Raw genomic sequence first — 72,089 nt, 5'->3', positions numbered from 1 at the left:
TCAAACCTCTTGGCCTAACATGCAATCATTCCCTGGTAAATTCTTTTAATTAAATGATAAAATTGCATATTAATCATATTAATTAATTAAATGGTAGCATATCAAATTTTTAAATGAATGATTAAAAGTCAATGATGTAATGAAGTAAAATTTAAAAGAGTAAGACTAAAAGTCGCATTGTCACAATAGTGAAAAACTAAAAAAAGAATTTGAAAAGAAAATTTTTTTCAATACCACAAAATTTTTCTTAATACAATACACACACACATAATCCTTCACTATTGTGACAAAGTAATTTTTAAATTCGTACCATACTCAGTGTAAACTCCATTTGTATCAAACAAATCCAATTAATAGACAAAGTGTTGGTCATATGTTAAATATTAACTATAATATAGCTATATGGTTTGGTGAGCAATTATTGTTACAATTATTGTTACAATTATTATCTCTATCCTTATTATTATTGTATTCTTTAATTTTTTGGATCTTCTATATTATTATTTAGAAAATGGTGATGATGATTAATAATCATTTATATTTATAAATAATTGTTTGGTCTTTAAAGGTCAATTGTATGTTGTTACATCTAGAGTTAGAAATCTCAAAGGTTTAAAAAATTTGATCCGTGGTGACTCTGAAAATTGTAATTCGATTACTATTTAGTTTACTAAGTTCTCAAAAATTTGTAATATTAAATACTATGTAATAAATTTTTAATACAGTTTAATATTTGTAGTAATCACCCACCTTAAATATCAATTCTTATTTTAATTGTAAATATGTTTATGTTCATAATTTTATCATAGCAATTCGAACATAATTATTAAATAATAAATTTTTTATATATGAATAAACCTCATATAGAGTAGATTTTTATAACATATTTCTCGTGCATCACACGGGACAAATACTAGTATTCATCAATACCACAAAAGTTAAATAAAAGAAGTTCGTTTTTAAATTTCATATTTGTTGAATTATATGTCATACGTTACAGATAAATATTTATCAATACCACAAAAGTTAAACAAAAGAATTTCGTTTTTTAAATTTCATATTTGTTGCATTATATGCCAAGACCTTGTGGTCCAATGGCACAAGTTGCTCCCTCTTAAGGGAAGTTGTGGGTTCGAGCCTTACTGGATGTACAGAATTAATACTAATTCTATTATTGTAAAAGAGGTAGTAGTATTCAAAAAAAAAAAAAAAAAATTATATACGTCATACTTCACAACTAATATACGATACCACAATATTATTTGAAGTGTTTATGATTTCTGTTGAAGATCATTCATTAAATTTAATCGTGCATATTTTTGTTGTGTGCCTTAGCTTCAAGCTTTAAGATCGCAGGTGTTATATATATATATATATATATATATATATATATAGATATATATATATATATATTTATTTATTTATTTATTTATTTATTTATTTATTTATTTGTAGAGAATTTGATCTTGAATGAATCATTAATTACTATTTTTAGTTAACTATTTTGATCTTCTATGAATTGTGTTGAAGATCATGTATTAAATTTAATCTTTTCAATATTTGTTGCATATTTTTGTGGCTTACCGTGCATATTGTTATGCCTTTCAGAATACAATATTGTGTCTTCCAGTGCACATTGTTATATATGGCTGAGATTTCACCGCACGTTCCACCTGTGACATTCATCTCAGCTCCGCAACCTAACGGCGTCGTCTCCTCTTTATAGGAGATGACGTCGTTTTTGAATCGTAGTCTACAGAGCTGTGTGGACTGTGGTCCATGTAATAATAATTGTGTCTTCTCCTTGTTGATCTGTGTCGGTGTATGAGGTGGCAATTTATATCATGGACAAGGGTCCACATAGCATTGTGGACCCTTGATTGAAACGACGAGGTATAAAATTTATATTCGTAAGATATAAAATTTCATAACATAAAATACAAAAAATCACAAGACAAGACACAAAAATATAGACCCTGATTGAAACGACGAGATACATAATTCATACTCATAAGGTATAGAATTCATAACACGACACAAAAATTATAACACGAGGACACGAGGCACATACACATGTTATATATTTACTTATTTTTTATATATGATCTAAGTACATAATTTGTATTCGTAAGCACAAAATTTCACAATACAAAAACACATAAATTCACAACCTCTAAGTCACAATTACTAATTTGCTGAGATGCATGATATATATATATATATATATATATATATATATATTGTCATTTATTTGTGAGTTCACGTGTGTCTACTCCACTCTGTGTTAGGAAACACCAAGAGTGATAACATGATGGATTGATGGGGTCCATTTAATGATGTTGCTTCCATGTGTATTATTGGCTTATTGCTATTTCTGAGGGAGCACCGAGCACGCAACCAAAAAAGTACATTTAAGGCTTTAACTTTGATATCTCACCATCACCGTATACTCGGCGTCCGGAGCAATTCGAGACAATTATGCATTCTTCTCGGATCCCAAAAAGATGAATTCCCAACTTTAAGTGCCCTTCACATTCTGACTCGACAAAATATTTAAGAAGATGTAAATTATGTTGACTAAATAGTTCAGTGGAGAGAGTATTCGAGACAATTATGCATTCTCTTAATGTGTAATTGATGCTATGACTGATCGCATGAAATTACACATTAAGAGGTCAATAAATTTTTGTGGAACCAACGCAAGTCCGCTTCCAAGGAACCAATTCTGTGGGTCCACCTCTGGTGGGCGAAACGAGAATCCTAATCTACTTACTCTATTATCGGGGAACTACTACCTGGAACCAGTGCAGGTCCAACGCAAAGGGACGGGTGGTTAGAACATGCCATAGAATATTGTTGTAGAGGTTAATCGTTTAAGGAGAATTTCATTGAGGTAGAGGTCACAGGATAATTTGTAGGGATTCAATGTTGAATTTATGACTAAATCACATTTCATTTTACAAGTAGTTAATATACTTCTGTTACTTAATATTATGCTTAAAAGTGTTACAACATCTTACTCTATATAATAGCAAAATGTTTTTTGCAAATCAATTTCCCGCCTAAATGAAATTGCATCATTTTAAGGTATTAAATACCAATTAAATGAAATTGCATCATTTTAAGGTATATAATGCATCATACTTATTTATTTTCAATACATGTTAATCTACAATTATTGTCATTTAATGATGAAGCATGTAATACACTCCAGTATTTTTAAGCTAACATTTTATTATATAAATTAATTTATTGTTTACTGAAAAAAAAAATTAGAGTATCCGATTTTAAAAAATAAGATTAACCTGTTTTTTATTCTTACAATTTTGTTGATCGACAACAATTTAATGGTTCATTCTAATATAGTTTTGAGAGGGGAAATTTTTTTTTTTTTTAAAAAAGTTGCTAAATCAGTTACTAAATTGAAAAATAGTTTTTTAAAATTTAAATCAGTTGCATGAACAATAATATTGGAGAGACGAATAAGTTTAAACAAATAATTATTGAACTGATATTAAGTAATTAGAAAATATGATGTATTTCTTAATTTCGTTTTAAACAATAAGTTTTACCTGAAGATGATACTGTATTTATTAGTTTGTTTTAGATTTGCTCCGGTCACCCGATTTTTCAGATCGGCATTTGGGGAAGAAAGCAATTCCACAACGGTCAAAAGCTACGGTCAGATTATCTGAAAAGTTTTTTAGCAGTGGATAACTTGGACGTGCGATGATTTAAAATCGAGTGTGTCAAGATGCCGGAAACATAGAAGGTTCGCGTAAGTCAGTGAAAATTTTAGAGAGAATGACGAACGCAACAGAGTAGACGGAAGCGCAATCGTCAAAAAATATGGATTAGGGTTTGGTAATCAGGTTTTATAATTGGGTTAATGGGCTCGGGTATTGGGCTGAAATGCAACGTAACTGGGTTATATGGATACATAATTAAATGTTTATTGGGCTTAGCATTGCGGGTTTTATTTTTTCTTTCATGTCATGAAATACTTCATTTTTAGTTTAGATTTATATATGTTGTACGTATATAATTATTATTATTAAGCAATGTTTAAGAAAATATTTTCGTAGTTAGTTTCAATGTATGATGATGATACTGTATTTTTTATTTATATATTGTCAAGTATATGTACTATAGGCTTTAATTGCAAATCATATTAATAAATGTTTTTATATATAAGAAAATTTAATTTCATAATTTTTTATTGTATATTGTTTGATTTCATAATTTAAAAAAAATTATATAAAAATGTGTGTGTGTATAATTATTTTAATGTACACTTTTTAAATCTCATGTGGTATGTTATAACACAATTCTTTATAATATATGCTAACCGTATGTGATGTTCGATATAACAACCAATTTAGTATTATTTAAGAAAAATACATTTCAAAATAAGTTTTAATTTCATGATTAATATTTTATTTTATTGTTTTTAAAATATTATCAATAATAAAGTTACTTAAATTTTATGCCGTGCATCGCACGGGGCAAAAACTAGTACATATATACAAGTGATCAAATGAGTCCATCTTCTTATATGAGTTCATGAGGTCATATCTTGACCTTCTAATTTTTGTGATCAATGGTGTGTGATAAAGGATTTCTTTAAGAATATCTCATTGTTAATTCCGGGTAATTGGGTTGTGTATTAATTGCAGGGGTCTTTTGGAGATTTGAGGTGTAAATGTTAGTCTGATTTTGGGTTTTTTTTTTTTTTTCCTTTTTATTTGTGATTGCCTTACAATAGGGTTTGGAGTGCACAACAGAAGTGATTTTTTCTCCGCTCATCAACACATAAATGATTTTTTCCCGCCCATCATCATTGATAAATATTTGAGTTTGAAATTCAAAATCAATCTCATTTTACAACTTATTCTTGTTAATTATACTTATAATATTGTAGATAGAGTAAATTTTATAATGTAAATTTCTTAAACAATCAAATTAATATATATATATATATAGGCTCCAGATCCCATGAGATCACCTAGATGGATGAGATCATGAGATCTCATCTCATCCATTAAATCATTACAAATAGAAGGGTGAGATTTAAAGAAATTTGTAATGCAATTAAGGTAGTATTTTATTCATAAGGGTGGAGAAGTAATTGCAATATTGTTGTTATTTTTGGTTACAAATAAATTGGAATATATTCCATCTGAATAGACATATATTAATGGTAATATAAATTAGTAATATAATATTCCATCTACCACCTCACTGGTTAGATGGTGGGAGACGAGTGCAAGAATGATGTTAAGCCTGTGCAAATTATTTGTTATTTTGGTATACGCACTGGTTATGTCTATGGCGTGCGTGTGGTTATGTCTATGTGGTAGGGTGTGTGCGAATTTCTGGTAATGGAACTTTGCCGCACCATCCCTTTTTTTTTTTTTTTTTTTTTTTTTTTTTAATTTAGTTCAATGGTGGTTGTGCTTATGTGGGTGGGCGTGTGCAAATTGTAAGCATGAAGTTTCATAAGATTCGTAAGCATGATGAAGCTATAGTGTTGGTGTTTGCCGTTTGCCGTAATTAAATGTTGTGTTAGTGTGTGCATTTGTGTGGTAGGGTGTATGCGAATTTCTGGTAATGGAACTTTGTACCACCTTTTTTTTTTTAGTTTAGTTCGATGGTGGTTGCGCTTATGTAGGTGGCCATGTGCAAATTGTAAGCATGAAGTTTCATAAGATTCTTAAGCATGATGAAGCTATAGTGTTGGTGTTTGCCGTTTACCGTAATTTAATGTTGGCGTTAGTATGTGCATTTGTGTGGTAGGGTGTGTGTGAATTTCTAATAATGGAACTTTGCACCATCATTTTTTTTAGTTCGATGGTGGTTGCGCTTATGTAGGTGGGTGTATGCAAATTGTAAGCATAAACTTTCATAAGATTCTTAAGCATTATGAAAACGTAAACTTCAAATAATGTTAGGGCGCTCACACCCGCCAAATGAATAAAACATTGTTGTTTGAATATGTGTTTCTTGCCAGGGACATTGTAACTTCCCACGGATTGAGGTGTGTGCAAACAATAATATGGGTGAGTGCATCGTAATATGGGTGAATGCCTTGAAATGAGTATGTGAGTACACGTACGTACGTGGTATGTATTGCGGGTATGTCGGATGTGTGCGTTGTATTGAGAAGTGTGTACATAAATGTGTAGCATAGTGTTTAGCACAAAAGCACAAAGGTAGTACGTGTGTGCATTCACGGTATAAGACCTATGCATTATGCTGAAATAAGAAAAGAGAATATGTTAAAACGAAATGAAAATTACTGCCTAAAGTGGAAATAGTAGGTACTACATGTTATTTTAAAAAAATCAATATCAAAAATAAAAAATATGAACAAAAAATGTCGTAATCAACTCTTAAAAACTGTGGGTGCAAGTATCAAACACTAGTAACAAATCTTCATCTCCAGCGAGTAGTATTCCCAATACCCACCACGCAACTGACTTAGGAGCGGCACGAATCTTCAAAGCCAGGAAGAGTACCACGTTGTTAGCAGCAAGGCCATAATCTTCAACATGCGAAGGCAGGTTTGCTTGGGCAGGATGAACCACACCAACCGAGGGTGATTGAAAATCGTCGAAAGATGACATAACTACCACAACATCTACAAACTCTCCTACATTATTTCCTGCAAATGCCCATAATTAATGCAAAGACATGACCAAATGCACAAAACACAACCAATTCAACTACACAAAACACATGTTAAATGATATCATGCACTTGAGCACACACCAAACACCTACAACGCACACATCCATGAACACTTCCACATACCATAATGAATTTTGTTTAAAAAAATTAAACAATGAAATTTTGGATATAGATAAAAATCTACAATCTAATTCGCCAGCGCACCCTCCATACTACGCATAAGCACCCCTATAGTTAGAAGAAGGTCTTGCCAAAATTCTTAACAAAAGACATTTGCATTGTGTTAACACCAAACACCTACAACGCACACATCTATAAACACTTCCACATACCATAGTGAATTTTGTTAAAAAAAACTAAACAATGAAATTTTGGATAGACAAAAATCCACAACCTAATTCGCCAGCGCACCCGTCATACTACACATAAGCACCAACAAATTAAAATGCCGCCCAACCCCGCACAAACACAACAACACCCCAGCCCACAACAAAGAATGTGAATCTGTGATTTTGTGATTCGTTTACTTGTGTACTTTTATTTTTTAGTAAGATCAGTTTAATATTACAAGTAAGAGCAATATAAGGGTACTTTAATATAACAATTCTAATATTAAAGTACCCTTATTAATAAATACAAGGAGAAATGGAAAGTAAATCAACAGCCCCGTATCTCATCTTGTTCACGCCAAGGTTCAAAATTCCTTATTGCACCTGACTAAGAACATAATCAGAATTTTTTGGATCCGTTTTGTACGTGATCTTTGCGGAGCACTTTGTGCACTTGAAGTAGAATCTGAATATTTGAATACCCAAATAGTTCTGCAAATGATCCCATTGCATGAAAAGAAGTCAGATAAATACTTGAGAATTCACAATATATGCCTCAGTAATTAATATAATTAATTATAAGAACACAACAAACTCCTTAATATAGTTGATGTTAATACAACATATTGCTTATGCATACAAACCACAGAAGGATAACATTATGCTAACTTTGCCTATGGTGAGTTTTACACTTAATCCAAAGGAAAACCTTCAGCAAAAGAAAGCCAATCCTTAATCAATATAGATGTCACGACACAAAATGACTCTTTTATCAAACTATAAATACCTAAATGCAAACCAAGCTTATAGTAACATTAAGAGTAGTTTACACATATTCATTCAACACTCAACACGTGAATTAGTTTTGTGCATGATGTTTCAAAGCAGCAAAATATACCAGGATATTTTTGCTAAAACCCTAAATTGCATAGTTTCCATCAATTCCAAGATTAATATAGCGGAGGAAATTAAGATAGTAACAGCGTGAAAATAATTGATAAGTTCCTACATACCTCGCCTACGACATCTTCTTTGCGGGAGTTGAATTTGGTGCCCTTGTAGATATAATTCCCGCAGGTATTGCATCTAACGCTCATTGGAAGCATCATTCGAACCTTTAGGGCAGACATAAACATATTGACGACACTTTTCGCAGAAACGGAAACGGAAACGAGAAAACTAGAAAAGCAATAAACAAGCAGTCGCTGGTTCACTGCGGTCGGCGGTGGCGGCCTCTGGTTCGCAGACGGCGGAGACGACCTCTGGTTCGCGGTGGGTAGCGACGACCTCTGGTTCGCGGTCTCCTGTACGGCTGTACCCTAGTTCGCGATCACGGTTCGTAGTCGCCGGCAACGAACGGAAGATTGAGAATGCACAAACAGACGCAATGGGAGAGAGACGGCGACCGGAGATTTCACGACAGAGATGGAATGTTGGAATGTGAATCGTGCGTGAGCGCTACACCGCTGCTGCGACTCCCAATCCTACTGAATATGTCAAGAATATCTAGTACTCCGTAATTCATATTTGCATATTTGGTAATGAATTAATGACTAAGCTAAATTACCTCACTGCCCCTAACCCTATTCAATTTCAGCGAATAAAATTAAAAAATTACTTAAAATCTAAACCGTCCAAATATGCAAATAAACCTACAAGATTGAGCCTCACGACCTCACCGGCCAATGCTAACCTCACTGGATCCAAAATCTATATATATATATTACGGTAACTGAAACCTTCTGTCCAGAATTTGGTATTTATATAACGATCCTTAGGTAATATAATTAGTTTATCAGTCAATTTTTACTTATTCAATCACTATTACTTGTTTGACTTGTTTAAACCGCCAATATGAGTATTTGATTAATTAACATTTTGTAATCGCTTATTGCTTTAAATCGCTAAAATTTAAAAAACTGCTCAAAACAGCTTTTTTGATCATTTTTTGAGAAAATCATTTTGCATGTAATCAGCTATCAACTAATAGTTAATTACCAAACATCTTTTAACAATTAGCTAATATTATCAACTACTCAAACTCACTAACACAATCAACTAACAATTATTTACTAAACACCCCCAACATCTAAATTTTGTTTGCTAATTGATGTGGGTCGGGTTTTATGGTTTAGGAGCATTATGTTGTGGAACCGTGCCCACCTTGCAAGGTAGACACAGTTGTAGATTCATAATTTCTATACTGTAGTTTCATAAAATTTATACTATAGATTCATAATTTCTAAACTATAGATTCATAATTTAAATACAGTAAATTCATAATTTCTATACAGTAGATTCATAATATTTGTACTGTAGATTCATAATTTATGTACTGTAGATTCATAATTTCTAAACTGTATAGTTAACAAATTATGAACATATAGTTTTGTGATTTGTGAATACAAAGTTCAACAATTGGATATATGAACATCCAAAATTATGAACATATAATCTTTAATTATGAACATATATTTATAAAATTATGAACATATAGCTCTATCACATGTTCAGAAACCTAATACTCTAGATTTATAATTTCTATACTGTAGATTCATAATTTCAATACAGTAGGTTCATAATTTCTAAACTGTGCGATTGCGAAGAGAGAAACACCATTATCGGACAGTGAAAAACAATTAAAAAAAAATTAGAACAACGTCGTTTTCGTTGAAAACGATGACGTTGTGGAACTGTGCCCACCTTGCCACGTGTCCACAACATAATTTGCCTATGGTTTATTGGTTGGATTGAATTGTTGCAATAAGTTGGCTGACTGACGATTTTGCGTGAATAGATTTGTGCTGAGCTTTTAACTTGTTTGCCTTATTCTTCTAGGAATAATTATGGGATTAGTCCTTTTAACTCAGGTGGAGTTGTCCGGCAAATTTTATTGTGGACCATGGCCCATGGAGTAATGTAGTCCATAAAATAAGTATCATTCTAATTACATTTTAGTTTTATTTGACAATGTTATTATGTTTTTCAGTTTCATTTTTCATATTCACTAGTTTCATTATAGCAATATCAAAATATTACTTTAATTCTACTACAGTTTTATTTGACGGTATGCATTATTGTATGAGCTTTATTTTGTTATTTCATTTTCCACACACACTAGTTTAATTATAATAATGTTAAAGTATTGTTTTAATCACACTCCACGTTCATTTGACAATATAAGTTGTTGTATGGTTCTGAATTTTAGTTTTATTTTCCACACACACTCGTTTCATTTTTACAACATTAAAATATTATTTTAATTATAGTACAGTTTAATTTGACAATATACGCTGTTGAATGAGCTTTGTTTTTTAGTTTCATTTTTTACACACACTAGTTTCATTTTAGCAAGACTAAAGTATCATTTTAATTTTAGAGTTAAAACCCAAAATCGTCCTCGACTATAGTGGTTTTTCTCAATTTCGTCCTAAACGACTTTGGTGACCTAATATCGTCCCAGACTTTTGTGTTTCGCTCAATTTAGTCCTCCATTTGTTATTTCGTCAAATTGGTGTTAAATAAAGGGACAATTCAGTAATGTCAATATTGATCTCTCTTTACTTTCAACTTGTGAAGTGCGAAATTCCTCTTTCTTGTACGAATTGCACCCAAAATTACTCCTGGACCTGCAAATCAAATTTTATATTCGCAGTTTTAGGAGTAATTTTGGGAGTAATTCGTAAAAAAAAAAAAGATTTCGCAATTCACATGTCTATGAGTAAAGAGATGCCAATATTAAAATTACTGAATTGTCTATTTATTTAACACCAAATGGACAGAATAACAAATGAGGAACTAAATTGAGCAAAAACACAAAAGTCTGTGACTAAATTGAGCGAAACACAAAAGTCTGGGACGATATTAGGTCACCAAAGTCGTTTAGGACGAAATTGAAAAAAACCACTATAGTCGAGGACGATTTTGGGTATTAACTCTTTAATTTTATTACAGTTTTATTTCACAACTATAGTCCACATAGCACTATGGACCATGGTGCATTGTATAACAACCGGTTATCTCAATAGTTATGCTGTGCAACCGAATGTACCATGCGCATGGTGCATACGGTTCAAAACGACGTCGTTTTGACAAAAACGCGCGTCCCACTTTAAAAAAAAAAATCAGGTTCGATTCTCAGCAATAACATTATTGTGGATATATAGTTATGAATTTTTGGATATATAGTTATAAATTTGTGGATATATAGTTATGAATTTATGGATATTTAGTTCATTCATTGTGGATATTTAGTTCATTCATTGTAGATATATTTACTTCATTCATTCACTGTGGATATATAGTTATGAATTTCTGGATATATAGTTATAAATTTGTGGATATATAGTTATGAATTTATGGATATTTAGTTCATTCATTGTGGATATTTAGTTCAATCATATATTGTGGATATTTAGTTCATTCATTGTGGATTTTTACTTCATTCATTCATTCATTGTGGATTTTTACTTCATTCATTCACTGTGGATATATAGTTATGAAATTGTGGATATATAGTTATGAATTTCTGGATATATAATTATAAATTTCTGGATATATAAAAATGCTATTGCCGGGAATCGAACCTGATTTCTTCTTTAAGTGGGACGCGCGTTTTTTTTAACCAAAACGGCGCTGTTTTGCAACCGTATGCACCTTGCAAGGTGCATTCGGTTGCCCAGCATAATTTGCGCGGTTATCTTGTATGATGGATTATGAGTTGTTTACTAATTCTTGTTCGGTTTTATTTTACAGATAATTTGTGATTGGAGGTCTGGCAGATTGGGCTAAATGCAGGCAAATTATGCTGTGAGCACGTGTGAGGTGGGCACAGTTCCATATCTATAATTTCTATACTGTAAATTTATAATTTTTATATTATAAATTCATAAAATTTATACTTTAGATTCCAATTGTTGAACTCCGTTTTAACAAATCAGAGAACTATATGTTCATAATTTGATAACTATACAGTTTAGAAATTACGAATTTACAGTACAGAAATTATGAATCTAGAGTACAAATATTATGAATCCGCAGTATAGAAATTATGAATCTACTATATAGAAATTATGAATTTACTGTATTTAAATTATGAATCTACGATTTAGAAATTATGAATCTACAGTATAAATTTTATGAATTTACAGTATAAAAATTATGAAGCTGCAGTATAAATTTTATGAATCTATAGTATAGAAATTATGGATATAGAATTGTGCCCACCTTGCAAGGTGGGCACGTGCTCACAGCATAACGCTCCCTAAATGCATGGATGGGTTCTGATGGACTCTATTCGGCGGGCATGTAATGGCTGATCAGTGGATTAATTTTTCAGTGGGTTTCATGAAGGGAGTGGATTTCAGGATTTTATAGCTTTTCAATTGATTTCGTATTGCATGCTTAATTAACTATGAACATAGAAGTCATCACACTATAATTGGTTGGTGGTAATGCTGAGAGTCTTAAAAGAAACCAGAGTTAGTCATATTGAATTAATAAATTAATAGCCAAATAATAAATTAATTTAATATTAGGTAGTTTTAGATTTTTAAAAGCTAGTACCTCTGGGTTAAAATCGAGCTATATATAAATAGCCTTGCTCTTTTTTTTGAGAAGGAAGGGGAGAAGAAAAAGATTTTATCAAAAAAGAAAATGAAACTTTCACATGAAAATCTCGGAGGTTCTCGTGTGCTTGGCCGGTGAATGGACTTAGAGGTTGGGCGATTGGACGATTCAAATTTGATTATGTTAAAGCATGCTTCAAGGGTAAGCTAAGATTACTCAACCCCCTCTATAATGTAACGTAGAATCTAAAAACAAAAAAATGAGAGACATTGATACTTTCATTGTGTGTTTGAATATATTTTCTAACAGTTTACTTAGCTTAAACTTGAGCTAGAGCTATTTGAACTCGACTTGAATAAGTTCAATAAAAGTGTGACTATATAGGATATAGGTATAGTCATGGTGGCACAAGGTTGACATTGACTTGTACATATAGGTAGTTCATGTTAATATTGACTTATAGTCTGTTTTTGGAATTTAGAATTAATTTTTTAATGATATGTTTTTCTTTGTAAAATTAGTTGATTTGAAAACATTGCGGGAGGGGGTGGGGTTGGGGTTTTCTACTGTGTGTTTTCGGAGGTGGGTGGTAGTGCATTCTGCATTTTTAGGGGGTGGTGCCTGGAATTCAAATGCACCCCCTCCCCCCTTATTCATCCAAGCCATTCCCAATAGTTTGCGTAAACTGCATGTGTGGGTTAATGTCTTTTTGTATAATTTAGCATCTACGCATGTAGTTTGTGGAACTAAATTGGTGAATTCGTGTGGGTGTGTTCAGCTTACCGTTTACTATATGTAGTGTTGCCCTATTTCACTATTTACTATATATGTAGTCAAGCCAATATATGTAATGTTGTGATTTAAAGGTTTTTTCATTTTGTATAGCAATGAATTGGGGGTCTAAATCTACTATTTTAATTTTGTTTCTTCTGAATTTTTAAAGTCAGTTTGACAAGTAGTAATGTAGTTAAAGTTAAATTAACAATAATTCTGTGTTGTGCTCGTGATTGTATTATCTGTGGGGTGGTATTTTCTGTTGGGTGTCACATTGTGAACTTTAACATCAAATGCATCACAGTTGTGCATTTTAAATAGAATGCCTTCTGTTTGTGGTATAAAATTTCAAAAGCTATGTGTGTGCACTCATCTGTATGGTATATTCAGTGCTATGGGTTGGTGTTCACGGTTGGTTGCCCCGTTGTGCAGCGTTACTCCAAATGCATTTCAGACGAGCATATACAAAGGGAAAGCATTCTGATTGTGCTACCCCGTTGTGCATTCTGGCTTCAAATGCATTGCAGTTGTGCATTTAGAAAAGTAAAGCATACTGATTATGCTATCAAACTTTAAATGCTTTGTGTGTGCATTCATCAATATGATACCTTACTTTTGTGGGGTGGTAGTATGTCTTGGCGAACCCGTAGACCATACTTCAAGTGCATGACAAACTTCTCTCTATTTAGTATGAAATAATCCGATATTATGGTGGATCCTTGCGTTTTTTATTTGCAACAAACTGGAGTTTACCAGTTCTGAACCAATGCAAACTCTTTTTTTGCAGATGGATTTGATAGCATCTTTCCTAGACAGCCAGGAACAACCCTTTTGTGCAGTTCTGATAAGGAACATGAAGCCAAAGCGATGGTGTGGTGCGAAGCAACAAATCTGCAAGAGTCCAGAGTATATGCAATGCGGCACCCAGGGAGAGGGATTGCAGTCTAATTAGAGGTGACAAAGAGCAGTTAGTAGACCTTCACAGTAGAATAACTAGTGCATGCCTCTATTTTTTTTTTTTTTTTTTTTTTAACAAGAACTGTAGCACTAGGATAACTAGTTAGTGTAATGCTATTTTCAGTGAAGTGTGTGCATTACTGAATCCTTGTGCACAACGAACTTAGCTTAATAATCTATTACGACCAGGCGACAAAAACCGTTGCATTAGCATATCTACTTATTACAATGCTATATTCAATGAGTTGTGTGCACACCAAAAAGAATCACTTTAGTGCACCCATTGCTTTTCCAGCAATATCCTACTTTAATAAGCAGTATCACAGCAAACTGTGTTCCCAAACAAATAGGAGGGAACACGCCTAGCCTATCGGTGTTTAACAAGCAGAATTATGTAGACAAAACATGCCCCAAAGTTTGATCACAAGTAGTTTTGCCATCCTAGCCTCCTAGGTACCCTTGGCTGATCAAGGTGAATAGAAATACTTAACAGCAACCAAAGATTTTTCTGCTTTCTCCTTGTTCAATAAGATGAATTATCACGGCAGCTCATGCAGCTCACACACACACACACACACACAAACACGCTTAGTGCAACAAAATTTAATTTGTGCGCCAAAGCCCAAATAGTTTCCTGCTACATGTAGTTGAGTAGATAGAAAATAATTGTTACGGTAGGATGCTAACAAATCGAATCAGTACCCAAGTTTAAATAAAACAACATTGATGTACTATCCAAAAACTAGTCAAAACCATAAAAACATAGTGTTGTAGTGTTCCGATTGTGCTAGGTAGCCTTGCCTGACCTTTCACGGTCATACTGTGCAACGTGAGTAGATACTGATGGCTTGTGCTCATTTACATCCGACATAATAATGTTATGCATGAAACGCTTTTGAAGGTTTTGAAGTTGTTCTGTGTCCCCTTTTATCAACCCACACTCCCATTCTACACAATCTTGTCCAGTGAATGACTCCATATGACGCATCGCGTACACTCTGGAGTCATACTTGTTAGTTGTATCCCGCCATACTATTTGCATCTTCTTCGGTTCCATGTTGCGGATCATAACTGCATGAATTGGCTGGTTGTTGATTTCAAGGAAAGAGGCAAGCTAGTCAACCTGCAAGACAACCAGATGCACGTGTTAACTGTTAATAACATATTAACTATTAAGATGTATGCACAACGGAGGTAGCCAGATGCACGTATTAATAACTAGAACTCCTAACTTGTAGTGCCCACATTTTTTCCATCTTTAGAGTATAGTGATGCCATTCTTTTTAACAATAAATGCATTGCAGAATTTGGGCATATTTAATTTAATGATCATAGTAAGTGAAGCGCACCAAAATTGCTTAGCAATGTGTTAACACCCCCTCCCCAACAACATGCCACATGGTGCAATGGTGAACTATGAGTTAAAGCATATAGCACAAGGTCCCCTACCAGAACAACAAAACTTGAAAAACTCCAGCTGCTAACAACGTAGACGCAACCCTTTATTGCCTACTGTTTTCAATTGCAACCCTTAACAGAATGGAACTAATGCAGTTGCAACCCTTAACCGATTTAATTTGAAATGCAAAACTAAGATATTGAACAAATTAGTAAATGGGACACTTAACCGATTCAAACCTCATCCTATCATTTAGTATCAATGAGCAATGCATTCCAGCCGCTAACAATGTAGTTGCAAACCTTAACAGATTCAAATCCAAATGCTTAACTAAGATATTGATCAAATAAGTAAATGGCACCCTAAACAGATTGAAACGTAATCATATCATTTTCTATCAATTGAAATATAATTAAAACATTACTATTATTCTTACTATTATACAAAGATTACAAACAATAAGGGAGAATTTGTTTTCCTTTAACTAGTCCAATCAATCAGTGATTTAAGCATATTGAACTGTCCAGTCAATTACATACTGGCCAGTAGATAATTAAATTTTTAAATACCTAATTTAGTTAATTAAACCTACCCTCCAGTAAGAAGTGCAAATGCAAGTGTAAATAGTTAATCTTCAGTAAATGGGTCCAATGCATTATGGTCTAACTAGTTAATCTTCAGTAAATGGGTCCAATGAGATTTACTCTAATGCATTAGGAGTAGGAATGCAATCCGCCGTCCTGAAATTTAATGCATCATCCGTGTATTAATTTTCATATACGGATGCAATCCTAGCCAAATTCAATCTAACTAAATTAGGCTAGGAATGCACAATACGAAAATGGCTGCAATCCACAAATACATCGAGCGACCCATAGAGTAAGAATAATGGTTGCAATCATCTAATGCATTAGGAATAGGAATGCAATCCTCTAATGAAATTTAATGCATTACCCTACTGTTCTCGAAGAGTACTGAGTGCAGTGGTTTAAACAGCTCTTTATATTGCACAGGCCTCACTGGAATCCTATCTAAATGTTAGCTAAGTGATTAGGCTAAGAATGCACAACCGATGCTTTTATTCCACAGACCTTTCAAAAATACGAACTAAGCGGTCTCAATGTAGTTAGGCAAATAATGCACAGCAAGGACACAACCATAGAAATAGCCCATGACTGTAAACATAAAGCACACAACACCCCACTTACCACGGTGAGCCCACCTCTGCGCCAACCGCCGCCTAGAAGAAACCTGGGAAGCAACTCCGGCCGCCGCCACACCCAATGCATCACGAACCGCTGAGAGAGGAAAATTGAAGATATAGAACAAGAAATTAAACCCTCAATCAATACAAGAACTTATTTTCTTTCTTTTTTTCCAAAAACTGAAGATACAAATCAAGAACATATTTTTTTTTTTTTTTTTTCCAGCAACCAGTAGCATTCAAAACAGAATAAGCAAAATAAATATAATCAAACAGACAACTAATGCACATAACACCATGCACTGATTATCTTAATTAGTGAGACATGGAATTCATAATTACTCTAACAGACATCATTGGCATTGTCAAGTTAACCCTAATACAGTGTACTAATCAGCTTGATTAGTGATATATTACACATGAAATCCATAATAATTATCCTAAGAGATCAGACATCATTGCTCTTAGCTTGCATGTTCCTCCAATCAAAAAAATTTGGTTGTGTACAGTCCAAATTAGGTTGGTAAGCAATCACAGTCAAGGTAAACTATGTTGCTATTCCTAAGATTGGTGGTCACAAGATCACAGTAGCATCCAAAACAGAATAAGCAAAATAAATATAATCAAATTCAATATAATCAAGAACTAACATGCAAGCCGGCATGAAATGGCCACGAGCACCGAATGCACACAAGGCACAACGTACCCCAAATTCCAATTCGAGCAATTTGAGCAAAAAGAAGACTGCAATACTAGGAATATAACGACAGAGCAAGAAAACCGGCACTAACCTCGTTGTGCCCACCGGTGCACCGCTCGTCGCCTTGCGGAGACCCTAGAAGCTACCCTGTTCGCATCCCAGATTCCCAGTCAAATGCACCACCCGTCGTGGAGGGCGGCTGACGGCCACCAGCGCGGCGCTTGAAGGGCCTAGCCGCCGAGTGCACTCTGTGAGCACCGGCCGAGGATGGTATCGGCGGCGCGAATAGATGGCCGGACGCACCCCTCTTCGATTGTAGACTGCCATTGGACCTAGCCATCCCTAATCGCGCAACCCTCGGGAGAGAAAGCACTGAGAATACGGTGTACGCAAGAGAGAGAGAAGCGACATGGAAAAAAAAAAAAAAAAAAAAAAAAACATAAATAAAAACAACCCACACGCACGGCGTAAAGTGGGTGAGTGCAAAATACTAAAATGCCCCTATGACCTCTACAACCCAACAAATAGCATGTAGACGGTGCACTGGTCTCGCGTGCACCCAAAATAGAAATGCAATCACAACCCTCGATCAGCCAACATGAAAGGTTAAAAACAGTGCACAAGTTCACAAGATAATAACAGTTCACATCTGAACTTTTTCCTATATATATATATGTATGTATGTATGTATGTATGTATGTAGGATTATATTCAAATACAAACGGATGTTAAAATACAAATGTGTGGATTGGTTAGGATCGTTAGATTTTGGGGTTGGATGGATAAGATTAATTTAATTATTTAAGGGGATTTAAATGAATAGCGCCTGTTTTTATTATTAGGGGGGTATTTTTGGGTTTTTATTCATGATGTAATCATATCAGATTCCACGCGCCAGTGTTAATTGGGGAGCCCGATTTCTCTCTTTCTCTTTAGCGATCATTGACCGCACAATTTCCCTATGCCGTTCGATTCCTTCTCTTCATCACCAGCGACGATGGTCTCCGGTGGGGATCGCAATGGAGCCAAGCGTCGGGGACCACCATCACGGAGTGTAGGTTGTGGTATTTTTCTCCCCTTTTGTGGTTTTCGAATTTTTTAAAATTATAATTGTTTGTGTTGCAGTGGCCGTTTGTCGGGGGTGGTCATGCATGTGTGTTTCTATTACATTCGTGCTATGTGGGGGTGTCGGGGTGGTGGTTCCTGGTTTGGACGGCGTGGTTGCAGCATAATTTTGTAGTTTAGGGTTTTTTGGTGGCCATTAGCTATGGGAGATGAGTGTTAGTGCAGGGGGCTGGTGGTGGCCGGCTGTCGCTGGCAGTGGGGTGTGGTGGGGGGGGGGGGTGGGGCTGAGTTCTTATGTCTGGGGTGGGGGTGTTTGGTTGATTCTTGTGCTTGGTCTGGGACTCTGGGTTGTTTATGGTGGTAGCGATGGGTGCTGGGATATGTATGGGCTGTATAGTTGGTGTCTTTGTTTTTTTTTTTTAATGTTTTTTTTGTGTGTTTGTTTTTGTGTTTCACTGTACTAGATTTTACCCAGATTTGTTCTGGAAGCTATCCCTATGGATCTTCTTAAAAGGAAGGGACAGAGGGAGAAAGCAATAAGAATTATTATAGCAGAGTACAAGTCTTCATTTTGGTTGTTATTGTTGTTGTATGCATCCCCCATTGTACTTTTTTATTTTTGTTTTTATTTGTTTATTTTATGCCCGGGCAGTGGTGGGCATTGTTTATTTTCTTTAATTTTTTACTTGGCAAGTACACTTGACCTTAACTTTTTTTTTTTTTTTAACTGTGCATTTATTCCAAACTTTTAAAGGAGGATAACACCTCTACAAAGACGCCATGGCCCCAAAAGTGAGCCATGGCTCACAAAACAGACTATGTACAGGAGTGGCCCAAAAGTGACCACCCCAACATATACTACAAAAATCGAAAGAGCCCAAGAGCCTAACTCAACCTAGGCCATTCGGCCTTCTACAAAAATGGCCATAAGGCCCTCAATCTATCCGGCCAAAAGGCCTCTTATTATTATTAATCTGCGCAAGGCCATAAAGGCCATAAATTGTACCCTAGGACCAAGGCCCATAGGCCCCTCGGCCCTATCTCAACAACCGGCCACAATGGCCTTATCATATCACCAAGGCTCCATTGCAAAAGAGCCCTTATTTAATTAGGCCCCTGGGCTATTTAATTAAATAGACCCAGCAGTCCTCCAAAGCTCTAAGGCCATTCGGCCATAAAATCATAGAGGCCCAAGGCCCAGTCGGCCTTCTCCAGAGCTGCAAGCCATTCGGTCCATATGGCCTTTTCTAACATGGCCAAGAATCAAGTGGGTTTTTATTTAACCCACCAAGAACCCAAGCTTCGTCCATCACCTTAAACCATCACCATAAACCAAGACTGCCCAGATTCGTCCATCACCTTAGAACGCCATTGGACCAACCTTATGCCTCCCAAAACTTCAAAGCCAGAATGAATTCCCCCATACTGCTTCTTTTTCCTCCTTCCTTAGCATATGAGGCCCATGTGACCCCTTCCTTTTTCCAAACCAAAACTCTCCTTATGCCATAAATCCAGAACTGAGACCAATCACCCCATCATGCTTCTTTTTTCCCCCTTATTTCCCCATCTGTTTTCAGGCCAGCAGAGAGAGCTTCTGTTTCCATGTATTCTCCAAAAGCGCTTCTACTTGGGCTTGTCATCATCACACGAATTCATCAAACTTTTCCCAACATGGAGCATCCTTTCCCAGAGTGAGATCACCTCCATGGCAGCAGCATCTTGCCACTACAAGAGCTTTAAGATGTTGCTGCAGGCTAGCCATAGTCAGTTTTCATGGGGGCAGCCTGGGCCATGTCTTCTCCATGCCCATTTACAAATCTTCCCTCCTATCCATTCTTGATTTGCCCTTAATTGACAACCCAACTTAGTTGTTGGATCAATGCAGTCCTCTTCCAGCTCAGCCTTAACCAATTCAATCAGGATGGTGCAAGCTTTTCTAGCCATGGAATCCTCATCTTCTAAATGCCTTTTTTCCTTTTTATCATAAATCACATCCATATATGATTTTATGACCTTCAATACCCCATCCATCCAATCATAGCTGACCTTCTCTAGCACCTCACTCATCCACACCTGGTAGTCCTCAAGATATCCCTCCCCTTCACTGTCCCCTTCCTCCTCAGACTCTCCAACATCCTGAGAGGAAGTTTCATTATCTGGATCAGTCCCCTCCTCTTCATACTCTAGATCAGGCCCCTCCCCTTCATCATCTGGATCAGCCATCTCCCAAGGATCCTCCTCTTCTTTCCCCACCTGTTTTGATAACTCTTTTAGTTTCTCCAAGTACAATTCCTTTGTTTTTTCCACTATTTCTCCTTTCCTTTTCTCAAACTCTTGCAGTCCCATTTCTTTCTTTATTGTGAGCATATATGCATGAATTTCCTGCTTAGCTTCTTCCCAAACCTCCTTGTTAACCACAAAAGTCATGTGCGCTGTCACAGCCTTATCCTTCAAGACAGAAACCCCCACTTCCTTCCGCTTAGAGGCCCAAATATCTACAGGTAAACTTTGCTCCGTTTCAACCATGTCAGCCCACCTTCCTTTTGCATTTTTCCTTGGATCATTTATACCAACTTCTGTACTTAAATTCCCTTGTTCAGAACCTCCCTTCATCTGCCTCTTTGACCCAAAAATGTTCCCCATATTGCATCCTTTTCTTCCAGATTCAGAATCCCTCCCCTGTCCATTTTCATTAATCCAGACCTGGGGTTGGTTTTCCTTAGGCTTCTTGGAGTCTATGTTTCCAGAGTCATTACCATTAGAACCCAAATTCTGTCCTCCCTCCTTCTTCTTGATCATTCCAGAACCCAAAACCTCCCCTTTCCTTATGTCTACTAAGTTCTCCTTCAATTTTGGACTGTCAACATTATCAGAGTCCTTTTCCCTTAGGACTTTAGCAGCAATTTCATCCATTAAGCCATCTGCAGCCTCCTTTATAGCATCTTGCACAAATTGCTCCTCATTTATCCCATACAAAGGTACTGGACTTATCCCCTTCTTAGGCCTTGAATTCTCAGCACCAAATCACAAGCATGCACAACTGTCTGCCTCCTCTCACCTTTATGACCTTCCACAGCCCTATTCCTTCCATCAGGGGGCTCACCATCAACCTCAGGAGAGGCTGGTTTCTTAGCAGCAATTTCACAAATAGGTGGTGTGCCTGCAGTATCTTTAGCTTTATGCTTCTTACAATTGTTTAATTCATGGCCAATTCTACCACACTCAATACAATACTTAGGCACCATTCTATCATAGACAATCGATTGCCAGAATCCTCTACCACCCTCCCCAATTGCAACCCAAATCCTTTCTAGAAGAGGCTTTCGAAGATCAATCTCAATTCTAACTAAGGCCACATTTGGCCTCGATTTTCTCTCTGTTACAGAATCGAGAGCCAGTAGGTCTCCGATCGGAGAACATAATTTTCGCAACATGTCTTCAGAAAATAAATGCAAAGGCAAGTTCGGAAGATGTATCCATATCGGAGTGAATGGGGAGTCTAGCCATGGCTTCCAGTCTGGAGACCACCTAGCAATCCAGAAGCTCTCACCATCTATCACTGCCTTGTTCCTCATCAACGCTTTTTTACAGTCAGTTTCAGACGCGAATCGGAGTATCATCGTATTTGCATTCACAGAGCCAACTTGCACTTCCCCCTTAGCGTAGAGACGCGCTCCGATTTTTGCCCTAATCTGCGCCAGTGGTGGACGATTTCTCATAAATCGACCGATTATCGTCACTTTCCGCTCGATCTCCGCTAAGCTCGTCCACTCCTCCTTCGTGAGTCGCACAGACGCCTCCCCAACCTCGAAGGCTTCGCAGATGGCAGTCGGTATCTCACGGCGTTTCACTCTGATCTCGGGAAATAACACCGTATTTAACATAATCACATGAATAGGTTGTGTTTTGATATCACTGCCAAATAATTGCAAGAGATCTAAACAGTGCTCTACATTTTGTTTGTTTATAATGATTTCACTTTTTTCTTGTGCCTGTCTACTAATGCATTTCTTGGCGGTCATTCCATGTTATCAAGGGAAATAGAGTATGATGGATTGATGGCATTGTTCTTGAGTCCTGGTCAAGGTGGCAGCTTATGGTATCTTTGCATGATTTTGATAATCGAAATAAGGTGCATTTTTTTAGAGTCAATTCCATTTTTGGTCCTAGACTTATTAGGGCGTGGACAATTTTCATCCTCCATAATAAAAATTGCCAATTTGTAAACACGCTTATGGATCGTTAGACATTTTTAATCCTCCGTCATTTGTGTCGTCGGTTGACCGTGAAAATGAAGGGTATTTATGTCATTTTATGCCTTCTCCTAATCTTGCCAAGAAGAACAAAGTCTTCGCTGTTGACCGAGGATTCCAGATTAATTCAGCAACTCAACACCTCCGTCTCCTACTTCAATCTCAAATCTCCTCATCCGACGTGGGCCCCAAATCTCCGGGGCAGCCGCCGCCGCCAACCACCAGCCTGATGAACCCCACGGCGAACTCCGTAACATCGCCACCGCCTTCCCTGCTGCCGTCGGAGAATGGCGAACAAGGTCTCTAATTTCTCCTATCTCATCCAGCGCGTTACCGCGTCTTGCTTGCTTCACCCACTGGGCCGCTGGTCACCGACGTCCTCGACGACTACGATATTTCGGTTAGTCGCGGCAGCAAGGACTCTGATGTCGACAAGTGCAAGGCGGAGAAGGAGAGCACACATTACGAAGACGCCGGAGAAGAAGCAGATTTCAAGCTTCTAGGAGGCAGCGGTAAGGAGGAGTCGAGAACTGTCCTGAGCCGAATTCAAGCAACTCCTATTCTTCCTCTGTCGTTGATTTCGACCGTTCTGAGCCAAATTCGCTGGGAAAAGCTGTTGATCTCAATCTCAATCTCCCTCCTCCCGCTCCGATTGACAGATATGCTCAGACCCACTATTTCCTTTCTTTTCTTTTCTTGAAAAACAAAATCTTTATTTCGCTGGGGATTTCTTTGATTAATCCGCTTTCCATTCCTTTCCTCTTAACGGAGATGTGGCGGTGGCGGTAATGCTTTCCCCCCTTTCTTTTGCTTTTTATTTATAGAGTTTTATTTATAGAGTTAATTCCTTGTAGAGTATCTGATCCGATTTTTTATCTTTTGTTCACTTTTCTGGAATCGAGAAGGGCTCTTGAGAGAGTGAGGTGTGGAATGATTTATGGTTGAAGAGATTTTATGTCGGCAAGGTATGGATTGGGTTCTGTGTTTGGGGCTTTTTTGTTGAAGCTCTACCTTGCTGTTTCTTCTGTTTTGTTCACTCTTGCATGCAAAGATTTTTCCTCTACTGTTCAGTTCAGCAGAGAACCGCCGTTGTTTTCCCTAGTGGTTGTAGGAAAATTTTTTGTTTGATTTATGTTGTTTTATGAGATTGATCTGTGATGGGTTTGTGTGGATTTTGCAGGACTTGTTATGGTGTACATCAAGTCATCACTCATCAACACTCACTGCCAGCGGATGAGTTAGGCAGATTAGAAGGAGAGAACACATAAAAAGACAGCTTTGCCTTCTATTTCACGGTCAATAGACGAATTTATTGACGGAGGATTAAAAGTGTCCAACGATCAATAGGTGTGGCTATAATTTGGCAATTTTTATTATGGAGGATGAAAACTGTCCACGTCCTAATAAGTCTAGGACCAAAAATGGAATTGACTCCATTTTTTTAATTTCTTGGTTGTTTGGGAGTGCATGTGTTATACTTGTCTGTGAAATGGTTTGTGCATATGGTGACAGTTGAATGTGCCTTTTATGCTTTGAGGGTTTTAAGAGTTTTTACGGTGTTTATTTTTTTGAAAACAGTTTTTACTGTGTTTTTTTTTTCTTTAATCTGGTTTTGGGTGATTTAATTTTTTTTTTTGTTTGTGTATCTTAGAAGTTTTGGGTGTGCACTTGTGGTGTTTGTGTTGGTTCTGGTATATATATACAAGGGTGGTTATACTTGCTGTGGAAATGGTTTGTGCATATGTTAACAGTTGAGTTTGGAAGCTTGTTCTTAGAGGCTAGAAAGATGCAAATGCGTTGTCGTGTGTTACAACATAGTGTTGTTATTATTAATATTATTATTATTGTTATTATTATTATTATTATTATTATTATTATTATTATTATTATTATTATTATTATTATTATAGTGGGATATCCACCTTCTTAGGTAGTTGGTAGTGGGTTAGTGGGTTGTTTTATATTATTATGTATAAATACCTACCTATGTAATTGAAGAAGGGTGACTTTTGGAAATTCAGAATTTAGGCTTTCTATTAAGGAAAGATTGGGGAGAAGAAGCACTCCAGAAACGCTTCAATTCATTTGTGTTCTTAAGTTCCTAAGCCTGTGACGCGATCCTAATATCCCGGTCCATAACATTTGGTATCAAAGCCAATGTCATGGGCGATCAGGCCCTGGCAAATTCCATTCAGAACCTCCGGACCACGATCGAGGCTATGAGGGTTGATCGGGAGGCTATGAAGGCTGATCAGGACGAACTCCGAGCTATGTTCCAGCAGTTCTTGGCCGGAAAAGAGGCTGCTTCCAGCAGCCACAACGCGCCCTCTCCTCCTTCGGTGGAGGAGGCACCACCACCGCCACCCTGCCCTGCTGCCACCACCATTGCCCCCAAATTTACCAGGCTGGAGTTTCCCCGTTTCGACGGGCGAGAGGACCCCTCCGGCTGGCTTCACCAGTGAGCAGTTTTTTCGGGTACAGGGCACTCCTGCCAGCGATTTTGTCAGCTTGGCGGCCTTCCACTTGACCGGGGTGGCGCAACTATGGCATTTCCGGCTAGAGATGGAAGAACCGAAACTTACCTGGCTTCAGTTCAAACAACGTTGTTACCTGCGCTTCGGACCTGGCCTCCGAGGTAATGCGTTGGGTTGTCTCGCCAAACTGAACCAGGGAGGCCGCCCCGTCGCAGACTACGATGATGACTTCCAGACGGCGCTACTTCGTACGACGATGATTCGCCATGGCCAAGTCGTCGACCTCTACACTACGGGATTAGACGACTGGCTACGCATCGATGTTGAAAATCAGCGTCCGCCGAACCTGGATGTCGCCATCAACCTCGCCAGATCTTACTCTCGCCGCCAGCTCTCCGTACCCGAACACCGTCCGCGACTGAGTTCGGCATTCTCGTCCTTCGCAGGTACGACTTCGTTGCCACCTGGACAGTCGGCACCGGCGATCTCTGCAGCGACCTCCGCGAACAGCTTCCGCGTCGCGAACCCTAGGCCGGCTCCGTCGTCGGCCTCCTCCGCCGGCGGTCCATGCGGGTCCTCTTCCTTCCCCACTGAACAGCGCCTCTCGCGATCTGAGTACCAACATCGACGCTCCAAGGGTCTATGTTTTACTTGTGATGAGCGCTGGACTCCCGGCCATTCTTGTGCACATTTATTTTGTGTGGTGATTGATGAGGCTGAAGGGAATATTGGGCCCAACCCAGCTGGACAACCAGGTGGTCCATTTGAGCATCACGTGACTGATTTTGGCTAGTCCGAATACAACACTTTTAGGTTCTAATACTACACTCTGTTCCATCACCTTGAGGACAAGGTGATTTTTGATGGGCGGGGAAATGTTAAAACATAGTGTTGTTATTATTATTATTATTGTTGTTGTTGTTGTTGTTGTTGTTGTTGTTGTTGTTATTATTATTATTATTATTATTATTATTATTATTATTATTATTATTATTATTATAGTAGTGGGATATCCACCTTCTTAGGTAGTTGGTAGTGGGTTAGTGGGTTGTTTTATATTATTATGTATAAATACCTACCTATGTAATTGAAGAAGGGGGACTTTTGGAAATTCAGAATTTAGGCTTTCTATTAAGGAAAGATTGGGGAGAAGAAGCACTCCAGAAACGCTTCAATTCATTTGTGTTCTTAAGTTCCTAAGCCTGTGACGCGATCCTAATATCCCGGTCCATAACATCGTGATGCCCGGAACAAGGTGGATTGCAACGTCTTTTGCGATGTGCCACAGGGAGATCTTCTTGGGTCAAGTAGTGAATGAATGAGATTTGGGTTGCATAAGGGTAACACAGGGCCGGATTTTAGGCTGTGCAAGCTGGGCTACCGCACAGGGCCCCCAATTTTAGAGGGGCCCCAAATTTTAGAGGTTCAATATTTAATTTTTACCTAGCTAGTTTAAAAATAAAAATTAAAAAGTTTTCAATTAAACTTTAAAGGTTTCATGAAGAGATGGTAAGAATGTGTATTTATTGTATTTTAACTTGGAGGTCAAAGGTTCGAAACTTGCATGTATTAGTTTTAAAAATTATGATTTTGGTAGGGCCACATTTATTTACTAGAACAGGGCCACCAAAACTTAAAATACGGCCCTGGGGTAACAATAGGGTGCTTGATTCATTGAGGGTGATTTATATACATTAGATCCTACCTAAGCAAGAGAATAATTCATAAGAAAAATTTGGAAGTTCAAATTAATTTTTAACAAACATAATTAAGATAACAATTTACGAATCCTTTGCAATGGTCTTCATATTCCTTTTTTTTCTCGGGAGACATAGGAGAAAGAACATTATTAAATGCATAGGCATGCTGTATCTGATCATCCATGCATTGTTGAACTCTTTGTTCAAAATAAGAATCATCTACAGGGTCTTTCAGAGGTGGAGGTGGAGGTGGAGGGCTATTATGGCATGAAGACACTAATAAAGGTAAAAGAGTGGTTAATAGAAACACCATAATAATGTACTTACAACTCATAATTATTTGTTATTACTCTTATTCTTCTTTATTCTCTTATTTCTATTTTAATGTGATCTTTCTCCATTATATATATATATATATATATATATATATATATATATATATATATATATATATAACACTTTTATGCATAATAGTAAGCACAAAAGTATTGTTATTAACTACTTGTAAAATGCCATTAATTATCAATTTGTTTTAGAAACTGAATGTGATTTAGTCATAAATTTAAGTTAATGACATTGGAGTAAATACATCTAATATTTCTACAATAAAAAGTCATATTCAATGAATGTTTATGATATATATATATATATATATATATATATATATATATATATATATGTTTAGTATCAGGTGTGCACAATACTTTCGGTGCGAAAATGCAGTGAACTATAATTAATGACTCTTAAAATCAATTGTATATGGAATGTGCACTTGAAAACTCAAAACCATGCACTTGAAATTATAAATATATGCACTTGAAAGCAAAAAAATTACACTTTATGTTTATGTTACAACATAAATTAAGGTTTATTCACATAAATAAATTATTAGCATAAGGCGAGTGCTTTAGTCACCAAAGTGGCCCACTCAAGGTAATAGCTAAATAATTATTGATGTTTATAAATGTTTATTGTACACATGTATTTTGCATCATTAAATGACACTAAAGGGTTGATAAACATTTGTGATCATTAACACATGGTTCTAGCGGTTGCCCAAAGGTAGATCAGACATGTGATTAATGACAATTTAGGAGATTATGATTCTTGTTTTGTTAATATGTAGTGCATGTCCAAAGATGACCTATATATTAAATTGAAACTTGATGAATAGTCTCATTCAAGTATTTGTGAATGATGCATGTCGGTAAATTGACATTGTATTTAAATTTGACCCAAAGGCGGATTTAAATACAAACTTAAGGTCTATAAATTATAGTCTGAATAAATGTTTGTTACTCAAAGCAATTGATTTGTAAGATAAATGTTTGCAGTGAACACTATCGTATCACGCTATAATGGTGACAGTTCTGATGTCAGTAGTAATAGCAGCAAGTTTAAAAAAGAAGGTCAAGCATCCTATGAAGGTGCAAGGTGATGTTCAGAAAGTGCAGAAATGCTATTCTGTAACAAACCTGGGCACAAGAAGGCTGAATACCTAAAGAAGAAAGCTTGGATGGAAATAAAAGTATACATTCAGTTTCAGTATGCTTTGAATCCAATTTTGTTAAGGTTCCTTCTAATACTTGATGGTTAGACACTGGTGCTATAACCCATGTTTATAACATTAAAGCAAGATTTTTTATGTTTCAACCTCATAGGGAAAATGAAAAGTGTCTTTTCATGGGAAACATGATGAAAGCTAGAATTGAAGGTATTGGAACTTACAGAATTAAGCTAGATACAGGTTTTTGCCTTGATCTTGAGAATTATCTGTATGTTCCAAATTGTTCTAGAAATCTTGTTTCAACAGCTAGGTTGGAAACATTGGGTTTTTATTTTAAGATTGGGGACAAATGTTCGTATCAACAAAAACCTTTATGGTTCTGGTGTTTTGTTGGATACACTATACTGTTTCAATCTTAATGGTGACTTTGTTAATTCATTGTTTAATGTGATGTTTGCGTTAAAAGGAGTGCACCAAAAGAATCTTTAGCTGACTTATGGCATAAAACTCAGTCATATATCCAAAGAAAGGATATTGAGACTTATTAAAGTAAAAAACACTTAAATATTTTTAAATCTTTTGGGATACTTATCAGGACAAAAGTTTTATTTTTAGGCTCAAACCACTAAAACTGGCAAATTATGCTTTGCATACCCGTGCACCATGCATAGTGCACACAGAATTGGATTCATAATTTCTATACTATAGATTCATAATTTCTATATTATAGATTCATAATTTCTATACTATTCATCCATAATTATTGAACTCTATAGTTACAATTACAAAACTCTATGTTCATAATTTTCAATGTTCATATTCTCAATTGTTGAACTCTGCATTCACAAATCAGTGAACTATATATTCATAATTTGATAATTATACAGTTTAGAAATTATGAATCTATAGTATAGAAATTATGAATCTACAGTTTAAAAATTATGAATCTACAGTATAAAAATTTTGGATCTATAGTATAGAAATTATGAATCTATAGTATAGAAATTATGGATCTATAGTATAGAAATTATGAATCCAATTCCGTGTGAACCTTGCATGGTGCACAAGGTTGCACAGCATAACGCTCCACTAAAACCTAAATATTAACTGAACTAGCTAAGTCCAGTTCAAATAATATCAAAGTATTACACTTTTGATTTAATGGTCCGTTTACAAACCTGAAAAATATTTTTCGAAAAATAATTTTCAGAAAATGACTCATTTTTTGAAAAAATTTTAATTTTATAGTGTTTGGTTGAATGTCAAAAAAACTATGGAGTATATTTTTATATTTGAATGAAAGTTAAGAAATTGTAGTTTTTCTGTTTCGTTAATTTAAACTGAAAATGAACATATTATTATTATTATTATTATTATTATTATTATTATTATTATTATTATTATTATTATTATAATAAAATACTTGTAATAATAATGTGCTGATGGTGGTGTGGTGCGGTGGTGGTGATGGTGTGGTTGTGTTCTGATTTGGTGGTGTTGGTGGTTGTAATAATAAAAATCTAGAAACTAACTTCAAAAAAATGAGTTAATATCCAAAATTGTCCTCGACTATAGTGGTTTTTCTCAATTTCGTCCTAAACGACTTTGGTAACCTAATATAGTCCCAGACATTTGTGTTTCACTCAATTTAGTCATCCGTTTGTTATTTCGTCAAATTGGTGTTAAATAAAGGGACAATTCAATAATATCAATATTGACCTCTCTTTACTTTCAACCTGCAAAGTGAGAAATCTCTCTTTCTTACACGAATTACACCTAGAGTTACTCTCAGACCTACGAATCAAATTTTATATTCGCAGCTTTAGAAGTGATTCTGGGAGTAATTCGTAAAAAAAGAGGGATTTCGCACTTCACATGTCTATGAATAAAGAGATGCCAATATTAAAATTACTGAATTGTCTATTTATTTAACAACAAATGGACGGAATAACAAATGGGGGACTAAATTAAGCAAAAACATAAAAGTCTGGGACGAAATTGAGTAAAAACACAAAACTTTGGGACTACATTAAGTCACCAAAGTCGTTTAGGACAAAATTGAGAAAAACCACTATAGTCGAAGACGATTTTGGGTATTAATTCAAAAAAGAAGTGAGGGAAGCGAGATGGAAAATAAAGAATTCGGAAAAATGTCTTCCCACCAAAAATTACGAATCAAATTGAGCCTTTTTTCTGTTGACCAGAATGAATATTTTTCTTTGACTTCATTTTCTTTTAGTACCCAAACATTGAAAAATCTAGAAAATGACTTTTGGAAGTCAATTTCTTGATTTTCAAATGGACATTTAGATTATATATTTCCTTATAATAAGGATTACACTTTCCCTCATACGTAATAATTAATTTATTTATTCTTGATTAGTATTAAACTTTTTATCGTAAATATTACAATTTCATTTAGACTGAACATCAGCTCGATTCGGGTCAATCGGGTGATATCCTACTTTAATTTTGGATATCCAAATATTTTGAGTAATGCTTTTGACACATGATATCAGGACAAAATTTTATTAAAATATTTTCGGTTGCAATGAAATTATTTTGGGTTTGTTTAATTTGAGTTTACCTGAAATTTTAGTTTTATCAATTTTGAATATTTTTAATGATTTTAGTATTAGTGTAATTATTTTTTTTATATATACCATAAACTAAAAGTAACACAAATACTAATAATTAACTAAGAGAGTGTATTCAATTAAGACTTTCAAAGTGATGGGTTTTAAATGACTTTTATAAAATTTATCTTTGGCTTTCTTAGAATTTTTTTTAACTTTTATCAACTTTATACGACTCGATAAAAATCCGTATGACAAAAATTTATAGATTTTTAAAAACTTTTTCATATTAAAAAGTCTACAAAAGTACGTCATTTTCTATATATATACCATCAAACTAAAAGTAACACAAATACTAATAATTAACTAAGGGAGTGTATTCAATTAAGACTTTCAAAGTGATGGGTTTTAAATGACTTTTATAAAATTTATCTTTGGCTTTCTTAGAATTTTTTTAACTTTTATCAACTTTATACGACTCGATAAAAATTCGTATGACAAAAATTTATAAATTTTTAAAAACTTTTTCATATTAAAAAGTCTATAAAAGTCATTAAAACTCTAAATTGAATACACCCTTACAAACACTACATAACTTCCATTAATACATTGTTTATAATTTTTTTATAAAAATATATTTTTTATAAATCATAAATAAATTAATTAATTGAAAAAAATATTGAATAAATTAATGCATGGCAAATTTTTAAAATAAAGTTCATAGAAGATTTCTGTTGTTCGCAGCAAATGCAAACAACAGCGATGAACAAATATAATAATGCACCTTAAACCTGTCATAAGTCATAACAAGGTAGCAAGAATTGCAAAAGCACACTTTAAGGGAAGACTATGATTTCAATTGGAAAATACTTGGTGGACACTCATTTTATATTCCCAATTTGTATTCCCTCTCACATGTTTTTGATGTAAACACTTTTCTGTGGACTAACATAATGAAAATAATCAATCCTAGTTTGCTACCTCATGGAGTAGAAATAAGGGAGTCTATGTAATAGAACTCATTTCAATTAACAGTACTTGAATTGATTGTCATCTACTAATAATTGTGGTCGGATCGAGAAGCCTTGCAGTGATGAACAACAGCGAAAATCTGCTACGAACAGCAGCAACTTGTTGCTGTTTTTTGCTGCGAACAACCACAAATAATAATTTATGAGTATATGAGTATGAAAATAAAGAGAATAAAATAAAAACTGTATGAGTATTTATGAAAGGTTTGAAACGTACCGTAAAATTGGATAGAAATCGATGAAAAGTTTGTTTGGTTTAGATAGTGGAAAAAAGTTTGGTAGAGAAAGTTGAAAAGGTTGGAGTTTGTTGGATTTCATCTATTTATATTAACGAAGAAAAAGTCTACAGAAATCCTATTCTAATAGAGTATATGAAAGTTAATAAGTTTTTGTTATGATATATTACTATGAAAATAATATTTCTAGGAAAAATAACAAGCGGGAAGGAATTTCGGGTAGGTGGTTAGTACGAGTCGAGCAAAACACTCTTTCCTTAAAACCTTATTTGACGTCTCCTAGGATAAAACGTACTACGATTTCATGTTTAATTTGAGCACTCAAACAATGGAACCCGGCGAACTAGAGCGTGAGATGAACATAGGAGGACAAGAAAGGAGAAGAAGCTGAGTTTCGAGAGAGAAAAGATAATTTTCGTAGTGTTTAAAATCTACTTTTCAACAACAACGTATATAAGAGTTGATGAATTAATAGCATTCAACAATGGCATTAAAGTTGATATTAGATCAATCAAAATAACTGCTGTAATAGCTGACCACTAACCTGAGAATTAATTCTATAATTTAAAATTGGAATTAATCTGGGATTAATATTAATTCCGTAATATTTGAGTTAATCCTCCAAACGGCCATTGAAAGGGTACAGACAACTTCGGAAGGAAACGGTACAGGCATCATATCCGGAAGATGAAGATCCCATTCCGGAAGTTGTTGTCCATTCTGGAAAATGACCGCTCCAGAAGCTGATGCCCATTCATTCCGGAAGAAGACTTCTTCAGTAGCTAAAATGTTGGAAAATATTTTTAGAAAGTTAACACATCAAACCTTTTTTAGGATTTAAATTTTCACCCCTTACATGAGAGAACCTCTATGCTATACAAATCAATATAACTTAGAAATGCTCTTGTATAAATAGTGGTGCAAACCCTACTCAAACTAATGTGGGACAAAAGATTCTTACAAGCCTTTCCACCTTCATTTTCCAACTCAAATAGGTCTACTTTGAGAATCAATTTTTCATTAACCCATTATCTATTTTGAGCGTACAATTTATCAATCTCTTCGTCTCACTACGAAGAACCCGAATCTATGTTAACCCGACCCAAATCGGAAATGGACCCCAGTAATAATTGGACCACAAAATAGCCACTTAAAATGTAATTTTATGCTTTTTTTTCAATAGTTTTTTAATACGAGTATACTTTTAAAGACTATAAAAGTCTGAATCGAATACCAATATACTTTTAAAACTTATGAAAAGTCTGAATTGAATACCGATAGACTTTTAAAGAGTCTATAAAAGTCTAAATTGAATACCACCAAACTTTAAAGTATTTAAAAATCTTTGAAAATCATTAAAAGTCTTGATTGAATACACCTCCTGATGAAGTTGTCTTTTGGGTGAGTGGATGTGTAAGAGGGTATCCTTACACCGGATATCGTTCTCACAAGGATTGGCGACAGGAGTAGAGCTTTAGTGTTCCAAGCATAAGATACTAATGTTCCTCATGGAAATCTAGACAAATTGAATGGTTGATTTGGATACAAACACAATATCACACAACACACTATAATAAAAAAAAAAAAATGATGATAAGAAAGTGGAGGTAGATATATAGGAACTAAAGGTAGGTCAAAATAGTGAAACCAAATTGGGGGCCAAAAAATTATAGATGTCATATAACAATAGGGAAGCCTTTCTCAGGGTCATCCCGCACTCATAGAACATTCAAGGACATTCTCGTGACTCATGAATGTTTAAAAGGCATTTCATCAAACACTTGGTATTCATAACATCACACACTCCCCTTTTCTCAAAGGTAAAGCATGGTTTATCAACTCATTGAGCTAAGACTAGGTTGTCACTCCCTAATCGGGACTCAAATAATCATGTCAATCAACAACATCAATGTCAAGTCTCAACTTTCCTTAACCAATTCAAAATCATCCATCAAACGCCTAACCTACAACCTTACATCCTTCTAAGGAGAACTAATCACACATAAACATAATAAAAATAACACAAGATTCATAATCAATAAGGAATTCCATAACAAACACTAGATGAAGATCAAAGCAATAAAGCAAGAAAGTAAATAGCAAAGTGGAAATAGAAATAAAAGAGGTAGAACTTATCTATAGAAATGGAAGTGAAATGATGAAATCCAAGCTTCAAATTCAAGTTTACATGCTTCCAAAATGTTTAATAACCTAAATATAAGTCTAATCTAACCCTAAAATATGAAAGAAAATGAAGAAGAGAAGCTAGGGTTCTAAAATGGGTCGGAACTCTGTTGAAATGGCTGAAAACGAGATTAAATACGAGTAAAGTAGGCTAGCTATGGGTATGGCCCTGGGTGTGGCCGATCTCGTGGCCAGAAATGAGTGTCCACTGGAATGTGGCCACGAGCGTGGTCAATCCCGTGGCTACCTTCAAGGAGATATATATTCTGCGCAGCGTCTTTGACTTCTAGGCTATTTTAAACCCCAAAATTTTTGAATAAGCGTTTGTGGTCTTCATCAAAGTTGTAGCCCTTCAAGTTAGTTTTCCAATAACATGAAAAAAAAACTTAATTCTGACATTCTTACGCAGAGATATGGCCAAAATACCCATCAGTGGACGAGTTGGGCGAGAATTTCAACTTATTGCTCTTTTGCTCCACTTTTGCCTTTATTTTTTCAAATGACCAAGACCACTTAACACACCATAATTTGGGACTCTAAGAGGTGTTTCCCCCATCTTCATAGCTTCTCATTGGCTCCCATTGACTCTACATGCATCCGAGAAATGTTCCAAAAATCATTCAATTCATCTAATAAATCATCAAGAATTACACATAAACACACAAATGAGTGACACTTTAGGTTAAATGCAAGGTGAAAACATGAACATTTTGACACTTATCACCCCCTAAAAGACTTTTTAAAATTGATACAATATTATCTATGAAATAGATGTAATAGTTAACATATATTTTATATTAGAAAAAATTACACTTTTGGTCCAATAACTATTGAGGTGTTGGTAATTTGAGTACTTGACTTTCGAAACTCTCAATTTAGTCCTTTAACTATGCAATTGTTAGCAGATTTGGTCCTGCCGGTCAATTTTCACCGGAAAAATATAAACCATTTTTAATTATTTATAAATGGGGGCAAAACAGTCATTTTAATATTCTTCTTCCTTCCCTCCCTTCTTCTTCGTTCTTCTTCTTCTTCTTCTTCCTTTGCAGCAACGGTGGCGGAGCCATTAATTCCTTTGCAGTGACGAAAATAATTTGGATTATACAATTATGTGGATTATACAAGATTAATTAATTAATTAATTAATTAGTATCATTCTTTGTTCAGCCACCAGAAAATTAGGAAATAATTTAGTAAATCAGAAGCTCTCTTCGAACCCATTTCCTCTCCTCTGCAATCGAAGCCGCCGTCGGAGAGACGGAGAATCAAATCCAGATCGACCACTGCTGGCCGAATTTGGGCATGTCTGTGTCTATAAATTTGCACCTGCTGACCGAAATTGCAAAACTTGCTTCATGACCTCTAGACTACTCTGCTTAAAGATCCAACCCACTTGATCGATGTTTAAGAACTGATTGGCAAGGAGAGTCCGAACGCACAAAGATTCATCTTTGAAGTAGCAGAAAGAAAGCAAATCATTGGCCCCCATGAGTGGCATGCCCGGGAGAGACACCACGTTTCCGATTCCTTTGACAGCGTCACCGATTCATTAGGCCTAGATCCAGATCACCTGTCGCCTCGTTAGATTCTTGTGAAGGCAACGAGATTGTCAACCAGGTTTGTGGTTATTCCACATGCTTCTAGAAGAAGGATTATAACAATGCTGTAAAATTTTAATTAAAAATCATAGCAGGTAATTAAAAGTTTATCTCAAGATGATTAATTAAAAGTTGTTCACGAAGGTGGATTTGAGCAGAATAGTCCAGCAAGTGCATTTCCGGCCAGGAAGTAAAGGGAGGAGAAGAAAGTGACATGAAATGACCATTTTGCCCCATGAATAAACAATTTAAAAACCTTTACATTTTTTCCGGCAACATTTGGCCAGCGATTTGGCCGGCACGACCAATTCTGTTAACAATTGCATAGTTAAATGATTAAATTGAGAGTTTTGAAAGTCAAGTACTCAAATTATCAACACCCCAATAGTCACAGGACCAAAAGTGCAATTTGTTCTTTTATATTATTAACCAAAATGGTCCCTTGACTATGCCGTAATTACTAATTTGGTCATCGACTACCATTCTTATACAATTAAGCTCTCAACTATGCAATTTTTATCCAATTTAATTATCTGTTAATTTGACTGTTTGTTGATGGTCAAAATGTAATTTTACAGGTTTTTTCCTTCCTCCTTATTTAGCAGCGCCAACCCATGCGCGGTCAAAAAATTGTTGGAAATCAAATCTTTGGGCTTTGATGCACAACCACTGAGGATAAATCATACGATCTAATTTACGAGCCTTCAAAATGAGAGAAGTTTGGAATAACTGAAAACATACCGCTCTAATCTTACAGCCTCAGCTATCATCGCATCAATTACCATATCTTCCATGACAGAGCGCAGATTTTGCACTGTTAGGAGAACCATTGGCTGCACCTTAGAAGTCCTAAGAAATTCACTGGTGCCTAAAAGGAGCCATGGAAAGAATGAGAACAAAGTGGCCAGTATTAAGTAGGGAATTCTTTTTCTTCCTTTGATGGGGATGCAATCAGATACAATCCTGCATAGGTAACAACTTAAGTTTTAACAGGTTGCAAAGGTGATAGAGTACTAACTTCCCGTAAAACAAAGTTCATACAAAACAAATTCTATTCATCTAGTACCACTAAAAATATTAAATCATTTGTTAAAGCAAGCAAATTGAACAGAACATTAGTGTACTAGACCATCTTATGGTATAAGTTCAAAATCTGCCTTTTTCACCTTTGAAGAATAAATTGGATTGCTTATTCTTTGACCGTCGGAAGCTAATCCAAGCATATTGCTACATGATTTGGCGCTGCTAAATAAGGAGGAATGAGAAAGCTTGTAAAATTATAGTTTTATCTTCACTTTTGACAGTCAACAAACGGTCAAATTAACAGAGGACTAAATAGGATAAAAATTACATAGTTAACTTAATTGAGTAAGAATGAAAGTTGAGGATCAAATTGGTAATTACAGCATAGTCGAGGACCATTTTGGTTATGAACTCTTATATTTGTTTTTTAAAATTTGGGTTAGTTTGAATTTCGGTTCAAATATGAATAAAATTTTGTCAGTGAATCTCTCTATTCAATTTAAAATGAGATCGAAATGTAGTGCATGATTAATCTCTCTCTTATTAATTTTTATTTAATTGTTTATATTTATTTTTGTAATTATACTAATAAATTTATAACTCTTAATAATAATAATTGAAACATATTAATATAGAAATTTTTAATATTAGTTATTTCTCAGAATGAAAATCTAAAAAGATAATTTAAATAAGGATTAAAAGAAGCTAATAATATTAAGAATTTATATTTAATTATAAAATTATGTAATGTAATATATATAAAATATAAATTTAAAAATATAGATACAAAGGTCGTCAAACCAAACAATTGACTTTATTATTCTATCGAATATCAATTTGGGCAAATGTCTCATTATTTCTTGTACTTAGTGACTAATCTATTAAATTTTATAAATTACAATATCACCAAACTAAGAGAGAAAACAACACATAAGATAAATATAGAAGTTCTAATTAATTTTTAACAATCTTTATTTGATATGCAAAATTCAAAATCCCATTTTACGTCGAGGGGAATAGGAAGAAGAATATTATTAAATTCTTAGCTAAAATGTATATCATAAGAAACACATTCTCGAAAGTTAATGACATTGGAATAAGTGTTTCTAATATATCTTTAATAAAGAAAAAAAAAAAAAAAAAAAAAAAAAAAAGCCATATTCAGTAAATATTTTTAATAGATTATATTTATCCTTTGTTCTATTTCAAAATCTTCAATAAATAAACTAACTAAAAAATAATAATAGAAGGTACCCAAACTGATTCACACAATATTTAAAGTATTTAAAAAAATTTATCCACAATATTACATACTGTCTACAACCGTTAAGGCAGCAACAAATTAAAGACATTAATTATTGTACATACTAAAATGCACAATAAAACAAAGTTTCAACAGTCATGACAATAAAACAAGTACTGTAAATTCAAGCCTAATCCATGATTGTAGACATAGTTTAATTACTTCCTAGCTAGAAACTAGCTTGCTGGGAACTTGGACTGGGCGATAACCTGATCTGAGAATCTGAAAACAATAAAAAATATAAAACTCAAATTAAATTGTTCAATCATAGATCAAATCAAATCATTAATTACATCAAACTTCTTCATGTATCAATTCAAATATCACAATCCAAGTTTGACCAACTACTCACAAATTTACAACAGTACAAATATACATTCTCAATATCGATTTAACTTTATCACATTAAATCAAACTTACCATTCAGCTCACAATTTTTTTGGATCTATTCCATACGTAGAGCAATTTCTCGGCTCCGTATTGGTATCAATTTCTTACAAATAATTGCAATCAAAGTACCAATCGCTGAATATGTCCGCAAATGTCTATAAATATAACGCAACACTAAACTTTTGTCACAAAAAAACATATACATACATACATATATTAAACAAATTAAAGAAACATAGTGACACTATTAATTACCTTGTCCCCTATGACTTTCAGTCTGGAATGGTAAGGAAACTCATGAGCAATACAATTCATGATCCATATCCCCCTGAACAATGGAAGAGCTTTGGGGAGTGCAGCTAACACATCATATCTCAATTCTGAAATTAAGATAAATAAATAAAGAATCAAATTAAATATATTATTAACTACGTCACTGAATTCCCTTAGAAGCTAGGAAATAATCAAATAATCTGTATAAAAAAAAAAATTGAAACTTATAGCACAGACCTTGTATTGCTTCTTTCTGATCATCTGTGCAGTTTTGACTCACTAAACACACTTCATCTTCCCGAAATAAGTTCCACTTTATCTAAAATAAAGAGACATTGAAAAGAAAATTATATATTTAATTTGTTTCAACATTAAGACAACTAATAGATTCATGGTGGAATAACAAATTAGCATTTGAAATCGCGGAACTTAATATTAAAACTAACTAAATTGCTTGAAACATTGAATTAAAATCACGAAATTTTAAAAACAGTACAACTAACCTGTATTTGGTCAAATGACGACATAGCTATAAAGACAGGTGTCGTCACAAACTGCAATAAATATTGGGGGAACAAACACTGTGGATAAAAAAAAAAATTAGTAACAAAAAAATACAATATTTATTATGCCACAAACTCAACATCATATTAGTTTTATTAACTTACAAGACTCGGCCTGCTCATTGTTGAAGTGCACAGTGGAGGCAGCATTCCGGCTGATCCCTATAAAACAAACTCATAGTAAATTCAAAAATAAATAAAATTTTATTAAAGTTTATATTTGAAAAATTAGTTCTAAAAAAGGATATAATAAAACATTTATAAACTAATGAAATCGAAATTACTATACATGTAAATTAATCAGCCCATCAAATGCCAACTCAAAATATCTGCTCCCCGGTAGCTTTTCCCTAATAAAAGATTAGACATGTTATAGTTACTCCATTCCAATTTTCATAAAAAATTAATTTGTTGTAAATTAAGTTGAATATTTATAAAATTGAACTTACTCGTGCACAAAATAGGCTGCAAGTGGGAGGCATTTTACTCTGGCAAACAATGGGAGAAGTTCTCGAAATCTATCGCAATGAATCATTGCTGCCAGTCCCCCAGCTGAAGAACCAGAAAGAAGTGCCTACCAATAAAAAAATAAAAAATAAAATAAAAACATTGAATTGTCCCCTGGCATACATATTTTGTTTAAAATAACAAATAAAATTTAAATATCTTCAATCAATTATATATAAGTAAAGTACCGTACATTCTGGGCACAATCCATGCCTCTAGAAAGAAGATCATCCATTGTTGCTTTAAATATTCTTGCACCTCGGTATGTGACATTAGTCACCTTTAAAAAATAGTTAAAATAATATTTAGTGGTATATTTTGAATGAAAATATTTTAAATTCGAATTTATAATACTTACACTGTCGGGTGCTTCAATATCGCCGGTAAACGAGGATCCATCACAATATGGAACATAGACTCTGTTCCAATTGTAGAAATCTACATATATATACAACAGAATTCGATGATTAAATTAGAGTACTTATAAAAATAATTAAATAAATAAATTTATTTGGTTTTACCTGGATTATATGTTGAACTGTTGGAGAGAAAATCTCCAAATTGGATAGATTGTCTTAGGTTCTTGGTAGAACCAGAACCACCGCCATATGTAGCACGTGATAGGCAGTCGGTTTGATTCACACACCAACCTCCACCCTTAAAAATTCAAATCACATCATTATGCCTCCCAGAAACCCAAAAAATTCAAATCACAAGCTAAGGCATAACATAAAACACAAATTATGGCAGATTGATATATCATAACAGAAAAATTAAAGAAGTGAATGACATACTTGTAGGAAAATGAGCCAGTTATTAGCTCCCTCCCCTTGGCCTTGTTGAAAATAATAAGCAGACGGAGTACCGTCTAAGCAAACTACATACAAAACAAAACAATATTATTTCACAAATTAATAGAAGAGCAATAATATATATAATAATGCATGTAACCTAGGTACCTGCTCCTTTGGCAGTAGCATTTTGAACCCAGGAGATAGGAACATTATTTGGCGGTGGAGTTTGAGCGTGAAGAGGAGTGAGGATGAAGCCAAGCACTAAAATTAATGTAGCTATTGTTGCCATTTGAAAGAGGAAGTGCAGAACAGAATTGCAAGAGGGGGAAGAAGAAATGAAAGAGAAGGAGTGAGAGGGTAGGGAGAGAATTGAGAGAGCAGAACAGTTTGAGATTTTGAGCTTTTGAGTTATGGGAATGAGAATGAGTGATGAGTCTGAATTCCTAAGTCCTATCCATCTTAAATAACTTAAGGAATGAAGGAATGTGACATCATGGGCATTAAAACCTATAAAATCTTATCTACTGTTTAGAAGCACATTAACTTTTTGGATTTTGTTATTTATTTATTTATTTTTTTTTTTGGAAAGAGATATACTCCGTAGTTTACAATGGAAATTAACAACTATTTGTAGTTAAGAAAATAATCAATTAAATAATTTTAAATTTATGATAGAGATATAAAATAAAATAAACTTATATAATAATAATGTCATTTTATTTCAAATACATTAAAAGAGCCATTGGTTCAATGTATATTTTATGAATACTATTAACTCTGGTTCAAGGTATATAAAATAATTACTATGCGTATGATTATTTTATATAATTTTTTAAAAGTTAAATGATGTGATAACTCTCGATTATAATAGATAAAAATAACTTATTATCCAAAAAAATGACTACGAATTTTTCTAATCACAAAAAAATGTTCGATTGTAAGTATTTAACGATCATGGGATTCATATCAATCATATTCAACAACTTAGGGTAAATTACTTTTACATCATATAAACTGGTTGGTTTATTTATTGAAAATTTATTACAAATGAGACACTTGTCCTCATATTGCTTAGCTAGACTTGTATATTTAACATCTTTGGTTTTTTTTTTTTTTTCTAATAATCGAATTTAATTGTCAAGTGGCTTGTAGCTCAATGACACCTTCATGATTTTTTTTAAATAGGAGTTCATAGGTTTGAAATCCAGTGAAGATATTGCCTCTTTCTGCTTTAATATAGAGTCAATAGTACGTACTTTAAAAAATAGAATTTAATTAGTCTTACTCCAATCATAGATTATCTCATTAACAAATTAAATTCGCTAATTATATTACTTTTAATCATGGACCTTAATCTATCCATGTGGAGTGTTTATGCATTTATGTGTATTATTTACCCACTCCATTGAATATAGCATGGTTGGTCTCCTGCATTAAATTAATTCATTTCCCATATATGAGAGTATGGAGAGGGATAAAAAGGGGAGGGGGTGGGGGACATGACATTATGCAATTTATACAAAATTGATCACTATAATGTGGCATCAAGTGCATTAAAATTTATCAATTAATCTTTTCATCATCAAATTCTACAATACAACCTTTAGTGATCTTTTTTTCTAATATCTCAAGTTTTCGCCTACACTAGATTATATCTTGAATCTCATGAAATTTACAAACTTATTCATGCTTCTCTATTCAATTATTTTCCGTTTATTTTACTAACTAACAACTGGTCGATTGAATATGGATGAAAAATAAAAAATAAACTATAATGATTAATTATTAGTTAAATATAGATATAGATTTCATTATAATATGCAAAAATAATAATAATATTATTTAACATGTCTAGAATTTCGTAATAGACCACAAAACTATGTAATTAATATTCAATATGAATGGAAGAAACTCAACATAAAAGAAAGAAAGAAAAAAATTGTTAGGGTTTACCAATTTGTTATGATTTTGAAATAGATCACATGCAATATCTTTCAATCTTTCTAAATCTATGCTACACACAACACATGTTTCCCTTTACATTCTTTTTTCCTTGTCTTCCAATTAAAACATACACTCAAACATACTTTATGATTTATTTTATTTCTAGTTTTATGTTTATTTTCTAGTAATGCCTTCACTATTAATGCCTTCCGAAATTTCAAATAAAAAATTTTATTATTAAACTCTTAACTCTAATGTTTCAATTATATTGCTCTTCATCATCATATGGATATTCATCATCCATAGTGGCCGGACATATCAAAGTAATTATCTATATCTTTTTTTTCAACCATTCAAAAAATTATCTTTAAAAATATCTTCAAGTCATAGGGTTATATTCCTTGCAAACCTGAATAAACATACAATATTGATTAACAAGAATATGCTTATAATCATTTGATAATTTCTCTTTATTTTTTTCACTTTTGTTACCTATATATATATATATATATATATATATATATATATATATAATGCATGGGCTATCTGCTATGATTCAACTTTTAGCTAAGCTTTCATTCGGTGGTACACTTATATATATACCATACCTTGTTTTGACTTATTAGGAGAGAGGAGATATATAGGTTGCTAATTAATATAATGCAATATTCCTCATTTAATTATTTATGTTTAGCAACTCCGCTGCTTCAACTTAAAGTGATGCAGAGATATAAATGCACCACCTCCATCTCTTCATATTAACTATACCATCAAACTCTGTTTCACTACCAAATATCTCATTGCTAATTCTCAAATCAATAACTCACACAGTCACACACACACATATATAATTCAAAAGATCTTAATAAATGTTTTTAATTATATATTTTTATACATTAATTTTATTTCACAAACGAACAGAAAAAGACTCGGACCACATTGTGCTTTACACCCAAAAAAAAAAAAAACAGAAGTAAATTTATATTTTAAAAAAAGTATAAGGAGAGAAAAAAAAAATAGGGATTTGATGGGTGCATGTTGCTCCATGATATAAATATTGCTTAGTTTTAGTCCTCTTTCCATTTACCTAGAGGTGGGCGTAACTGGAATTATTTGAACCAAAACCTAAAATTTGAATTGAATTTTGAATTTCAGATAAACTAGTGTGATATTTTAAATTATGATTTGTAATGTAAATTTAATTTGAATATAAAAGTTAAATAATATGATAACTCTGGACTATAACATATAAAAATAACTTACTTCATGTACACCATTGATTAATGACTACGAATTTTTCTCATTACAAAAAAAAAAAAAAAAAAATTGTTTGATTGTAAGTATCTAACGATCATGAGATTCATATCAATCATATTCACCAATTTAGATTAAATTAGTTTTGCATCATATGAACTAGTTGGTTTATTTATTGAAAATTTGTTACAAGTGAGACACGTGTCCTCATATTGTCTTCATATATTAGGGTACACACACATATATACAATGCATGGACTATCTGCTAGGATTCAACTTTTAGCTAAGCTTTCATTCGTTGGTACACACATATAGTTTTGACTTCAATTTCGTTTTCCCGTTTGATGACTTATTAGGAAGACTAGATATATATAGGTTGCTAATATAATGCAATATGCCAATATTCCACATTAAATTATATATGTTTAGCAACTCCGCATTAACTTGAGTGATCCAAAGACAGTGACAACACATACATAAATGCACCACCTCCATCTCTTCATATATATTAACTATATATATTTTTTAAAAATTAATTTTATTTTCACAAAAAGAAAAAGAAAAAAGTAAATTTTATATTTTAAAAACAAAGTATAAGGAGAAAAAAAATAGGGATGTGATAGGTGCATGTTGCTCCACGATATACATATTGCTTAGTTTTTTTTTTCCTCTTTTCACTTACCTAGAGGTGGCTTAATTGGAATTATTTGAACCAACACTTAAAATTTAAATTTAAATTTGAATTTTAAATTTCAGGTAAACCCAAGTGATATTTTTAATTTTAGTTTATGTGAATATAAATTTGATTTGAATATTGGGCTGTTAAAATTTTATACATGCCCAACCTCAAATCTGAACTAACCCCAAATTATATATATATATATATATATATATATATATATATATATATATATTTACTATTAAATATATTCCATAATTAATATTGTTTTAATTTTTAAAACTCTCTTAGTGAATTATTAGTACTTTTTTTTAATTTTGTAGTTTCATAGCATACTGGGAAACAAATAAAAACACTAATAATAAAATTATTTAAAAAACAAAAGAAAATGAAAATAAAATAAAATTTTAGGTATACCTAATTAATTCGAAATAATTTCACTCGAACCGAATATATTCAAAATAAATTTAGTTGGGATATTGGGTGTCAAAAACATCAATCAAAATTTTCAAATATCAAAAATAAAATTTAAAAGTATTACCCAAATCCAATATGTAAACCCCTGCATCTATCCCTCCATTACCCCTCCATTGTTAGAAAGGGTGAGAGAGGTGTTTTTCATTAAGTTCCAACTTCCAAGGCAAGCACTGCTTTTAAGAATTTGTGGCAAATTGAAGTTTGAACCACCCTCAATAAATTGTAAATTGTGAATTTCTTCTAAATTTTATTTTGCTCTAAATAAATTATACAATTCATTCCATAAACGATGAATTAAACAGCTGCAAACCAGTAGTGTTCCATAAACGATGAATTAATTCTTGATAATTTTTTATTTCATGCTGACAAATCAATGAATCGTTGAATCAAAGAATTACTTAACCTTGTACCCGGGCTTAGTGTAATGGTTTATGGCGTAACTTATGTCATGACTCAAGACAGAAACATGAATGAAAAAACGCTTAGGATAATGGAAGGTGTGGATTAGATCTCTTATGCCTAAAATTTAGGTATATATGACTGATGGGTTGATTGTATGACTCGCGATTTAACTATACGGTGACTTTAGGGATGGGGTCTTCAACTCTAAGAAATAAAGACTTGTATTAAAACTATTAACGAATTCTTTATCCAACAAATTGAATGCTTCAATGCATTGTTTAGATGTGCAATCTAAACAAGAATGAATGTGACATCAAGTGCATTAAAACCTATCAAATACTATTTTCATTATTTCTATGTTGAACACAAACTCCTCTAGCTTCCAGATAATTATGTATGAGGACATTAATTTTTTCAATTTTATTATTTTCCCTTTTTTTTTTTGGAGAGAGATATAATTTTCAATGGATATTAAGAGCTATTTGTAGTTCAAAAAATGATCAAATAATTTTAAATTTACGATAGAGATATAAAGTAAAGTAAAATATAATATAATATAATAATAATAATAATAATAATAATAATAATAATAAATATCATTTTATTTCAAATACATTAAAGGAGTATTTGGTTGAAGGTATATTTTTTGAGTCCCTGACTCTAGTTCAAGGTATATAAATAATTAATATGAGTATGGTTATTTTATATAATTTTTTAAAAGTTAAATGATGTGATAACTCTCGATTATTACATATAAAAATTACTTACTCAGTGTGCACGCTTGATTAATGACTACGAATTTTTCTCATCAAAAAAAAAAAATGTTCGATATGTAATTAAGTATCTAACGATCATGGGATTCATATCAATCATGTTCATCAACTTAGAATAATTTAGTTTTACTCCATATGAACTGGTTGGTTTATTCATTGAAAATTTGTTAGAAATGAGACACCTTCCCTCAAATTGCTTAGCTAGACTTGTTGTATATTTAACATCTTTATTTTTTTATTTTTTAAATTCCTAATGATCGAATTTAATTGTCAAGTAGCCTGTAGCTCAATGACACATTCATGGCTTTCCTAAATGAGAGGTCATAGATTCAAACTCATGTGAAAACATTGACTATATCATGAATCCCATGATGAGTATTTATAAGTTCATTCATGCTTTTCAACTTGATTAATTTTTTCTTTTTTTCTCTTTCTAATAGCTGGTCGATGGAATATGGTCATATGGATGAAAAAATAACATTTCAAAATATGAACTATAATGATTTATTCATCAGTTAAATATAGATTTTATTGTAATGAATCAAAAAAAGTTATTTAACTTAATTGTCCAGTATTTTATAATAGACCACAAAACAAAGTTTTTAATATTGAATATGGATGAAAAACACTCAACATAAAAGAAAGAGAGAAATGACTAATATTAATTGTTGAAAGTTACTAAAGGAATTAGTTTTACATCATATGAGTTATTTGGTTTATTTAATGAAAATTTATTATAAATGGGATGTTTTTTTTTCTCAAATTAAACTTTTATGGGAAGCAAAGAGAATGATAATACTACCAATTATATGAGAAAAGTGTCAAATAGGCCGCTAAACTTTATCCAAAAGGGCAATCAGGCCCCTGAACTTTAAAAAAGAGTAATTAAACATTTAAACTTGTCAAAATGAGTTAAATAAGTCCGATTTACCGGTAACAAACAGGCTACCGGTAATAATATTATGTTGACCACCTTTGACCACCATTAAAACCAACTTCTGGTGGAAAAGCGACCAGTCCGGTCGCCTTGTGGAGAAGGCGACCAGATCTAGTCTCCTTCTCCTCTGGAGAGGCGACTAGAATGGTCGCCTTCCCTGGCGGAAGGCGGCCAGTTGTTCCCCTTCCGCCGTAGATGGCGGCCATTGCCGGTCGCCGGACTTTTTAGCCGGAATTAAAATGACCTGTTATAATAGGTCATTTATCGGTTCATGACTTTATTGACTCATTTTGACAAGTTTAAGTGTTTAATTGCTCCTTTTTAAAGTTTAGAGGCTTAATTGCCCTTTTGGTTAAAGTTTAGGGGCCTATTTGACCATTTTCTCTCAATTATATTGATCCTACAAAACTTATCATAAAGAAAAATCACATAACCTTTGTCCAAATTAAATGATTGATAAAGACCATGCCTTGAGAGTTGGATTGGAACTTATAATTTATTGATTGCCATAGGTTTACAAATTTGTTATCGTTTTGAAAGAGATCAGAGCAAATGCATATGCCATATTTCTCAACCTTTCTAAATCTATGCTATACACACATGTTTCTCTTTACATCTTACATAGCAATCTTTCTTTATCCTCTCTTCCAATTAATACATACATACGTTATAGATTATTTTATTTCTATTTTATTTTTATTTTTATTTCTATTACTGCCTTCACAATTAGTCTTTCTAAATTTCATATTATATGAAATTTGATGTTTCCAATTAGCATTTCTATGGTTTCATGGTTAGGACGGAGTACCCACATCTTCTAATCATCAACAATATAATTTTGGTGGCATATATACAATCATGAAATATAATATGGGGAAGCAAAATTATGTAAAAAGGAAATTAAATATGAGAGTATGGAGAGGGATAAAAAGGGGAGGGGGTGGAGGGGGGCATGATATTATGCAAAAGTATGATAGGATGGAGAGTGAGCTAAAAAGTAGCATTAATGCTTCGATGTTTTATTTAAATATATATGTATCTAATTTATACAATATTGATTATAATGTGACATCAAGTGCGTTAAAATTTATCAATTAATCTTTTCATCATTAAATTCTACAATATAGCTTTTAGATGATTTTTTTTTTTAATATCTCAAGTTTTCACCTACACTAGATTATTCAATTCATGCTTTTCTATTCAATTATTTTCTGTTTATTTCTCTAACAACTGGTCGATTGAATATGGATGAAAAATAAAATATGAACTCTAATGATTGATTATTAGTTAAATATAGATTTCATTATAATAGGCAAAAAAAATTATTTAATTAACTTGTTTATGATTTTGTAATAGACCACAAAACTATGTAATTAATACTCCGTATTCAATATGAATGGAAGAAACTCAACATAAAAGAAATAAAGAAAAAAATGGTTAGGGTTTACCAATTTGTTATGATTTTGAAATAGTGCACATGCAATATCTTTCAATCTTTCTAAATGTATGCTATACACAACACATGTTCACTTTACATTCTTTTTTTCCTGTCTTCCAATTAATACATACACTCAAACATAAGTAATGGGTTATTTTATTTCTAGTTTTATTTTTATTTTTTTAGTAATGCCTTCAAGAAATTTCAAATAAAAAATATTATTATTAAACTCTTAACTCTAATATTTCAATTATATTGCTCTTCATCATGATAGGGATATTTATCCTCCATAATGGACATATCAAAGTAATTATTTACATTTTTTTTTCAACCATTCGAAATATCATCTTTAAAAATATCTTCCCGTCATAGAGTTCTATTCCTTTCAAACCCGAATAAACATTCAATATTGACTGACAAGAGTATGCTTATAACTCATATTTATAATCGTTTGATTAATTCTCTTTTTTGTTTTTCACTTTTGTGTTTGTGAGCGTTATATATATAATGCATGGGCTATCTGCTAGGATTCAACTTTTAGCTAAGCTTTCACTCGGTGGTACACCTGTATACCATACCTAGTTTTGACTTCAATTTCATTTTGCCGTTTTATACCATACCTATGACCTATATACCATACCTAGGTTGCTAATATAATGCAATATTCCACATTTAATTATAGATGTTTAGCAACTCCTCTGCATCATCACTTAAAGTGATCCAGAGACTGAGTTACAACACATACATAAATGCATAGACTGAGTGACATAAATGCATCACCTCCATCTCTTCATATTAACTATACCTACGTAGGGATTTTATGGGTGCATGTTGCTCCATGATATAAATATTGCATAGTTTTAGTCCTCTTTTCACTTACCTAGAGGTGGGTGTAATTATTGGAATTATTTGAACCAACACCTAAAATTTGAATTTTGAATATTGGGTGTTAAAATTTTATACATGCCGGAACTGAAATTCGAACTAACCCAAATTTTATTATAAATAAATAAATAAATATATATATATATATATATATATATATATATATATATATATATATATATATATAGACTATATTTCATAGTTAAAATTGTATTCATTTTTAAAACTCTATTAGTTACGTCGTAATAATTATGGAGTATATTTTGTTTATTTTTAGATTCATACATACTGGGAAAAAAATAAAAACACCAATAATAAAATTATTTAAAAAAACAAAAAAAATTGATAAAAATAAAATTTTAGGTATACCTAACTATAATCGGAAATAATTTCAAATTAAATTTAGATGGGATATTGGATACTCTCAAAAATTTCAAATATCAAAAATAAATTCTTTAGTTAATAAAATTCCAACCTGTGTCAACCCCTGCACCTATCCCTCCATTACCCCTCCATTAATTGTTTGAAAGGGTGAGAGAAGTGTTTTTCATTAAGTTACAATGCAAGTACTGCTTTTAAGAATAACTTGATTAACTTTTTTTTTTCTCTTTCTAATAGCTGGTCGATTGAATATGGATGGAAAAATAACATTTCAAAATATGAACTATAATGATTGATTCATCAGTTAAATATAGATTTTATTGTAATAAATCAAAAAAAAAAAGTTATTTAACTTAATTGTTTAGTATTTTATAATAGACCACAAAACAAAGTTTTTAATATTGAATATGGATGAAAAACACTCAACATAAAAGAAAGAGAGAAATGACTAAGATTAATTGTTGAAAGTTACTAAAGGAATTAGTTTTACATCATATGAGTTATTTGGTTTATTTATTATAGATTTGATCTTTTCTTTTCTCAAATTAAACTTTAATGGGAAGCAAAGAGAATGCGTGTCTGAACTCTGATGTGTGTTAGACTGATATGAGAAGCAAAGTGAATGGGAATGATAGCTTCCCGTTCCAGATAATTTATAAGAGCATTAATGTGATCTCAACTCCCCTCATCTCATCTCAGCTCTGTCAATTTTTTCCTACCTATTAATTAAGACTTGTATATCATATATATATATATATATATATATATATATATATATATATATATATATATATATTAATCCAAATTTTTATCCTAATACAAACTCAAAGTCGTATCTATTTATTTTGGAATTGCACGGAGTGCCAGAGGTGTTAGTACTGATTAACACCTTAAGACTTTCTTTAAAATAAAATGATAATACTTCCAATTATATTGATGCTACAAAATTTATTATAAAGGAAGATCACATAACATTTGTCCAAATTAAATGATTGATAGAGACCATGCCTTGAGAATTGGATTGAAACTTATAATTCATTGATTGCTATAGGTTTACCAAATTGTTAGGGTTTACCAAATTGTTAGGGTTTACACCTTATAGAGAGATCTTTCTTTTTAACTCTCTTCCAATTAATACATACATACGTTATGGATTATTTTATTTCTTTTATTTTTATTTTTATTTCTATTAATGCCTTCACAGTTAATCTTTCTAAATTTCATATGATATGAAATTTGATGTTTCCAATTAGCATTTCTGTGGTTTCATGGTTAGGACGAAGTACCCCAGGCCACATCTTCTAATCTTAAACAATATAATTTTGGTGGCATATATAAAATCATGAAATATAATATGGGCAAGCATAATTATGTAAAAAGGAAATTAAATATGAGAGTATGGAGAGGGATAAAAATGGGGAGGGGGTGGGGTGGGGAGTGGGAGGGAGGGGGGGGGGGCATGACATAATGCGAAAGTATGATGGGATGAAGAATGAGATAAAAAGTAGCATTAATGCTTCAATGCTTTATTTAGATATATATGCAATTTATACAAAATTGATCACTATAATGTGACATCAAGTGCGTTAAAATTTATCAATTAATCTTTTCATCATCAAATTCTACAATACAGCTTTTAGATGATTTTTTTTTTAATATCTCAAGTTTTCACCTACACTAGATTATATCTTGAATCTCATGATAATTATTTACAAGCTTATTCATGCTTCTCTATTCAATTATTTTCCGTTTATTTTTCTAACAACTGGTCGATTGAATATGGATGAAAAAATAAAAAATAAACTCTAATGGTTAATTATTAGTTAAATATAGATTTTCATTATAATAGCCAAAAAAATTATTTAACATGTCTAAAATTTTGTAATAGACCACAAAACTATGTAATTAATATTCAATTTGAATGGAAGAAACTCAACATAAAAGAAAGAAAGAAAAAAAATGGTTAGGGTTTACCAATTTGTTATGATTTTGAAATAGAGCACATGCAATATCTTTCAATATTTCTAAATCTATGCTACACACAAAACATGTTTCCTTTTACATTCTTTTTTCCTTGTCTTCAAATTAATACATACACTCAAACATACTTTATGATTTATTTTATTTCTAGTATTATTTTTATTTTCTAGTAATGCCTTCACTATTAATGCCTTTCGAAATTTCAAATAAAAAATATTATTATTAAACTCTTAACCCTAATGTTTCAATTATATTGCTCTTCATCATGATATGGATATTCATCATCCATAGTGGCCGGATATATCAAAGTAATTATCTACATCTTTTTTCAACCATCACTGCTGGAAAAATGGCATTTTCCGTCCACTTTTCCGACCATCTAGAAAAGTGGACGGTAAATTAAGTTTTTTTCTAAATTATTGACCACCCTATTGGATGGTCGGAATGTGGACAGTATTTCCGACCACTCTCAAATGGTTGTCGGAAATGTTATGACCTTTATTTTTTTAATTTGTGGGCTTTGACGAGTTTCCGACCACACTTGGTGGTCGGATGTCCTGCTCAGCATTTTTTTATATGCTCCGGACTGTAAATAGCATTCACAAAATAAAAGATTATTTTTTAAATGTTTTATTTGATTTTCCCCATACTTAAATATTATAAATAATTATGTTAATTATACCTACATGAATATTGAAAATTTTATTTAGTATGATTTTATTATTAACACAGAATATAGAACTATTCAAATTTTAAAATATTATAAAATTAATATTTATTATTAATGGCTATATAAGAAGACATTCTGAGAATCGCTATCCTCAAGCCACTAAATCCCCTTGCCGGAGTTGCCGCTAAATTCCCTACCCGATAAATCCTCTTCGCACCTCAAGCTAAAGTTACGAAATCTCTATCCTCAAGCCAAAGTTACGGATCGGAGTCATCGCCATCCTCAAGTGAGTCGCACCTCAAGCTAAAGCTATGGAGTCGCCATCCTCAACTGAGCCGCACCTCAACCGAATCATCAACGGAGTCATTTCAAGCTAAAGCTACGGAGTCGCACATTCATCTGCATCCTCAACCAAAAGGTAATTGCATTTCAATTCTATATATTAAGTCTACTAAATTTAGTCTCTGTTTAGGGTTTAAGGCTTAGAAATCTTATTTCAACTGCATTTTCCTTCTTTTTTTTTTTTCCTGCGTTTTTGCTTTGACATTTCTGAGTAGATATAGATGGATTTGTAGGTTTAGATATTAAGAAATATATAATACTCCCTCTGATTTCTGCTGCATTTTGTTGTTTTTCTATTTTTTTTGATACAGAGTCTAGATTCATAATTTTCATAGCCTAAGGAAGAAGAGAAATCAAAATTTCATATACTTTAAGCTTTTTCACAGTTACTGTTGCTATACTCTTGAGGATGTCAATCTTACTAGAACTGTTTTTTCAAGTCCATGAGAATAGACTGTATAAGATGATTCTAAGGACGATGATTCTCCGAATGAAATATTCTGATGATCCTAGATGGCTGCTCAATTTTATTTTATTTTTTATTTTTTTGTAATTTTTGAGAAGAGAACTCCCTTCAGTTTTGCCTTCTTCTAATGAGATTATGCATAACATTTTCCCCTTTGTTCTAGGTGTACTTTGAACTCCAGCACCACGCCCCTCATTTGAAGAGAATCATTTAGTGCTCATCCGGTGCTAACTTTCCCTCGAGACGATGCTATGCACCTTTACAAAGCTCACTGAATTATTTGGTTTGTAAAAATTGTAGTAATTTTTAACAATTCAGAAAATTTACTGAATTATTTGGTTTTACAGAGGTAAAATAGCTCACTTCTCGACTTCGCAGGATCAAATTTCTGTTGTCCAGCAACACAAACCGAAGACAGGGAAAGATGAAGAACAGAAGCAGCTAATTAAAGAATGTTGTACAGGAGCCAGAAGAAACTGAGTAACTCCAAGTTATTTTTTGAGATGAATCTATTACTCCATATTTTTTTGAGATGAACAAGTTAGCAGATTTTTATGATGTGCTTTAGTTTTAGCAGCATTTACGAGTCTTAATGATGTGCTTTAGTTTTGTTTCTTTGACATGACTCTTATGGTAGTTCTTATTGCATTCTAGGTGAATCCCCGCCCTCTTCTGCCTTAGTGCCTCTGATGTTGATAATTTAAACAATCCATTGGCTGTAGACAACAATCCTCAGCTAAAAGTGAGTGTTCAGTCTTTCTGAGATCGCCTGCTTCACATTTTGATATTATTTTACAGCAAGTAGCTTACAAAGAGAATCTGAGATTGTCTGCTTCACATTTTGGAAAATGAAATAGAGGGCTAAATGAGAATCTGAGATCATCTGCATCAGTCCCTACTCAGAGCAGAAGCCACTGTTATCATTTGTGCTTGGTTTTATAACCTGGTGACTGGTGTCTGGTTCACTTAGTTAATATTTTGCTATGGTGGTTTAGCTGAGAGGATTTCCTTTTGTAGATGTTTCATTGGCACAACTGAATTGCTAAGGAAATGAAAACTCAATTTTGTTTTCCCTTGGGTGCCAGAAATTATCAAATTACATGAAGCAATCTGCAGAGCTCTTAGAAAGAAGAAGAACCAGTGATGCAGAGTGTGCCTTGATTGTTTTAGCTGATGCTTTGATGATAAGGTAAATGATTAACTTGCTTTTCTAAATCTCATTCCAATTACATGAATTTACTACTCTTCACTTTTCTTGTTGCTTCAGAGCATAAGAGCATTTACCCAACACTCTAAGACAAGCTTTAATATATAAGGTACTTCATCTTCTATTGCTCCACTTGCTACTTAATAGTTCATCTTCTATTGCTCCACTTGCTACTTAATAGTTCCTCCCATTTATTGTTACATTGAGTCTAGGGCTTCTCAGTTTTTGGTCCCTTGGTTTTTATTGTTGTGTTGACAAAGTGGCTGTAACTTCAATGTCACCTGGTGCAGGCCCTTGGTTTTCCAATGCCTTCCTTTGCACATGTTTCTTTAATTCTTGCTCCAGATAGAAGCAAACTTTCTAAAAGACATGGTGCAACTTCAGTAGGTCAGGTAATTGGTTTACACATCATTTAGTGTTTTTTCCCTATTTAAGATTATGATCTCCAAAAGTTGATGCCCTTAAGGAGAGCCTTGAGAATGATGAGGAGAAGGTAAGTCTCTCATTTTTCACGTATATTAAGAACAAATCTCACACACCTTAAGCACAAAAGCCAACACTTTAAGTTTTAACAACTACTGAAATTAATCACTAACCCCTCGCACCTTAAGCACAAACCCCACGCACATTAAGCACAAACTTCACGCATATTAAGAACAAATCTCACGCACCTTAAGCACAAAAGCCCACACTTTAAATTTTAACAACTACTCACATTAAGTACAAACTCACACACCTTAACACAAAACTCACGTACCTTACGCACAAGACTCAAGCACTTTATATACAAAACTCACGCACATTAATCACAAAACTACTCACCTTAATTTTGACCTAGATGCAAAAATTACAAAATTACCACCGCGTTTTTTTTTTTTTTTTTTTTTTTTTAAATTTTGGTAATCTTGAATGTTGATTTAAGCGAGATGAATGACTCAGATTAAACCGCACAACCGCACCTGAGGCGTTCACCCGCACTAGAACCGATTTCTATATATACATACATATATATTTCTATATATACATACATATATACAGGGACGGAGCCAGAAAATTATTCGAGTGGGGGCGAAGTTTAAATGACGTTAGAAATGTCAATTACAAAATATCAAAAAGTCATAATAAGGTTAAAATGTAAAATATATTATAAATTATAATAGAATGTTTTTGATAGATTACACGATAGTTAGAGTCGGAGCCAAAAATATCAATTAGATAAAATAATTTGAATAACATTTTATTCATAAATACTTTTTAATTTTAATTTGTTTAGTTAGATCAACTTTAAGTTTCTCTAAATTAATTTAAATACAATGAAGTATACTATAAACTTGTACATTACATTAATTAAATGATTCATAAAAAGTAGACTAAAAGAACATTTAATTTGTTAATTAAATGGTTCATAAAAGTAGACTAAAAAAATATAAACTTGGCTAAAAATTATAAACTAGTGAAAATAAGAAAATTTGTTATTAATGAGATTTGAACTTATAACCATGACCATACACTTTTATTAAAGTCAATTTAAAGTTCAACCAACTAAGCTACTCAAACCATTGGCAATTTAGACATAAATATAGATTTTATCTAATATTTAATGCTATATATATATATATATATATATATATATATATATATATATATATATATATATATATATATATATATATATATATATGCAGAGACGGAGCTAGTATGAGGGCAGTGGGGGCAGCTGCCCCCGCTCCCCCACCCCACCCTTATATATATATATATATATATATATATATATATATATATATATAATTCAAAAGATCTTAATAAATGTTTTTAATTATATATTTTTATACATTAATTTTATTTTCGCAAAAAAAAAAGTAAATTTTATATTTAAAAAAAAGTTTAAGGAGAAAAAAAAAAAAAAAAAGGATTTGATGGGTGCATGTTGCTCCATGATATAAATAGTGCTTAGTTTCAGTCCTCTCTTCAAGTAATTAGAATTATTTGAACCAACACCTAAAATTTGAATTGAATTTTGAATTTGTAGCTTGGTTCTGAGCTTGTAGCTTGTAGCTTGGTTGGAATTTAGGCCGAATGGCCTTGAGTATGTAAGGGCCAAAATAGCTTTGATTCATTTTGTAGAGTTTTGCGCTCTTTGTATGGCCGAATGGCCTCATGTCTTGTGGTAGATTTAGTCATTTGGACCATATAGCTTTTGTAGGGCTTTACGCCCCTTGTTGTTTGTAAAACTTGGTCACCTTTGGACCAAGCTAGTAAAACTCTATTAGTTCCTCCGTAATTTTTACAGAGTAGTATTTTATTTATTTTAGTTTCATAGCATACTGGGAAAAAAAATTAAAAACACCAATAATAAAATTATTAAAAAAATTTGATAAAAATAAAATTTTAGGTATACCTAACTAACCCGAAATAATTTCACTCGAACCAAATATATCCAAACTAAATTTGAATGGGATATTGGGTACTGTGAAAAAGATCACTCAAAATTTCCAATATCAAAAATAAAATTCAAATATTACCTAAATCCAACCTGTGTCAACCCCTGCATCTATCCCTCCATTAATTGTTTGAATGGGTGAGAGAGGTGTTTTTCAAATATTACAAGGCAAGTATTGCTTTTTAAGAATTTATGGCAAAACAAATTATTGATTTAGTCCCTTTTTCACTTTTTTTTTTTTTTAATACTACTAACTCTGTTACAATATAATACTCCATTTGTCCCATTTTATTTGTCCTACTTATTATTCACTAGTCAAACCAACTGTTTTTTCTTTGTTTATTTTCTTTAGTATTTTTTACTTATTTTTAAATTTGAATTTTTGTGTTTAATAGTAATTTTAATGTAGTTTCTAAATATATAAATTTTGAATACTAATACCAAACTTAATATTATTAAAAATTGAATTAAAAATAACTTCAGTCAAGCCTCGTTAACCTAACGAGACACATAAAATAGGACGGAGGAAGTATCTATTTAGTCCATATGGGAAGCAACTTGGTGCCACTAGATCACAAGTTCATTAACCCTCCATTTTAAAATTTATTTTGGCAGTACCAATATAAGGATTTTTTTTTGACTCAGCTTTTTGGTCCATACTCTAATTAATAGAAAGAGTTTCTCCTTTTTGTAAAGGTGAAAACAAAGAGTTATTTTTCTTCCAAAACTATAATTTGAATGGTAATAGTTGATGTGAAGTTCAGGTGAAGTAACTTAAAGTGCATTAATTAAATTATCTCAATTATATTACTCTTTCATAGGTCATCATTAACACAATCCTCTTAGCACGTCTATCTAGGTTCAATTCTAAGATCTAAATTTGTATAGTACGGACTACTACTGGTAGCTAAATCAACTTGAGAAGAAAGACAAATCAGTATGCAATAAATGCTTTAGTTGAACCTAACGCCACCACTTTTTACAATTATAGTGAGTTATAATAAACATTTACAAAAATAAAATAAAATAAAAAATTAATGTACAAATACTTATATAAGTAATCAAAATATTAGGAAAAGTGAATTAAAGATATTTCATATAAACTAACAATGGCTAGATATTCAGTGTTGAGACTTGAGAACATAAAATAAAAGTTCATATGTCAATATAGTGGCATCATATTGTATCATAAGGTTAATTACTTGGTATGCCAATTTCGACTTTATATTCTAGGACTCCCTCTCTACTACCTAAGTATAGAGAATCCATATTTCCAAATAATAGGCCAAAAACGGCACCTGTGGCTGCCAAACGTACCATATGATAAGAAAATCTTCTTCAATTGGTTGTATATTAAAATTAAATGATTAATATACATGACTTGTATAAAGTTAAGTAAATGAGTTAATTTTATTTTTTATCTTAGATTTATAGGTAGCAATCCACTTATAATTTTTATTTTTATTTCTAAATATTCTCCTTTAATCCTAGTATTATTGTGACATGACCATTTTTGGTTATCTATTAACAAAACAATTTAAATGCCGTTAAATACAATGACATTTCGGTCTTCAATTATGATTTTTTTTTTAAAAGATAAACATAAAAAATATAATATGTCAATGCACTTTGTATAAAAAAGTTTAAAATGTCCTTGTATTTGTCGACATTTCACGATTGGTCATCATAACAATTCTAGGATCAAAAGGGGATGTTCTGATAAAAATAGAATAAAAGTGGTCTGTTACCCATAAATCTATGACAAAAAATGAAATTAAATCTTAAGAAAATTTATTCTATTAGGGGATGTTATGATAAAAATTAAAATGACTAAAAGTAAACTGTCACCTATAAATTTAGAACAAAAATGAAATTAATTCTTGGAAACAAAAATGAAGTTTGAGATTTTTTATTCACATCTAATATTCCCATTTTTGGAAAAACAAACCAATATTTTTTTTTTAGGTGTAAACCACGAGATGGTCCGGGTCTTTCTCTGTTTGTTTAACCGTCGGGTCCACCCGATTAATTCCCGTTCGCTCTGAGAGATTGGGAGCTGGCCCAGGAGAATCGTCACTTGTGGGAATCGAACCCAGGAAGACTCAAAGAGAGCTCATTTACCATTTGAGCTATCACCCGGGTTAAAAACAAACCAATATTATATTTTTTGAATGCTAAAAAACAAACCAATATGAAAGCAAAAGAAATAAACATAAAATCAAATTACCTTAAATTAAAGAAAACTGCCATCTCATTATACCGAGCAATAGTCATTTTTTTTTTTTTTTTTATCAAACAAGACATTAGGTTGTAGTAGACAAAAATAACAGTTTTATTGCGTTATGGGTTGAAATAAATCCAACAAGCTAAGTTAGTTGAATCAACCTTCATATGATGAGAATATAATTGTGTTGATTCAATAATAATGTCTGAGAGCACAGGGAGCGAATATATAGAGATGCTAGATATAATCCTAGTCTAACACGAATAATATAGTCCTAGTCTAATGTGGATAATATAGTCCTAGTCTTAATATGGATAATAGAGTCCTAATACTCCCCCTCAAGCACAAGGTTGGTCAGCCAAAACATTGAGCTTGCAACGGAGTAAATTAAAACGTACAGACGAAATGGACTTAGTAAAAATATCCGCTATCTGATCTTTGGTAGAAATAAAATTGACTTGTAATTCCTTCTTCGCGACTTTATCACGAAAAAAGTGGTAGTCGATCTCAATGTGCTTGGTGCGAGCATGAAACACCGTATTAGCACACAGATAAGTAGCTCCCAGATTGTCACACCAGAGTTTGGGCAAAGAAGGTGGCGCAAACCCGATTTCCTTCATCAGAGAGACGAGCCAAGTAACCTCTGCAGAGACATCAGCCAGTCCTTTGTATTCAGCCTCAGTTGATGAACGAGCCACAGTACGTTGTTTTTGACAAACCCATGAGACAAGATTGGTCCCCAAAAATACAGCAAAACCACTAGTAGATTTGCGATCATCAGGATTGCCAGCCCAATCCGAATCAGAATATGCATGAATATCTAGAGAAGGAGAAGACGTAATCTTAAGACCAAGATGTAGTGTCCCATTTACATACCGTAACACCCTCTTGAGAGCCGCCCAATCCGCAGTAGAGGGAGAGTGCATGTGTTGACACAAACGATTGACTGCATAGGAAAGATCAGGCCGAGTTACCGTAAGATATTGCAGAGCACCTGCAAAGCTGCGATATTGAGTGGGATCAGCATATGGTATCACGGCATCAGTCTCGGCCTTCGTGGTTGAAACCGGAGTAGCCACGGGCTTGCAATCAACCATACCTGCTCCTTTTAGAATATCCTTCATGTACCGTTGTTGAGACAGAAGCATGCCATCAGACAACGAAATGGTCTCAATACCCAGAAAGAACGAGGGCACACCCATATCACGAACTTTAAACTCAAGAGCCAACTTGTCAATAAGAGCAATCACATGAGCCGGATCAGATCCCATAACTAAAATATCATCCACATAAACCAGAAAATATAAACGAGTATTGCCATGTGAATATATAAATAGAGAGACATCCGTCTTGGAAGGTGAGAAACCAGCAGAAACCAGAAAATCATGCAAACGAGTGAACCAAGCACGGGGAGCTTGCTTAAGCCCATATAAAGAACGTTGAAGGAGACAAACGTGCCCGGGCATCGTTTTGTCTTCATAACCAGGGGGCTAGCGCATATAAACCATCTCAGCGAGATTGCCATTTAGAAAAGCATTGTGTATGTCCAACTGTCGAATAGTCCATCCACGAGAAATAGCTAAGGATAAAAGAAGACGTACCGTAGTCGGTTTAACAACGAGACTAAAGGTCTCAAAAAGAAATCCTCGCCGGCAATTTGATTGAATCCCTTGGCAACTAACCGAGCCTTGTAACGCTCAATCGAACCATCAGCCTTTCTCTTGGTTCTAAACACCCACTTACATCCAACTATATTCATACCTGATTTAAAGGGAACAAGCCTCCATGTATTGTTGTGCACCAAGGCATTAAATTCCAAATCCATTGCATCCCGCAATTCAGGAAATTTAACCGCTTGAGTAAAACATGTAGGTTCAGGAGTAACAGCAGCAGCAGATAAAGCAACATGATCATGTGGTCCCGAACTTCTCGTATTCATTCCATGAGAGCGAACGGGTGAGGGCGCGTGACGAGATCGACCACGAGGCCGGCCTCTTGGCCGAGGAGCCGGCTGGTCCGTGACTGTCCGCTCGGACTCGGTCACGGGCTCGACAGTAGCAGGCTGCTGGCGGTGGTGGTCAGAAACGGCTATGGGCGCAGCAGGAGGGTCACGAGTCGTGACAATAGTCGGATCACCACCAGAAACGATTGGTGCAACACCCCACGGCTCCGGGCGTGGTTTTGGAACCTGCGAATCCACAGAAGCAACAAAAGGAAAGACAGCCTCATCGAATCGCACATGGCGACAGATAAAAACCCTGTTAGTGTTAGTGTCTAAACAACGATAGCCACGAAAAGATGGAGGATATCCTAGAAATACACAAGGGGATGACCGAAACTGTAGTTTGTTGCGATTATAAGGACACAGATTTGGAAAGCATAAACACCCAAAAACACGCAGATATGAATAAGATGGAGGAGACCGATGCAAAAGATAATGAGGAGATTTATCAGATAAGACATGAGTGGGCATTTTATTGATTAGATAAACCGCAGTTTCAAAAGCATAATCCCAAAAACGAGATGGAATAGAGGATTGAGCCATTAATGCTAGTCTCGTTTCAACAACATGCCTATGCCTACGTTCTACCCGGCCATTTTGTTCATGAGTATACGCACATGATTGCCTGTGACGAATACCTAAGGACGCAAGAGTGGAACCAAGCTTTTTATATTCTCCCCCTAAATCAGATTGAAAAGAAATAATCTTGCGAGAAAAGGAACGTTCAACTAGTGACCGAAACTTATCAAATATAGCATAAAAATCAGATTTAGCACGCATGGGATAATACCACATATAACGAGTGTAATCATCCACAAACAACACAAAATATTTAAAGCCAGACGCAGAAAGTAATGGCGCAGGGCCCCAAATATCTGAATAAATTAATTCCAAAGGATGCGTACTAGTGGTTTCGACACGAGACAAAGGAAAACGAGAAGATTTTCCTAATTGACAAGAGGAACAGACATTGGGAAGATCACTAGAATTAAATGTACCAACAGACGAAGACGCTAAAATTTTACGTAAGACTCGAGAATGAGGATGCCCCAACCGCATGTGCCAAACGTAAGAGGACCGTGCAGCAACAAATGCAGCAGGGGAAGCAGAAGACGCAGGCCATGTGTAGAGACCCCCAGACGCATGTCCCTTAAAAGAACCTTCTTGGTCAAAATGTCTTTCACATAGAAACAAAGAGGGTGGAACTCAAAGAAAACATTATTGTCCTTTGCAAAACGCTGGACAGATAATAGAGAAGAAGAGAGACCAGGGACATGCAAAACATCATGTAACTTGAAAGACATATAATCAGTGGCTAACGAAGCAGAACCGACATTAAAAATAGGCAAACATGTACCATTGCCGACTCGCAGAGTCTCCGGGCCATCATAACTTGTCGCAGAAGTCATCAAAGAAGAATTAGGCGTTGCATGATTTGTAGCACCAGTGTCAGGGAACCACTGATGAGGACCGTTTGAATCACCATTATCACCAGAAACGGCCACATTAGCCTGAAAATCCGGAGCCCCTGAATAACGCCGAAAACAGTTGGCTCCCGTGTGACCAAAACGGTCACAAATTTGACACGTTTCATCATAGTGCCAAAAACAATTGGCTCCCGTGTGACCAAAACGGTCACAAATTTGCCACGGATCATCATAACGCCAAACACAATTGGCTCCCGTGTGGCCAAAACCGTTACAAATTTGACACGGATCATCAACGTCACATCGTTGGCCGGACCGCTTCTGATACGATGTATCTTGGTTTGATGCCATCGGCTACTGCTACGAAGTGAGGAACATGGATGTTGGAAAAGAAAACCCTGGCTAACTGATACCAGATGAGAATATAATTGTGTTGTATTCAATAATAATGTCTGAGAGTACAGGGAGCGAATATATAGAGATGCTAGATATAATCCTAGTCTAACACGAATAATATAGTCCTAATCTAATGCAGATAATATAGTCCTAGTCTTAATATGGATAATAGAGTCCTAATACATATAATATAATCAGGGGCGGAGTCAGGATTTGTTGGTGAGTGGGGCCAATCACAATTTGAGAGAGAATAATAAAACATTGTTGGTCCCGAAAGGGTGGCGAGAAGTCTAGAGGGGGGGGGGGGGGGGGGGAATAGACTTCTCTAACTTTTTCAAACTTCTTCTGCAAACAACACTTTGTAACTTCAACTCTAAGTAACAAGCATAAACAAGTATAACAACTTAGAGTGTGCACAGCGGAATTATAACGGCGAAGTGTTATGCTTTAAATTGTGTCGTGCTCAAAGAGAGATTTTACACATGCATCACGTTAGAAACACTTAGTATAGATGTAGTATGATGTATATAAAATTTCACTTGCATGCAAACGAGGGAACTATCAAACCCAGACAGATAAAGATACGCAATAAACCGTAACGGGTTAGTTCACAGATAATATAAGCATGCACGAAATATATATGAGCAGTAAGTAAATAGAGAGAGAGAGATTTATAGTGGTTCAGAGGTGGTGTAATCCTCCTAGTCCACTCTTCTCCTTTCACTTCAAGGAGGAAATTCACTATTCTTCGATCACCCAGATACAATAGTGAATAAGTGCCCAACGACACTTCTCCGAGTGCTTCGCACAAAGCTACACTCTACCAAGGTTTTTCGCAAGTTCCTCTTGTTACTTCGCCTTCCCGAGTACTTCGCACCAAGCTGTACTCCTACACCACGAGAACTACGCACAAAGCTACGCTCTCACCGGGTTTTCACGAGCCCCCCTTGTTACTCTGCCCGTCACAACCGAGTGTTACGCACAAAGCTACACTCCAACTGGGTTTTTCACTCTCCCTAGTTACTCTACCCCTTTTCTACACTCAGTAGAAGATTTACAATGAAATACAATTTTTCTCTCACTCAGACTTGAAATTAATCGTGTATAGCTCAATATATTGCTTCTTGGCTGATTTGAATATTGCATGCTTTTCTCTTTGTTTTTCAGTCGTATTCAAGTCGTGCAAGTCTTGCTTGTCTTCAAGTCTGCTTGGGCATTTTATAGCAGATGAAAGCTATTTGCCCGTTGATCAACTTTCGATCTCGATCGTCCATTTTGAATTGTAGTTGATCAATTAATTTTGCCAACTTGGTCTGCAAAAATCATTTCGCCGTCTGTCAGAAGATTTAAATAAATTTGTCGTTGCTCCTCTTTAATCTGACAAAGCTTTTTCCTTGGCATGGGTAGCCTCCAAATTTGAATTTCTCTGGCATGACTTTTGTTGAATTATTGATCTGACGTGCCAAGTTGATCAAATAATTTGTCTGCTGATTCTTGCTTGAGTATTAAAAAGATCTCCTTCGTATATCAGCTTCTTCTTCTCCTTCGACTTCTTCTGCAAAAACAGAGCTTCAAAATAATGTTTTTGTTTCTGTCTAATTCTATCATGATGTCATAGCTCTTTTTTGATGAAGTCATGCCCCAATAGTATATCATGTTCCATCTTGTATCATGGACTATATATCATTTTCCACCTTGTATCATGGACCATAGCTCTTTTTTGATGAAGTCATGTCCCAATAGTATATCATGTTCCATCTTGTATCATGGACCATATATATCATGTTCTATTTCATATCATGAACTAGCTATCATGTTCCACCTTGTATTATGGACCATGTATCACGTTCCATTGTATATCATGAATTCATAGAATTACTTCAAGTGAGAATCAAACTGTGGACCATTTGCTTGCTTGGCAAGGCTTCTTCCATCTCGACTACATATCCAATTGATACAATCCAAGACTTAATTTCTTTTGTCTTGTCTCCTCCACGTGTTCTCCACTAGCTTTATCACCTTGTGATGTCATTACCCGATAGTTGTGACGTCATAACCATATTGCTACTTCACGATAGCAATTTATCTTACTATCATGATGACATCATCTCCTGATATTGCTACTTCACGATAGCAATTTATCTTTACACCAAAATTGCTACTATGAGAATTGAACTATGGATCATTTCACATTAGGCATGCTTGAACAAGTCTTTTACCATCTCATCCATCTCAACCTTTGGTGACTTGATGCTTCATAAATGTGTTAAGCTATGATCTCGTTTTCATTTATTCTTCCTTCAAACTGCTTTCACGTAGACTTCATGTAGGCTTCATGGCAGTGGTGCACTATACTTTGTGAACCAGAACTGACTCAAATAAAATAAAATTGGGGTCTACAAAATACATTTGGCTCATCAAAACTTATACAATATATTCCTAACAATTTCCCCCCTTTTTGATGATGCCGAAACTTATACCCAAGTCATTTGGCTATGTCAAAATCTTGAAAAATAATCTTTTTGTCCAATTTTATTGCGACTAGCCATTTGACGGGTTTAACACATTTAAGACCTAGAGATTTTAATTTTGGACGGTCCTAAACGTATATTGAGACTATAATGCGGGGTTGCGTATTGATTTTTATCTTTTAATTTTTCTTCCCCCTTTCAATTTTATTTTCTCAATTATACGCCTCACATGCAATTACTAAGTCCAATTTAAAATCTTGAGATTTTAAAGCAATAAACATACTAGACACAATAAAGAAATAAACCATATGCTAGCAATTTATATTATGTACCAAAAGACATAATTCGAACAAGCTAGCTAACATTATGTACACCAAAAAAATTTGAGGCTTCAAAATTTTACCTCTTGCCAATTAAGGCATTCACGTGTGCCCTTAATTCCTTGAAGTCTCGTTTCTTTCCTTCGGGTTGGTATGGTGCGGTGACTTGCTCGGTAACATAATTTCCATACGCTTCTTGAACATTGTCACCCCGTAACACTCCGGCTTGGTACCAAGCAACGCATTCTTCAAATGATCTTCCATCTACCATTTCGTTGCTTGTGTGCCCAAAGAATGACTCCAACTCTCGTATAAGCTTCAATTTGTTTTCTTCATAAATTGATCTTGAAGGTGATGATCTTTGGCATTCTTGTTGGCTAGGAAAATCCATGCTGTGAGGGGTCATCAAATAATCCATTATTCTCCTTTTTCCTCGGCCTTGAGCTCTCGGTGTGGGTGTGACTCCTCTCGGTGCTCCTGGAGGTCGAACAAGTTCAACTAGTGGCCGTTGTGATAACGGTCCAATCAAATGGTTCACCAAATGACTTGGAGCTCCTCTAGCTCTTTCCCCCTTTTCGGCAGCATCCACATAATGTTGGAAACTCGCCGAAGCTTTGTCTTGCTTCTTTTGGACTCCAATTAAAAGATCATTGTTCACGCCAACTTGATGTAGTAGAGCTTTCAATTGGTTCTCTACCAATCGTAGCCTCGATTCACACTCCGTTCCTTTCTTCCCTAAGTCAAGGAACATCTTCAAGACTTCCCTATTACGCTCTTCTTGCTTAGTAGACATTGTGGCCATATCACCTTGGATTGATCCTTGTCCAAGTAACAAGGATTCGGCCCTTTCATAAGCTTGCTTGTGAAAGTCATCTAATTTGGTATCAACATTACCAAATTGATTTTGGACTATCTCAAACTCTTGAAAGACATCTCTTCTCAACTCTTGAATTTCCTTTCGTACATCCCCAATAATATTTTCTTTCAAAGTATCAATATTAATGGATGAAGAATTTACCTCCTTGTGTGACTCTTCTTGTGGTTGTCTCGGCATGGATGATTCCGGTGGTTCCACGTATGGTGCATCCTCAAGACACAAGGGCTCATAAATTGTAGGAAAGAGTGGTTCGGCAGTGGCAATAGGAATTGGTTCGGCACGACTTAGTGGTAAAGGTGACACTTCAATTTGTAGCACATTTTCTTGTTCCTCCATTCGGCTTTCATCATCAACATTTGCTTCTAAATTTTCATTCACCGAATTCGTCACATCCGTAGCCGTGTGGGGTGAAATATCATCAAAACTAAGGTTGTCATCCCCTATATTCGAAGGAAATGGGTCCAATTCTTGCAAGCTTCCACCTTCGGTCTCCTTCAAATGTGATGCTTCCCCATGTGTGCCGTGCACTTCTTCTCTAGAAATGACCAATGCTCGGGCAATCTCATCACGAGCAAATCCATCTATAGTCTCAACGGCATCTTCGGGAACTTCTTGAGCCACTTTCTTGCCCCAACTAATAGAAACTTTCTTAATAAAGCACTCATTAATCACCGAAAGTCTAGTCGCGGTAGCAAGATTTCTTGTTCCAATCCATTGTAGACCAAACTCCTCCAACTCTAGAGTATCCGGTCCTATTGTCGTAGCAACCGATTTGTGATCACTTAGTCTCCAATTTCTCCAAACTTTCACACGTTCATACTCTTTCAACAACTCACTACATGCCCCATAAGTTGGAATGTCATCTACACTCCCAACTTTGCTTGGTAAAACTACCTCTTCATTCGGGTTTGGGGTGTGGGTTATGGGTGCGGGTATGGTGACAAATTGGTGGCTACAAGCATCATCACTACTTCTCCCATGGGTATTGGATTCCCCGTGACTAGTAGCTCGGTTAGAAGGAGGCTTTTTGGCTAAGGAATGGGTTGATGCATTTGCCGGTTTTCGTTTTCGGATATTGGCTAGGGAAGGATCAACCGGGATTGGGGTTCGAAAAAGATAATTTTGGTTTTGTATGGGTTTTGATTTGGATAGAGCAACACCTTTCAACTTCAACAACTCCCCAACAACAAAACCGTATCCAATATCATTAGGAAACCATCCATTCACTAATGGTTTTGCTAGCCTAATTTGATCAACCATTCGGCCATATATAAACCGTCCCCAATCTACGGCAACAACATTCACAATGGCATGCATCAAAGGCAAATTTTTCTTAGTAAAATAATTCCTACTAGAATATTTGCACTCAATAGTTTTATGCACTATATCAAGTAGCATTCCATATTCGTGCTTCAACATAACCTTAAAGCCATTAGTACACGTCTCGACTTGTGCGGTTTCGTGTCTAATTTCACTCCAAAAATCATTTAAATCAAAGCCGTGATCTTCAACTTTCAACAATTTTTCCTCCAATCCAAAATGAGTTCTCACATCATCTAACTCAATTTTTAACACAACACCTCCAACGGTAGAATTTATAACACCATGTTCGACAAATGCGTGTCTATAAAATTCTACTACTTCATTCAAATAGAAACCATCATACTTGAAAGAGCAAAATTTCAATAACCCACTACTTTCAAGAGAGGTTAAGATTTTTACCCCCAAGTCTTGGTTTTGGATGAACTTGTTGTAGTCCTCAAGGTCCATGATCATCCCTCGAATCACCCGAGTGAGTTTCCTCGATCCTTCTGCTCCAATTGGGTTTTGAGCTCCTTCCATCTTGATAGAACAAAAATTAGGGAATTTTGAGATGGGTTTCGGGTAGGGGTTTCGGCAGTCCGAAAAAAATGGGTATAAGGAAATGGGTTTTTGGTTGTGAGAGGTTTCAAGGACAATGGTGAGGGTGGGTAATGGGTATTTGGGTGTAGAATTGATTTTTGTGGGAAATTTGGGATGGGTTTGATTGAATTGAGAGATTTTCAAGTTTTGCTTCTTCTTCTTCTTGCATGCGCCGGCGGTGAGAGAGGGAGGAAGAAGGAGATGATCTTCTTTCTTCTTTTTCTCTTGGAGGCAAAATAAATGCCTATCAAAATTACCATCTTGCCCTTTAGTGGATAGAAAGAGATTGTAGAACATTTGAGGGAAACTTCGAAATTTCACTGATTTAAATTTGCCAACTCAGATTTTAATACTCCATTTGTGGGTACATAGCGCCAAAAATTAAGCTTTAATTCGCTGTCACCTGTAGATATTCATGGAGCAAAAATTTCTTCGACGCAAAATTGTTAGTGCAATAAATATGTTCATGCTAACAATTTAATTTCGACATCTGATAAATCTGAGAAATAAAATTGATCGACCAATAAAATCAATTTAAACAGATAAGATAAAAAATGATGCTAGATACATTTAATTTTAAAAAGAATCACATCAAATTGACTTAAGAAGGTGAAAATTAAAATTAAAGTTGATGACCATTCAGACTGACAAATCAATTTGCATGCACTGTTATCAACTTTTAGCATAGCTTAGCAGTACATTCCCCCTAAGTCACATAATCTCTCCACTATCATGATGCATTCCCCCTAACTTTAATATCCCTTTTACCAATTAAAAACAAATAACCAATTTCTACGTACCTAAGTTCGTAAGATAAAATTTCTAACATGTACACAAATAAATTGTAACACATTAATTAAATTAAATCACGTAGAACACATAGGTAACAAATTTCATGCAATTTCATGCAAATCACGTACACAAATTTTTCGAATTTAAAATTTTCGAAATACTTAGCTCATTTCGATCATTCTCATTTCGTGCCTTAGAGTTGCAAAACGAGATTCACACAACGGTTTTGTGAGAATGTCGGCAATTTGATTTTCTGTGGGAACATGATCGATCTTCAAATCTTTCTTCTCGACGTGGTCTCGTATGAAGTGATGTCGGACGTCGATGTGTTTGGTTCGCGAGTGGAGCACAGGATTTTGGGTTATTGCAATTGCGCTAGTATTATCACATAAAATACTAACATTTTCGCATTTAATCCCATAATCCAACAATTGTTGCTTCATCCACAAAATTTGTGCACAACAACTCCCAGCTGCAATATATTCGGCCTCGGCAGTGCTCGTAGCTATGGAGTTTTGTTTCTTGCTGAACCAAAAGACCAATCTTCCCCCTAAGAACTGGCATGTTCTTGAGGTGCTTTTTCGGTCTATTTTACACCATGCAAAATCTGCATCTGAATAACCAGCTAGTGTAAATCTCCTTCTTTGGGATACCATAATCCCACATTGATTGTTCCTTTGAGATATCGAATTATCTTCTTAGTTGCAATCAGATGACTTTCTTTGGGCTTTGATTGGAATCTTGCACATACGTCAACCGAGTAGGATATGTCTGGTCTGCTTACGGTTAAGTATAGTAACGATCCAATCATCCCTTGATACATCGTTTGATCAACGTCTTTGCCTTCATCATTTTTATCCAATTTTTGAGATGTACTCATGGGAATTTTGACTGAGGATTTTCCATCTATGCCAAATTTCTTGATAAGATCTCTTGTGTACTTGGCTTGATTTATGAAAATTCCTTCTTCAAGTTGCTTGACTTGCAGTCCCAAAAAGTAATTTAATTCTCCCATCATACTCATCTCGAACCTGTTCTGCATGAGCTTAGAAAATTTCTCACATAAAGATTTATCAGTACTTCCAAAGATAATATCATCAACATAAATTTGTACTAATAAAATGTGATTATTTTCTTGAATTCTAAAGAGGGTTTTATCGACTAGACCTTTGGTGAATCCACAACTAATTAAGAACATTGACAAGGTGTCGTACCAAGCTCGCGGAGCTTGTTTTAACCCATACAATGCCTTCTTTAATTTGTAGACTTGATCACCAACGTCTTTTACCTCAAAACCGGGTGGTTGTTCGACGTAAACTTCTTCTTCAAGTAAGCCATTAAGAAATGCGCTCTTTACGTCCATTTGATATACGATGAAATTCTTGTGCGCTGCGTATGCTAGGAATATCCGGATTGCTTCGAGTCGTGCGACAGGGGCGAATGTCTCATCAAAATCAATGCCTTCTTCTTGTGAATACCCCTTCGCGACTAATCTTGCTTTATTCCTAACAATGACGCCATCTTCATTTGCTTTGTTCCTAAAGACCCATTTGGTGCTGATTACATTTTGGTGCGTTGGTCTTGGAACAAGTTTCCATACGTCGTTGCACTTGAATTGATCTAATTCCTCTTGCATGGCATCTATCCAACTTGGATCGGCTAATGCTTCGTCAATTTCTTTTGGCTCCAGTTGTGATAGAAAGCATGAGAACATTGCATCTTGTTGTTGGTTCCTAGTAGATGATCGCATCTTTACTCCGTCACTTGGATTTCCAATGACTAAGTCATGTGTGTGACTTCTTAGCCATTTTCGATTTGATTGGAAACTTGTTGGATTCTCAGAGTTTCCTTCTTGTTGGAATACTTGTTGTGATTCCACTTGTTGTGAATTGATGACGGGTGTATTTCCGGGTTCATCTACTGGAGTTTCTTCTGGTGCAATTTCGGTTGTAGGTGTGCGTGATATTTCGGGTGTCACATAGGATATTGCCTCAATTTGGTGAATACCCATATCACTTAATTCTTCTACTTCCTGCAACACATTATCTTCCAACATATCGTTAGAAATAATTGAATCACGATTACCTTTACTATCTTTGCCATTTTTGTCGTGATTTTCATCGAACACAACGTGGATCGATTCTTCTACCACCATGGTTGATTTGTTGAATATTCTATACGCCTTGCTGGTGGATGAATATCCTATGAATATTCCTTCGTTCGCACGTTCGTCAAAAGTCTTTAAATAGGACTTTCCATTAACAAGTACAAAACATTTACACCCAAATGTATGAAAATACGTGAG

At 34.2% G+C, this 72,089-nt stretch overlaps 1 protein-coding gene and 2 long non-coding RNA genes across 4 annotated transcripts; 1 reads left to right on the top strand and 2 right to left on the bottom strand.

Moving 5' to 3' along the window:
• Positions 1-14,831: 14,831 nt before the first annotated feature.
• Positions 14,832-18,030, bottom strand: LOC109160692. The gene is made up of 3 exons (XR_002050810.1): positions 17,713-18,030; positions 16,926-17,015; positions 14,832-15,441 (listed from the first exon to the last, which is right to left on the bottom strand). It is a non-coding gene; the product is annotated as an uncharacterized LOC109160692 (long non-coding RNA).
• A 20,605-nt stretch (positions 18,031-38,635) lies between these two features.
• Positions 38,636-41,484, bottom strand: LOC109160693 (pectin acetylesterase 8-like). Of its 2 annotated transcripts, XR_002050811.1 has the most exons (13): positions 41,264-41,484; positions 41,099-41,181; positions 40,826-40,961; positions 40,663-40,742; positions 40,498-40,584; positions 40,247-40,371; positions 40,087-40,147; positions 39,903-39,959; positions 39,738-39,815; positions 39,472-39,553; positions 39,217-39,341; positions 38,992-39,116; positions 38,636-38,793 (listed from the first exon to the last, which is right to left on the bottom strand). XR_002050811.1 is itself a non-coding variant. In XM_019308968.1 (12 exons), the coding sequence occupies exons 1-12, from the start codon at positions 41,385-41,387 to the stop codon at positions 39,066-39,068; spliced, it is 1,089 nt and encodes a 362-aa protein (XP_019164513.1). In that variant the 5' UTR covers positions 41,388-41,484; the 3' UTR covers positions 38,827-39,065. The 2 variants fall into 2 exon arrangements, 1 of the variants encoding a protein (XP_019164513.1); XM_019308968.1 differs by lacking the exon at positions 38,636-38,793 and having other exon boundaries at positions 38,827-39,116.
• Positions 41,485-53,058: 11,574 nt separating this feature from the next.
• Positions 53,059-55,294, top strand: LOC109160690. Its single transcript, XR_002050809.1, has 6 exons — positions 53,059-53,336; positions 53,890-54,216; positions 54,381-54,468; positions 54,812-54,915; positions 54,994-55,042; positions 55,224-55,294. It is a non-coding gene; the product is annotated as an uncharacterized LOC109160690 (long non-coding RNA).
• The last annotated feature ends 16,795 nt before the right edge of the window (positions 55,295-72,089 follow it).

The sequence above is a fragment of the Ipomoea nil genome, unplaced genomic scaffold (genome assembly GCF_001879475.1).
Source record: "Ipomoea nil cultivar Tokyo-kokei standard unplaced genomic scaffold, Asagao_1.1 scaffold2879, whole genome shotgun sequence".
NCBI classification, from domain to species: domain Eukaryota; kingdom Viridiplantae; phylum Streptophyta; class Magnoliopsida; order Solanales; family Convolvulaceae; genus Ipomoea; species Ipomoea nil.
The sequence above is the reverse complement of the archived record's forward strand: the minus strand, read 5'-3'. Positions and strand labels throughout refer to the sequence as shown.

Excerpts from the sequence above, each read along its gene's own strand:
- LOC109160693 (XM_019308968.1), bottom strand. The coding sequence starts at position 41,387 with ATGGCAACAATAGCTACATTAATTTTAGTGCTTGGCTTCATCCTCACT. Across the intron at positions 40,585-40,662 it reads ATATTGAAGCACCCGACAGT|GTGACTAATGTCACATACCG; the intron begins GTAAGTATTATA and ends TATTTTTTAAAG. Across the intron at positions 39,554-39,737 it reads CGTCATTTGACCAAATACAG|ATAAAGTGGAACTTATTTCG; the intron begins GTTAGTTGTACT and ends TCTTTATTTTAG.